The sequence below is a fragment of the Notothenia rossii genome, assembly GCF_949606895.1.
Source record: "Notothenia rossii genome assembly, chromosome: 6".
NCBI lineage: Eukaryota > Metazoa > Chordata > Actinopteri > Perciformes > Nototheniidae > Notothenia > Notothenia rossii.
The window spans coordinates 31,249,046-31,321,134 of record NC_136909.1 but is presented as its reverse complement, the minus strand read 5'-3'; the positions used below and the strand labels follow the sequence as shown (position 1 = coordinate 31,321,134).

Sequence of the window (72,089 nt, the reverse complement as noted above, 5' to 3'; positions counted from 1 at the left end):
TACCATGCCCAAAGCCAGGGGGCGCTGGAGCGGTTTCATCAAACATTGAAGTCCATGCTGCGTGCTTATTAGGGGTGTAACGGTATCCGTATTCGTCCCGTACCGTCACGTTTCGGACGTCACGGTTCGGCACATGCAGTCACACAGCGAATACGCCTTTTTTTACGAGTGGAAAAAAGTCTGTCACTCAGGGCAGTATTACACTATAATCCAGGGGGCGGTATTGCGCCTAAAAGCCAGCCGCCCGTAAATAACAAATGAAGAACAAGAACAAAACACAACAAAATGAACACAATACACGGAGAAGAAAAGTTAGTAGCTATGGCGAGTTCACACGACACACAGGAGCTAGAAGATCCACCTGCTTCTTTTAAATCACGTGTGTAGGAACATTTCGGGTTCCCTGTGGACTACAACAATGATGGGGTGCGAGTTGTGGATCGGACGAGGACGGTGTGTCGGCGTTGTTCGACAGCGGTGCGGTATGCTAATGGTAACACGTCAAACATGCTCAATCACATCCGAGTCAGTCTCAGTCCCCAGAGAGAGGGTTTTCTCGACGGCAGGTGACATAGTTACTCGTCTTTTTGAAGAAAAACTTGAAAATAGAGTAAAGCTTGAGGACCTTTATTTAGGTATAATGGCCTCACACACTCACAAGTTAATTACACATGTTAGACATTGCTCCTAAAAGGTACAGATTTTATTTTATTTTTATATTTATCATTGTATTTATTTTATATTTTGACATCAGATGTTATACAGTTCTGTATTGCCTTTTATTGATTGTGATTGAAACACTTTCTTATTGTTTATTTTAATATTTTCAAGACATTCTTTTTAGTTGTACAGCTTATTTAACCTTTTTGTTTGACATCAGCCATTATAAATAATATGGCCATCTGAGTGTGTGTGTTACTGTTTGTAGTTTTGTTTTTAACTGTGTAATACAGTTAATGATTCCAAATGTTAGAGTTCCTTATTTTCTTACCAAAACTTGCACTACTGTTACAAATAAATAAAAGCAAAAACAATTATGCATTTGGGACTTTTTTTTTGCTTTTCCTTGTTTTACCAAACCCGTACCGAACCGTGACCCCCAAACCGAGGTATGAATCGAACCGTGACTTCTGGGAACCGTTACAACCCTAGTGCTTATGGTATGGAGATGGGGAAGGACTGGAAGGAGGGACTTCCATAGCTCATGTTGGCGTCCAGAGAAGTCGTTCAGGAAAGTACAGGGTTCAGCTCTAATGATTTGGTCTTTGGGCATATGGTGTGTGGTCCGTTAGCTGTTCTCCAGGATGGCTTGGTTGAGAGTGAGCCACCTAAGAATTTAGTGGACTATGTACATGGCTTTCGTCATCGCCTGTATGTAGCAGTGGAAATGGCAAGGAAAAATGTAGCTGGTGCTCTGGCTAATATGAAGAGACTCTATGACCGTAAAGCAGAGTAACGTGAATTCAGCCCAGGGAATCAGGTGTTGGTTCTAATGCCACTGCATCACCATTCAAAGCTAAGTTTGCCGGCCCGTACACTGTTGAAAGTAAAGTGTCAGATCAAAACCACTTGATTGCTACTCCAAATCAGAGGTAGTTGTCTCAACTGTGTCATGTCAACCTTCTTAAACCATACTATGCTGGTGATACCGTTGGGGATAGCTTCATGGCTAAAAAGTTGATTGTTGGCCCCATAATGATGGTTGATTCTGTGCTTTCAGGTCCAGGGTTGGGGTTGGGTGAGGAGTGTGATGTTAAGGCGCTAGATGAACCTACCTGTCTGGTAGGCTGAGGAATTCTGAGTCGTTATGCCAGTTGGACCTCTTGTTGAGTCACTTACCTGGAGCACAGAGAGACGAGTCGGCGGCTTTATCTGGAAGTTTGGTCTGACCAGTGCCAGGTGGCGTTTGAGAATGTGAGGACCCTGTTTTGCTCTTTGTACTCTGTTCACTTAGCTGTCTGAACCGGCGGTTGATGAGGTGGGCCCTGTTTCTGCAGACCTATAGTTTGGACATTGAAGGATTATTTGAATTATTTGAAGTATTAAAGTAACGTGTTAGGGCAGGAAAGTTCAATCTGGTATATTCATTTTAATGTCACCTTATATAGAATATGTGTTAAACTTGTGATTTCTGCATTGAGTGACTTCTGCCTAGCAGATACCAAGAAGAGGCCCCTAGGGTCTCTCTGTTAATTATCAATAGTCCTTGCAATTAACAGGGGAAGTCCCAGATACATTTTCAGATAATGTAGTTAAAGTCTTGTAGAATTAATGTTTATCTCCTACACATCCTGCAGGCCTGGAGACTTGGGTCACCCAGCAGTAACCAAGATAAACGTCCTTTTGAGCTTATCAATAAAATGTATTCATTCCTAGTAAGCTGACTTTGGGGTGAAGGGAAGTTCAGGGAAGCCATTAAGCCACAAGAACAATTAAACTTCTGTTAATCAACCAAAACTCATGACTTTCAGGGGACAGGACATTCGGACCTATAACAAGGGTCACTTCCTAGAGAATATGTGTGTGTATTTCTTACTGTGATCAGATGTCCTGTATAATCATTTATCAACTATTCCTGTATTAGTGTTTTATTTGATTCCTCTGCTTTTATTCTTTCATATGTGGGTACTAAATGGCTACAAACAGTGTGGAGAAATTAGATTAAACATGTTTTATTACTCTATGGGAAATGGAAGCAGCATGTCAAATGATCAGGGAAATCTACTTGTTTTAAATAGATGTGTGGTTGATTGCTTTGTATTAATAATAGCAGTATGGGTAAAGGAAGCTGGAAATATGCAATGTGAAACCTTTTATTTGAAATAAAGATTCTGCAGGGAATATTCTTAAAGAACAATAGCTCAAGTGTCTGAAAGAGCTGCAGGCTAAATGAGTGTGCGGTACTTTTTACTGCTTGAGAGCAGGTTCGTACCAGACACCAAAAGGTGTCTGGTCTTCGTCAAACTGAATGAGACTTTTGTTTCCGGGTTTCTTCTGCTGTGTCGCACTGATTGGGTGCGACAGGCCATGTGTTGGTCTCTGCCAATAAGATGACCTCTGGGGGAAAGCACGTACACCTCCTCCTCCTGTGTTTTAGTATGAAAGACTGTGTTTTCCTTTGGTTCGCGCTCTTGTTTTTCACCGGCCGTTCCTGAGACCTGTCTCACACGTGGTAGAACCTGAGCCCGGAGTACTCTGCAGAGTGCTTCGTGATTTCTTTGTATTTGTATTTTGTATCGTTACTGTATATCATTAAAGCCGGATTATTGTTTAACTTGTATTCTGGTGTTTCTTAATCCCTCCTTTTTCCCGAATTCACCAAGTTTAGCAAACGACACGCGGAGACGAGGTTGGTTTTCAACATCCTCCAATCTCCAACAAATGGTGAACCCGACGTTTCTGAGTGGGGTGTTTTCGGGGAAGAGACCACCGGCGGCAAGCGGACGGAATAGTCCAGGGCTAAACATCTCGGCCTCTTCTGACAACTACAAACAGAGCTCTGTACAATAGGCTACCAGGTGAGCAGACACGATTTAATTCGAAACCTGTGATTTGACCATATTCCAAATTTTAGGGTTGTCAGACGAAGTTTACAGTGTTTTTTATAGTAACAATGCAAATGCGTGTTTTAGTTGTTAAAACCGGATATCGAGTTTCGGCAGGCCAGAAGGGTATTAAAGTCCCTGGCTTGGAAGTGGAGGTATAAGAGTCCCCACAGTTAAAATCGGATATCAAGTTCCGACAGGCCAGAAGGGTATTGAAGTCCCGGGCTTGTAAGTGGCGGTATTGAGTCCCCACAGTTAGACTGTCTAAGAGTAGTCAGTTGGTTGTATTAAGTCTCCATATAAGACTGACCCAAAATAACGAATCCACAGCTCGACGGGGCTGGAGATGAGTTATTTGTTATAAGTGATCCAAAGGAGAGTAACGCAAACTTCAGAAAGTCATTCTGAAGTGACCGGGCCTCACTATATCCTTTGGTGTGTTGTGAATATTTACTGGTAACAAGGACAGTAAGTCAGATCAATAGATATGAAGTCTGTGAATATTGACTGGTAACAGAAACAGCCTAAGTCAGATGAATAGATACGAAGTCATAATGAAGGGAAAATTTTAACGAGAGGAGCGTGAGTTGAGAGCTTACGAGGACAGTGGGTTCAAGCAAAAAAATTGAATAAAAGGATAGCAGAAGTGTTAATTGTTGAAAGAAGCCCCCCTTTTCCAAAGGAGAGGCTGAGAGCTACAGCAGGGGAGAGAGAAGGGGGTGTCAGTATTTGTCTGTGAGAGTTCCCCCCACCCTTTTTCCTCTCGAGAGCAGCAGCAGCAGCCCGGAGGGTGTCTGCTTGCTTTTTTCTCTAGTGATCTGAAGTTGGAGTGAAATACATAGAAAATTAACAGATCAAGGTGTGATTTGAAGTGGTAGATATATTGAAATAAATAAGAAACAATGATTTGCTGCTATTTAAATATAGTCTTTGAGAACTGATTGATACCGTTGCATTGCGTTGTGAATTTCATGGTATTTGTCATTAACTAAGGATTGTACTTAATTATATTCCAAGGGGAAAATTATATTAAATACAGGAACAAAAGAGTAGAAAGTAAAGAGAAGATTTTTGTAAGTTTGTCAGAGGGAATCTGTTAATGTTTAAGCATGACAGAGGTGCTGCACGAGGCTAAAAGCCATCTCACACAGTTGGAGAACAAAAGAGGTTTTGATGAGAGAAGCTTGGGCCGGCAGCTGCAGGGCGCAGAGAGGAAGAGAGAGAGAAAAGTCAGATGGTTTGAAGAAGTATAGAGAGAGTACAGGTTATAAAGAGTTACTAATATTCGGGAAAAGGTCATATTGTTTTATGAGTAACATAAAATAAGAATATATTTACTAGATGTAAGAACAACCTAACCCTAGGTTAACAGAACATTGCTATTAACCAGTTTCAGCTGCAACTATCCTGTCTTTGTTCTAAAGAGAACATACGTTGGATTTACAATTTAATATTAAGAAAAGTTCACAATAGATACCATTAAAGACCGTTTGGGATTAATAGGACGAGTTTGTCATAAACATTCGTGCTTAGATGGAATAAAAGTGTTGAGAGATGTTCTCAAAAATGGGAGTTTTCACAATGCTTTTAGTTTTTATTGAAACAATTAAGTAATAAGGACAGAAAAATGTTCCGTGACTATTTATTTAGGTCTCAGCTTTAGTAATAATGAAGATTACATTTTGTAATAATTCCTTTAAGTGTTCCAAAATATATTCATTAACTGTAGTCAGATTACTTGTTTTAAATATATAGCGCTGGATACAGTTAGTTTTGTATTCTGTTACAAATCTAACCATGCTTGTAACACACAACTTAGATAAACAATTTGAAAAGAATAGAATAAGACTGTTACCATTAATGGGTTTAACATTCACATGTTTCAGCATTCCTGACCATATAGACACTCAGCTGTTTTATTTTGTCACCCGCTGGGGGAGAGATTTACATTGAGTTTTTCTCAGTAGCTGATTTGCTGTGATTACAGCAGCATTGGATAGTTGTGCGCCACCTTTGGGTTGTACTCTGAATCAGGGTGTTGGTGAAAAGTTGCTCATTGCAAACAGAAGAACTGTGCAAAGAACACATCTCAGAGGAGGGTTTCAAAGTTTGCTTGTGCCTCGTTGTCAAGGCAACAGTGGTGTGAAGAGGTACTGCAGTTTTGGGGGATTTCTGCGGCACAGAGGACAACGTGTGTCTGCTGATTGTATCACATTGATCCAGAGGTCCCTTCCCCCTCAGGACATCCCAATGCCAGAGAGAGTTTCCTTGGAGCCCACTGACCAGGGCCGGTTCTAGCTTTTTGGGGGCCCTGCCACTGACTACAGCTGAAGAGGACAATGAATCATTGACTGTTCTCAATATGACAAGATCTTGAGACAGGCTGGTCTCAGTCTGTTCAGACTCTGAAGAAATCATGCAATGATTTTACAGCATAACTGTGCAAGAGTTTATCAGAAGGTGGTGTAGAACGATATGCTTAGTGTTTAGGAAAGGAGGCTGATTGTTTAATGATGGTCTGGAATGCTGAAAGGGTTAAGGTTTAATATCCTTGTTTGGCAAACAAGACATCTGATTATTATGTCACACATGATAATCTTGACATAGTGACTAGCTATGGGTAAACGTGTGGACGTTATACCATTATTATCATGAACTAAAAATAAATAGGGAAATAGTATCTGGTTAAAGATGAATGGATTTCATATCCTAGAGAGGATTAGTTATATTGTGAATACTTCACAAGGTATTTACTAATGTATTTTGAAGAACACACAAGAACACAGGTCCAGTTTTGTTTTTTTCTAGATTACATTTTCCATTACCAAAACTGTTCAGCTTAGGTCTAGCTTTAGACTTTGATAGTAAAAGAGTATTTAGGCTTATTTTTGTATATCTGACATTTTTTAAATATGTTGGCTATTCACTAGATAGAAAGATGGCATTACTCTCTATTTGTTAAGAACATTTCTGAAGATTAAATATTTGTTTCATTCCTAATATTCCTATTTAAGATGTAATTTGAGAGTAACAAGGCTGATGCTGAAATTGGGAAATATGTTAGTGGTTTACATGATGTAAACAAAACAAAAAAAAAGATTTTGTTTGTTCAACCTCCAGTTAGATCTGAAACAGTAATAATGATTGATTTGGCCAAAGCTTAGTTTAACATCCTGATGTAACATTATGAGGTATGTTCACTTCTAAGGGTAAACAAATTGATAAAATGGATTATTATTATTATTGATTAATTTGGAATATTAATTCAAAAGGCCGTTTTCTGCAGGTTCACTTAAGAATGCCTTGCATGAACATTTGTCAGAACATTTGTTATTGTGTTTCCTAGGGGCGGTATATTAATAAAGTGTATTGATCATTTGTTTGTTAAACATCTGAAGAAAATGGTGCTGCGAACACGAGAAAAACTTTGTTGCATTGGTTGACATCAACACAATGATGTCACTAGTACAACTCCAGCTAGTAGAATATTAAAGTCTCTGCAGAGCACGACACATGGCCAATGAAACTGAGACCAAATGACCTTTGACCCTGACTGACAGTGTGACTTGAGAACAGCACTATCAATGACTGACTCTGGGGCTGACCAAACTTGACTTTACAACCTGACAGTGTGGGTGTGAATGAATTTCTGCATGTGATCAGTGTAACTGCATGATTCTAAAACAATAACTAACCGAGCATGTCTTTGGACTAATACATTATTTTGGAGCTCCATGGGAAACACAGGTTTCCTACAATTTCACACATTTGGAAAAACGCACATGTGACCCGTTTCTAATTCCCACAGGAGTTGGCGGTTTGCAAATGTAAAACTCAAACTAAAATCTAAAGATCCTGTTTCTTTTAGGACTGCCAGCTGGAAATGAACACTTATTTTCCCTGGAGTTTTTACTGTGAAAGATGATGGATATACTTTTGTGAATGATGTTTGGTATTTTCTTATAACCACTGGTTACCTGAAGGTTTTCTTCCCATACAGGATTTTATTACACATGTTTACATGTGTAAAAAGGGGGAGTGTGGGATATTTTCATTTAGGGACTGGAAGAAACCTGCCGCCCCAACTCAGATGTTCAATCTGACCATTGATTGGCAGTTTTAGATTTAACCTGCTCCATATCTGGGGATAAGATACTGTTTGATTAATGTTGACATGTTTTTAATATTGATTGAGTTATAACAGGTAACACAGATGCAGAATCAGTGGCCAAGGGGCTACTGAGAGAGGTAATTCCAGAATGAGAATGAGAAGGTGAACTGTGATAATGAAAACAATTTGGTAATATTTCAACAGGTATTAAAGTAACTGAGGTTTGAAATGTAGAAAGAACATATTACAGCTAAGTTAAAACATAGTAATGTAATGAGATAGAATTTAATTTAGACAACATCTTGTAACTAGCCTGGTAAAGAAGTAAAAGCCATAGACTGTTTAGATCATTATGGGGATGTACATTTAATTTAAAGTCATAATAGATAGACATTTGATGACAGTATGTTGGATTTCTGTATTCATTTTTCAGCTTGATAATATCCAAGCAGTGACAGGTAGAAGCAGTCTCGCCTGGAAATTATTCACTTTGTCAGTATCATGATTTTAGTTGTTTTTAATCCATAACATTAGTGTGTTCCAATACCAGAGACATTAGCAGTTCATATTATATTTAGATTTTAAATGGGATCTCAAGGATTTCATTTAAAATAACACAGATGCTTGTCAGGAATTCAGAGCTATTGAGATATGTTATTTAGTTCAACTGAAGATGTTGGGGTTTATTTTGTTGACACAGGCCAAGTATTAGAATTCTGAAGCGGCCTACCCGCGGTGGGTCAAACACCTGAGGGCCCAGAAGCACTGAGCGTAGACTTGAGGGGTGGGTATCAGATTTCTCCACACAGGTTGCTGACGCCAAAAGGGGGACCCGAGGAGCAGGAGGCCGACACAGCGGAGTTCGTCAGGCCTACGTGACTCAACCCCAGGCTCTCCGGCCTCTACAGAGTGACCCAGAGGACATCTCATGCCGTCCGCCGAGGAGCAAAGGGGGACATCTGGTACTACTGGAGCCAGTGTGCGGCGAGGAACACTCCGGCTAGGACCTTGGAGGACATCAGGACGGACCTGGCTATCGTCAACGCGGACATCCCTACAGCAGACGACTTGGAAGCAGGCATCAGCGGACTGGAGGAGAAGGACCTCGCGGACATCCCTACAGCAGACGACTTGGAAGGAGGCGTCAGCGGGCTGGGGGACTTCTCGAGGCAGCAGAGGAGTCTACTTCTCTCTGATCAGATTAATCAGTTCCACCTTTGAAGGAAAGGCCGCATCTCCCCCTCCCTATCAGCTGCCCTTGTTGGCGTATTCCGCTGAGGGGGGGCCCTGATGATTCAACAACACGCAAGGATGCTGCTTTCTGGCACTCAGGCTCTCACTCTGATAGTTTCTTCACTGTCATTGGAGGTTGTTTTCTGTTCTCAAAGGTTTAATGAAGGGGGACAGACACAGTATCAAAGAATGACAGTACTTTTGTTTCAAATGTCTTATGTGTGTTGGTCTCGTTAAAGCGAGACCAAAAAGGGGGAATTGAAGGATTATTTGAATTATTTGAAGTATTAAAGTAACGTGTTAGGGCAGGAAAGTTCAATCTGGTATATTCATTTTAATGTCACCTTATATAGAATATGTGTTAAACTTGTGATTTCTGCATTGAGTGACTTCTGCCTAGCAGATACCAAGAAGAGGCCCCTAGGGTCTCTCTGTTAATTATCAATAGTCCTTGCAATTAACAGGGGAAGTCCCAGATACATTTTCAGATAATGTAGTTAAAGTCTTGTAGAATTAATGTTTATCTCCTACACATCCTGCAGGCCTGGAGACTTGGGTCACCCAGCAGTAACCAAGATAAACGTCCTTTTGAGCTTATCAATAAAATGTATTCATTCCTAGTAAGCTGACTTTGGGGTGAAGAGAAGTTCAGGGAAGCCATTAAGCCACAAGAACAATTAAACTTCTGTTAATCAACCAAAACTCATGACTTTCAGGGGACAGGACATTCGGACCTATAACAAGGGTCACTTCCTAGAGAATATGTGTGTGTATTTCTTACTGTGATCAGATGTCCTGTATAATCATTTATCAACTATTCCTGTATTAGTGTTTTATTTGATTCCTCTGCTTTTATTCTTTCATATGTGGGTACTAAATGGCTACAAACAGTGTGGAGAAATTAGATTAAACATGTTTTATTACTCTATGGGAAATGGAAGCAGCATGTCAAATGATCAGGGAAATCTACTTGTTTTAAATAGATGTGTGGTTGATTGCTTTGTATTAATAATAGCAGTATGGGTAAAGGAAGCTGGAAATATGCAATGTGAAACCTTTTATTTGAAATAAAGATTCTGCAGGGAATATTCTTAAAGAACAATAGCTCAAGTGTCTGAAAGAGCTGCAGGCTAAATGAGTGTGCGGTACTTTTTACTGCTTGAGAGCAGGTTCGTACCAGACACCAAAAGGTGTCTGGTCTTCGTCAAACTGAATGAGACTTTTGTTTCCGGGTTTCTTCTGCTGTGTCGCACTGATTGGGTGCGACAGGCCATGTGTTGGTCTCTGCCAATAAGATGACCTCTGGGGGAAAGCACGTACACCTCCTCCTCCTGTGTTTTAGTATGAAAGACTGTGTTTTCCTTTGGTTCGCGCTCTTGTTTTTCACCAGCCGTTCCTGAGACCTGTCTCACACACGTGGTAGAACCTGAGCCCGGAGTACTCTGCAGAGTGCTTCGTGATTTCTTTGTATTTGTATTTTGTATCGTTACTGTATATCATTAAAGCCGGATTATTGTTTAACTTGTATTCTGGTGTTTCTTAATCCCTCCCTTTTCCCGAATTCACCTAGCTTGTCAAACGACACGCGGAGACGAGGTTGGTTTGCAACATCCTTCAAATCTCCAACAACATTCGACACATTAAGGGCAAGGACAACGTTGTGGCGGATGCTCTCTCTTGGTTTTTTCGGGGATCCCTTTGGGGCCTCCGTCTTAAGGGGGGGGGGCTGTGATGCCTCTGTGGGTTCATCTAGAGAGGGTGTGGCTGTGCTGTCTATGCTGTCTGTGCTGTCTTGATTGCCTTGATTGCAGTAACTCAGGGCACCTGGGCCTGGTGCCCTGCAGCTATTTAAAGCCTCTGCTCCTCTCTGTCTTCCCTCTGCTTTCCCCTACAGGCATCTGGTTTATGAGTATGTTATGAGTTTCTTCAGTTGCTTCACTTTGTGCACTTCAACACTCACACTCATACATGTCCATGCAATCCTCTCCCTTTTTATTTACACTACTGACACCACTGACATCCACACCTCATGTTTTACTTGTTTTGCACTTAATTAATTTTTCTAATTTGAACCACTTGCTTTAATAAACATCTTTCGTTAAACCGTTGACAATATATGTTGTGTCTCCTCTTTGTTGTGGCCTTTTGAGCCAGGTCATAACAGCACCTTTCAAAACATTAAATGTCACTTTAAAATAAAAAAATAAAATATGAGTGGCATTCAAATACAAAAATGTGTTCAGTAGGAAAACAACAGAGGACAATTACATTCAAAGGAGTGGAGCCAGTTTGAACAAATTATCTTTTAGGCTTGATTGAAAATAACACAGTGTCTGACATTATCATATATGTTATATAATTACTGTTATATCCAGTGCTTGAATTGGAATAAAAAAGGTGCCAGTACTCTAAATCAGCAACAAGTATTTGGCACAAAGTCATAGTATATCCTATAATGCTGGTGGGTTTGTCTCTTTACTGCATATTTTAGAAAGGCTCACTGTACTTAAACAAAATGACTAGGGGTGCATCTGAGATTAGAGGGGGTGCAGTGGTAAAGTGCTATTTTTATAAGTGGGGAGTGGACCTGACACCCTCTAGTCTAGGGGGGTCCGGGGGCATGCTCCCCCGGGAACATTTTTTTTTAAATATTGAAGTTAGATGCATCAATCTGGTGCACTTTGAGAGCAAAATGAAGAGATATATGGATACCTCTCAACATACCTAATGAAACAACTGTAAACAGATTTACTTTTTCTTTATGGATATAAAAGAAAGTAAAGCTTGACTCCTACTGGCTGGTTAAATGACTCCTCGTCCCTGAGGCCACTACCAGTTTTTTGTGCCATTTTGCTGGATTTATTTGTCAATAGCGTTGCTGCACAAAGTGATAGCCCTCTAGTTTAAATCTACTACCCCAAAAGAAACATATGGAGATGGGTTACTATTTAAAAAAAATTGCAAATCTATTTGGGAACAGTGGGGCCGGGCCTCAAATCCTATAGGGGGGTCCGGGGGCATGCTCCCCCGGTAAGATATTTTTTTAAATGTTGGACCTAAATGCATCAATCTGGTGCATTTTGAGGGGGAAATAAAGAGACCACTACACCCATATGAAACAAAAATGTATACATTTAAATAATCATAAAATCATAAGTACATGGCCATAACCAATAAAATACAATATCCAATATGAAAAAACATTGAAACTTGTTTATTTATTTGTTTTTGGTTCATTTATAGTTGTGAGTGTGTCTGGGCTCCTGCATCAGCCTCTCCTGTCTCCCTCCTCTCCCCCTGCTCCTCTTTGAGGCAACAGCAAAGACTACTTTTAGCTCTCAACAAGTTTATCTTACCTTTTTTCACCTAGTTAACATTTTGTTTGTATTATTCATGCATATTTTACTAATCACTACCCCCTCAAATGGAAATATGTGTTTACATAAATGGTGACCGAACCGTTTGAGACCCACTGAGATAACTTAAACTAAGTTAACTATCTAAAGACTCAGAGAGTAATTTACCTCACCAGAGCTGTAGTTATCAGCCTCTCAGTCTGACAGAAAGGACCCTCCCTCCACCTTGTTGTTGAAACAGCTCCTTATTATATCCGTTAGTGCAGCTAGCTAGCACCAGATGCTAACAACGATACACGTAACCGGTGCGCGCGCTTTCTCGCTCGCTCGCGCCACACATACACCAACACACACCCTCCCGAGCTTGAATGACACACAGAGACCAATCGAGGGCATTAGTATGATCTGTATGAAAGTGGCAATGTCGGCAGGCCACGTCATGTAGACAGCCAGTCACCCTCTGTGAGGCAGAGTCAGACCCACATTTGCGCTGCGTTGCGTTCACAATATATACGTATATTGCCGGCGGCTGAGTACCGGCATTTTACTGAGTACCGGCACCTTGCCGGTACTCAGTAAGAAGTGCCGGTACCACATGGGTAAAAATCAGAAGTGCCCGGTACTGCGTACCGGTGAATACTGGCCCAATTCAAGCACTGGTTATATCATTGCTTACTATTCGTGGTTATCGAGTATCAGACAATTAAACAACAGAGAATGTTTTAAGAAATAGGACTATAGCCTACTGACAAATGGCATCTTAACCTTTCATTGTCTGTTCTGTAGGAAGGAGGAACATAACAGAGTGGGACTACACTTAAAAACAGAAGGTAAGGTACGTTTATTTATATACTGTAGCTCAGGGGTGGCAAACTCATTTCAGTTAAGGGGCCACATACTGCCCACTTTGATCTAAAGTGGGCCGGACCAGTAACATCATAGCATAATAATCCACAGGCCCTACATAACGACAATATTTCTGTTCAAGTGCAAATAAGTAGCAACAAGTACATTCGGAAAATGTCCACATGTAATGAGACGCAAAACGTTATTAACAAACTGAAATGTACTATGTTAAGACAAACAAGTGCAATTTCAAGTGCTACATACATGTTCTTTACAACAGATCACAGTTTCCACCTGAACTGACTCACCACAAAATACAAATAAAAACGTGGGAGCTATTAAGTGAGGAGTGTGAGTTACCTCCCTTGCCTTGAAAATATAGAATTTTTATATTGGCAGTGCAGCCACAGTGTCACATCAAATCAAACTATTTTTTGCCTATTGAAGCTGCTGATTGACATTATAATACACAATGTTCAGTGACAGAATAATATAACAAATATCAAATATTTCAGTAGGTTCTTATTTTCACAGAACTGAGGTCACAGAACTGATTAATTTGCTCCTGAAACTTGACATCTTTAAGCCCTCACAAAGGCATCAATATCAGGCTTAAAATCCTGACTAGCAGCCAATTTAATTATTTCATTCAGGCACTTGTGTGTGAGTCTTGCAGTAGGGCCTGGCTCATTTCGTGGCATCTGCAGGCAGTGGCAAGTACTTCCGGCATCTGCCACAGAGGCCGCTACTCCGTGGTATCTGTGGCAAGTATATGCCACAGATGTGGTATCTGTGGCAAGTATATGCCACAGCCACAACTTGCCGTGGCAAGTAAATGCCACAACCATGCCAGTATATGCCACAACTTATATATGCCACAACTTGCCGTGACAAGTATATGCCACAACTTGCCGTGGCAAGTAAATGCCACAAGTTAAGAGTTAAGAGAAGGTTTACCGTAGCTGCCACCCGCCTTCCGTGGCAAATGCTGATATTTAAACCCGTATTTATCGCGTAAAATGTCGCTGTTTTGGCATGACTTTATCGGACTGATCTGTACACAAGACTGATGATCTGTTACTGATGGTCCGATCATATTTTTAAAAAAAGATTAAACATATGTTCTATAGCTTTTACTTGGAGAACGTGGTTTGTTAAAATAAATAAACGTGCTATTTTTATGATAATACTCAAGATATATTATTAGTAAGTTGACATAAAGATCTAACATTGTTGACCAGAGGTGGGAAATAGGCTAACTTGTATACTCAAGTACTGTACTTGTGATTTAGAAATAGCCTAGTTGTACTTTAGTTGAGTATGTAAATGGTATGTTACGTAGTAGGCTACTTACCCCACTACAACTCAGAGGTAAATTGTGTAATTGTAGCCTACTCCCCTACATTTATTTAATACGCTACCTTTAGTTACTTACTACAGATTCTGATTAATGATGATACATATAATCAAGTCTTAAATCAGACTTTATAGTTACTCCTGGAGTAAATTCACAAGATACCCTACTACAGTATACAAAGTCATTAAAACTAGCTGCACCTTTACCAGCTTTGAGAACACTTTCATGATCAATCATTATAATGAAAACATGTAATATGCACTTTAAGTATATTGTTATGCTAATCATTTTGCGCTTTTACTTGAGTAACATTTTAATGCATGACTTTTACTTGTAACAGAGTATTCCAACATTTAGGTTGGCTACTTCTACTTTTACTTCACACTAGAACCACAAGGGGTCGCTGTATAGCCTACCTAAAACCACCAACGTGTCAAATGAAAGAATGCATTGATTTTCAAGGTACAATGTTATTTTATTTATCATACTAGAACACAATGAGTGTTGCCACTACATTGCCGTGGCATGTGCCTTGGCATTTGTGGCATCTCCCACAGAGGCCACTACTCTGTGGCATCTGTGGCAAGTATATGCCACAGCCACAACTTGCCGTGGCAAGTAGGCTATATGCCACAACTTGCCGTGGCAAGTATATGCCACAACTTGCCGTGGCAAGTAAATGCCACAGATGCCACAACTTGCCGTGGCAAGCATATGCCACAACTTGCCGTGGCAAGTAAATGCCACAGATGCCACAACTTGCCGTGGCAAGCATATGCAACAACTTGCCGTGGCAAGCATATGCCACAACTTGCCGTGGCATTTGCGCATGCTGAACGGGAGTTCCCACAAGATGCCAGAGTTAAGAGAAGTTTTACGGTAGCTGCCACTCGCCTTCCGTGGCAAATGCTGATATTTAAACTCGTATTTATCGTGTAAAATGTCGCTGTTTAGGCATGACTTTATCGGACTGATCTGTACACAGGACTGATGTGCGATGTCTATTTTTCAAAAAGATAATAAATTATCATTTATATTCAATTTTACTTGGAATAGCCTACGTGGTTTGCTAAAATAAACAAACGTGCTATATCTATGATAGTATGCTAAACATAGGCCTATATTGTAATAAAAAAAGAAATATTGGCAAGTGAGCGTTGCAACGCAAGCCCTTGGCAATTGTCGCTTCTTGAGGGGAGTTTCCACTGCTTGCTACGATAACCAGGTGTATTGTTACTAGTAAAGACAAATAATTAAAAATAAATATCTGTATTGACACAGCAACGTGTACAATGGTGTTATTAGACTTGTCTACAGACTTAGGGCAGCTGTAACTGATTGCAGTTGCCACTGCTAGTGAGATGCTAAGATTTATATTTTATAAATGAGGCAAAGGACAGTTATATTTATATTTACATGTATAAATGTGTTATTTTAAATCCAGGCATATGTACTTAATTTGTATTATTTTCGTTGTTAATAAACAGATTAATGTCATTGTATCTGTTTTGTTGTTTAATATTTTAATTCTGGTTGAACATTTTTATTTAAATGCTTCAGATTATTCTTATTAGATATTGATATCGGTGAATCCAAACAAACCATGTTATTCCGTTAAGACAGTGGTTCTCAAACTTTTTCTGTCAGGCCCCCCCTTTGGAGAAAAAAAAAAGTCGGGCCCCCCCAAAACGAATAATCAGGCTCAGTGGCGGCGCCAGAGATTTATTTTGGGGGTGCTGTGGGGTAGCTTGACGTTTCATAGAGGGTGCTCAAACATTTAGGGTTTCCCATTAATGTACCGGTCGCTACAGTGGAATTTTCTACTGCAACAATCCCCACGCAAATACACAACGTACCCGCGACTGTTACAATGAAGGCTCAATATTCAGCTCACGGCATATAGGTGTAAGCAGGGATAAAGTGCTATTTTTATAGGTGATGTGTGGACGTCACATAGGGGGGTCCGGGGGCAAGCTTCCCCGGGAAGATTTATTTTTAAATATTGAAGTTAAAAGCATCAATCTGGTGCACTTTGAGAGCGAAAGGAAGAGATCTATGGATACATCTCTCAACACCCATATGAAACAGAAATGTAAACAGATTTACTTTTTCTTGATGGATATTTTACAAATCACCTTTTTAAACTTTATTCTTGTTTTACTGTCATATAGTATTTCATACCTGTTTTTCATTTATTCTCTTATTTTTTTATAACTATAATGATCATATAAACGTGTGCCTCGGAAATAATTATTTACATTAATGGTGACCAAAACATTTGAGACCCACTGAGATAACACTGAGAGAGTCCTTTAGCTCTCAGTCTGACAGGAGAGGACTCTCCTCCACTTTGTTGTTGAAAAAACTCCTTATATCCGTTAGCGTAGCTCGCTAGCACCAGAAGCTAACAACAACGATCTCCAGTACCGGTGCGCTCTCTCTCTCTCTCACGCGCACACAAAATGGCTCGTTCCACACACACACACAGAGCCGAGCTTTAATGAAACAGAGACCCAGACGTAATAGTACTGTACTGCATGATATTATTTTCGAATCAATTTTTCAAATTATGATTTTTTTTTTTTTTTTTTTAATCTTTTTTTTTTTTTTTTATAACCATTTTTCCTCCTGGTCTCTCGCGCCCCCCCTGGCATGCCTCTGCGCCCACCAGGGGGGGCGCGCCCCCCACTTTGAGAACCACTGCGTTAAGACAATCATGACAGTATATTAAAAATCAAGACACAATGCATGCTTTTTTATCCATCCTTTTATTGCGTTTTGAAAGTGGTGAACAATTAACATGAAGAATGTTCTCTTAAGCATGATACTCCAAGCAATCCTCATTTAACCGTATAAAGTTGATTTAATATGTTGAGGAAAGAGGGTTACAATGTAATATAATTACACCCTTGTTAAAACTTTTTGTGTGCATCAGTAAAAAGGTTATATGTCATGCATGCAAATATCAAATCATTGTGTTGCTAATTAACATAAACAGATTTTGATATGATACGTTGTATTTAATTTATTTATCTAAAATGTTGAAATCTTTGCGTTACAGCAAATAATAATAATAAAAAGAAACAGGAAATAATTTACGCATTATTAGTAGATATTTATCTACAGAGTATCTAAAGAATAAACAATATAGCCTACTGAATATGTAAGAATACACTACAATAAACCATCTCACTAAAACCAATAGAAACATATGTTTGTCTTTCTTAACCCTTTCATCCATGAATTATGAAAGCCTCACTCAGGATTTTTTTACCAATTGTTTTTATTGCTCTTGGGGCATGAAAAACAAGATTTTAACTTTAGTTTATTTTTATCTATTTTTTTCAAATTTAGAACATTTAAAAATACATTAAAAAAAAAATTTTTAAGGATGATGTTTTCCTTATTAATAAGTCACAAATCACAAACTCAGTAAATGAACACTGACATAACAAAAACACAGAAAATGACCACTAGTTGTCATAAAGTAAAACAGTAACAATAGGAAATTACAGTCTTTTCAAGTGAATGTATATATTTATATATAAAACAAACAATAGAAGCACACTTACTGTCAAGTAGCCTATACCAACATTAACATAAGATAATCCTTATGTGTATTATGTATGATGGAAATCCATCAAGGGTGAAAGGTTATATCATGTGCACAGCTATTGCTTATGGCAATGAAAATCGTATTGGTCCCGCCATGCGTTTTAGAAGGGGGATGATTTTAACCGTTTTTATTTCAGGGGGGATGCCATCCCCCCTCAACTCGAGTACCGACTATTATCATAAAAATAGCACGTTTATTTATTTTAACAAACCACGTTCTCCAAGTAAAATCTATAGAACATATGTTTAATCTTTTTGAAAAATATGATCGGACCATCAGTAACAGATCATCAGTCTTGTGTACAGATCAGTCCGATAAAGTCATGCTAAAACAGCGACATTTTACGCGATAAATACGGGTTTAAATATCAGCATTTGCCACGGAAGGCGAGTGGCAGCTACCGTAAACCTTCTCTTAACTCTTAACTTGTGGCATTTACTTGCCACGGCAAGTTGTGGCATATAGCCTACATGCCACGGCAAGTTGTGGCATATATAAGTTGTGGCATATACCACGGCAAGTTGTGGCATGGTTGTGGCATTTACTTGCCACGGCAAGTTGTGGCTGTGGCATATACTTGCCACAGATACCACATCTGTGGCATATACTTGCCACAGATACCACGGAGTAGCGGACTCTGTGGCAGATGCCGGAAGTACTTGCCACTGCCCGCAGATGCCACGAAATGCGCTTGCTGTCTCTCGAGTCTTGAGCGCAGCTTTGTTTTAGTAATGTTCATTACAGAGAAAACCTGTTCACAAAGGTAGGTGGTCCCAAACATGCTCAAAACCTTTGCTGCCAGGGCTGTCAATTTGGGGTATCCTGACAAAAGATACCGATAAAATGTGCCCAAGTCCGACGAGGCAAATGTGTCCTTTAAATCCTGATCACATTGTAAATCGATTATCTCAAGTTGTATGTCGACGGGCAGATCCGCAGCCTTAACTGCAAATGGCGAGCGAAAAACTGCAAACTCTGTCTCAAGCTCACCAAAGACCTGAAACCGCCGCTCAAACTCCCGCAGCAATTCCGTAATTTTGTCTTTGTACCGTCTCATGTCAGCAGTAACTCCAGTCATATGCACATTTCTTAGATGAGGGAAATGAGCAGGGTCACCACTTGACAGCTGTGTCTCCCACAAAGCCAGCTTCAATTTAAATGCGCGTATGCTGTCATAATATTCTGTGACAACTTTTTTGCGACCTTGCATCGTTATGTTCAGATTATTCAAGTGCTCTGAAATATCCACCATAAATGCAAGGTCCTGCAGCCATTCTGTTTTTTTTTAATTCATGCACTGGCTTACCCTTTTTCTCCATGAACTGTCCGATTTCCTCGCGTAGATCAGAAAAAAGTTTCAGCACGGCACCTCGGCTCAACCACCTTACATCAGTGTGATATGGTAGGCTACAGGTGATGTCTTTATCACTGAGGAGGCTGTCGAACTGACGGTGATTCAGCCCTCTGGCTCGGATGAAATTAACCGTTTGAACAACCACTTTCATGACGTGATCCATTTTTAACGACTTGCAACACAATGCCTCCTGGTGCAAAATACAGTGGAATGTCCAAAAACGATCTCCTCCATTTGCTGCTTGTACTTTCTCCCTGAATTTCGTTGCAACACCTGCTTTTTTCCCGATCATTGATGGCGCGCCGTCTGTAGCCAGACTGACAGCACGGGTCCAGTCCACTCCAACCCTGTCCAGTGCTTCAACGAGAGCGCTAAAAATGTCATCCGCTTTAGTGGTGTCTGTCATAGGAACCAACTCAAGGAACTCTTCGGTGACCGTCAAAGTCTCATCAACACCACGAATGAATATGGCCAGTTGAGCAACATCTGTAATGTCAGTGCTCTCACCGATTGCAACTGAAAATGCTACGAATGACTTGACTTTTGTTTTTTTCTGGCTATCCAAATATGCTGAAAGATCGGCAATCCTATCCTTCACTGTATTCCTCGTTAGACTAATGTTGGCAAAAGCCTGTCGCTTCTCAGGGCACACCATTTCTGCAGCCTTCAGCATGCATGTTTTCACAAACTCACCCTCAGAGTATGGCTTTGAGGCTGATGCTATTTCGTTAGCGATGAGATAGCTGGCTTTCACTGCTGCGTCACTTATATCTCGGCTCCGGGTAAAAACGGCCTGTTGTTTCTTTAGACCTGATAGCAGGTCATTTATCTTTTCTTTTCTCCGTTGTCCTTGCAAGCAGTCGTATTTCTCCTGCTGGCCGTATGTTTGCCATCCTAGCTGTTGCGACCTGGCTCAGAAGGCCACAACAAAAAGGAGACACAACACATTAACGAGTATAAAAAGGTGTTTATTTTTGCACAAACACGTCAAGATAGACAGTGGGTTTACTCCTCAGAGCCAGTTGCCTGCAGGAGAAAGCAGAGAGCCCACAGATAGGAGCAGAGAGGCTTTAAATAGCTCCAGGACACCAGACCCAGGTGCCCTGAATCACCACAATCACTGGATCCAATGCAGCACAGACGGAACAGCTATACCCTCTCTACTGATGGACCCACAGGGGCATCACAATAGCACATTTCAGACGCAGAGGCAATTCAAAGTGCTTTACATGATCATTAACACATGACAGTAGAACAGAGAGGAACACAATAAATAAACATAATGGAATAACAGTTTCATAAAAACAATGAGATATAAAATAGTTTAAAAACGAAAACGAAAAAAAATACGGTAAGTGCTAAAACAAGTTAAAAGGTGGTGAAGACCTCAGGTTTTCTAGAAGTTTGTTCCATTTGTGGGGAGCATAAAAAAAGAAGTTTGTTCCAATACGAAGGTTGTGTCCTTAAAACGAGCCTCCTCCCAATTGTATGCACATTATTTATTCAGTCGTTTGCTGTTTAATCTGATTGGAACTATATAATTCAAAAGTGAGAAAAAAGCTTAGAAAACTAGGCGAACGCTCAATACACGCAATGACGTCACCTTTGCGCGTCCCCGCGAACAGGGCTTCAATCTACGGCAAGCCTTCAACCTACGGCACAACCAGTCTATGGGCTAGGGGTGGGCGATACCACAAAATCTGGATTCAATCCGATACCAAGTATTTCAGGGCCAGTATCGCCGAAACCGATACCTTACAACAATAGAAAGTGGCCACAGTAGTGAACTGCCTTCTTGCACATGTAGCAGGAGTGTTCAGTCCTATCACCACACGGGGCAACCTTTATAAAGAGGGGTCAGTGTCGCTCTTGCTCCCTCTTGCTCTTTGGCACAAAGGCCACTTCCGGGTTCCGCTGACGTGCTTTCTCCGCTGGCACGTTCTTATCAGCGCCGTATAGATAGAAGCGCCGTATAGATAGAAGAGTTACGACAGCGGAAGTCCAAAAACGGTTATCGTCACGTGGTTCATGTAGACGAGAATCGTTCCCCGGAAGTTCATGGCGGGCAATGTGAATGCATTGATAACAGGAGATAGAACTTCGACTTTTGGTAATTATTAGTGAATAAAGGTTTTGATTTGCAATATTTATACAACAAATCGATATGTGTATGTATTTACATCAATATGTTAAAAAAAATTAAATAGAATTTGCTAATATTAAGTGATAATATTAGGATTAGTGTGAACAACTAGTTTACATGTTAGGCTAACAGTGCCTTGGTTAAAGAGCCTGTTGCTGTTTATTTATAGCTTTGAATTCTTTCAAACCAATATTATCTTCTTAAACTTGTATAATAGTCAGGAGCATCACTTTCTAATGTTTATTGATATATTTAGAGGGAGGGGATCTAAAGGAATGCTTCAAAATTCAGATTAGATTAATTTCTACCATTTTCTTAAATTCATGGTAGTTTCAGTAATCCCATGGTAATTGAGGACACAAGTTATCTAAATGACTAATGTCATCTTTATGGCTTTCAGAAAGGACAGGAGACCGACAGGTGACTATCAAAGGACTAGCAGCAGCAGCAGCAGCAGCATGATGATGATGATGTTAAATGTGTTGTTTTAGGAACATCCATTGCAAATACATGGAATTCAATAAACATTGAATAGCATATCATGCAGTTTGTCTGTGCCTTTTCCTCCGTGTTGTCCTGGTTTGCTGTGCTGCCTCCTAGTCGCCACCATGGTTTGCTGTGCTGCCTGGGGATGCTCAAATCGCTCTGAGAAAGGAGTACGAATGTACGGCTTCCCCACTGACACAGAGCGGAGGAAAAAATGGCAGGCACAAGTCAGCAGGAGCAATTTCATGACCAACAGCAAAAAAATATGTGAGGTTAGGTTATTGTATACAAACACTGCATTTGCACTTTTTCACAAAACGAAAACCACACCATTGGGAAAGCTTAATGTTTTGTTTAATACAAAAAAACAGGGAAAGGCTTGAAAAACACTGAGAGTTGAGACTCAGGGTGCAGGGTGAGGGTCTCAGTGCAGGTATTCAGGCTCCATTGAATCCCCCTCTGGTTCTTGTGCTGAAAGAGGGAGTAACAGACAGGAGAAAGGGTTATACACACCTATATAGCACACCTATTGGATGGGAAATTGCCTTGGGGAGATAAGGTGTGGTCTTTGTTCCCAACTGAAGTTATGGAACTTTATTATTTGTGAGTTTAACAAAGTATGACAAATGGCATCAGTAACAGATGTGATATGAATTTCTATAAAGTTGTCTCACATTCTTGGTCATATTTTATATGCAGTATATAATGAGTATAACATGTCCAGTAAGTATAAAGTGTTTCCTAATACTGTGTATTCAACCACTATGGTATAGTGTATGGTACTATGGTATGGTATCCTAGCTTAATCTGTTATCTGTAAACGTTCCCTAAATCTACTAATTTAGGGATAATCCACTGACATCCTTTAATACACATGTTAATTTGAATCAGATGTACTGATAATATCCGCAATATAAATCTTTAAGCTTCTTCTTACCTTTAAAAGTCCGTCACGAACGGTCTATTATGCTGCAACTCTACAGCTCTGCTAGCCTTGGCGCTAACTTCCGGGGAACGATTGAGAGGCTCCACGATCCGCCATTGCTGTAAAAAAGTGGTCCATTGGAGTGAACGGAGATGACATAACTCTCAGTCTATACGGCGCTGGTTCTTATTATACATCCATGGCTGGCACCGGTGAGTTTGCAGTGGCTGCCGTTTGTTGTACACCTAGCATGACAATTAGCCTGAATACTAAATGTATCGCTGGTTGTAGACCCTCGCAGGGATCCTGCAGCCCATGTCTGCTGCCGCTGTAAATGAAGCTCTCCTGCTGTGTGTTTGTCTGAACTTGGCCTGATCGGTAGGTAGACATTCTGCTTGTCTCATTCTTCCTGAATGATCTTAACCTAATATTGTTATTCTAACATCACCTGATCGCTTAATGTCTGCTAGGCTCTGCGCTGGAAGCGTGATAAAGGACTGCTGTTTTTCCTCTACGTCTGTGTTGCATCCACGACTGCTCTACGTCTACGAGACTGTCTTGCCTGCCTGCCTGACTGAGTGTTGCCTGGACGGCTGGTCTGCCCTCACGGCTGTGTCTGTCTGCACACTACAGCCGCTTTGCCTGCCCTACTGTGCTTCACCGCTACACTACTGCCTGGCGGGTGTTGCTCTTGGCCTACATTGTCTGTACCAGCCTCTTGGTATCACTGTGCCTTTGCTCTTCATTACAGGGCCATATTTTATATTGTTATCGCGGACTGTTCGATTAATCTCTGTTCATGATTAGTTATTTAATTGAGTTAATTTTTGTTTGTTTATTTAATTCATGATTAAGTAGACGGTTAAGTTGATTTTCGTTTGGTTTAGTTTTCGACCCTGTTGCTTTAAATTTGTTTTGTTTATTTCAGTTAATATCAGTTACTGGAAATCAGTATTTCGTAGTATTCTTGACTTTTTATTGTCTTGTACTTATTTTATGTGTTGGTCTGTGTATTAATTTGTGTTGACTGTTATCCCAGTAATTGTGTCTTGTTTGCCCCTCTTAGTTGCTGAGAGCCAAAGGTGTGGTGCTGGTGTCCCCGGTGGTGGCTTCCCCCTTTGTCTGTCGTGCTGTGCTCCCCCCTGATTTGTGTTCATTCGTGTGAGTGTGTAGTGATCACGGGTGCCTTAATTTACTTTGTTGGGATCCCTCTCACCCCTCGTCACCTCCATCCACTGGTAAGCCTCAGCATTCCTGAATTAAGAGTTCCCCCCTTTATTTCCAGTGTGTATAATGATCTTATGGTGTTTTTAATGATATTTGAATGCCAGAAATAAAACATTTGATCAATTGGAACCACGTCTCCTGCCCCTCAGTATCACGAACCTGAGTGCCTTGTGTGTGTGACCATTTTGGGTCACTTAATGTTACTTCATATTAAGGCTTTTCCTATGCACTGCAGGTTTATCCTTTCGCTCAGCCGAGCTAACTTAGAACATTATTTTGGCCAACTCTGCATCTTTGTGCAGCGTATGCTCAAACAGCGATAGGAAGAGCCCACTGCCTGACTCGGACATGCTGTGGAGTGAATCGTGGTCACCTCTGAGAGGGAGTTGGTCGACAGCTAAAAAAGCTATAATATCAACGACAGCTGACACGTAATAACGGTTCCGTGCCAGCTGATCTGTGTTCACCAAAGTACTAATTTCCTTATTTGTTTCCTCGCGTATCTGTCTCTCTCTCCACAACTCTCAGATGAAATGTGTTCTTTTGATGCGGCATGCCTTATCAGTCCTTTATCAGTCTGTAATGCGTGTTTCCAGTCGCAAAAACCTTTGACAGTAAAAGCCGCATCAGATGAAGACGTATTTACCTTAAACTGTCTACAGGGGAAGCAAAAGGCTGCGTCTGCTTTTAAAGAATATTCAAGCCATGGTTTGTTGTTGTACCATGTAGTGGCCAAAGTGCGCTTCTTTCCTAAAAACAATCTCACTGGATAACGATCCCGTTTCACCTGGTTGGGTTTATTAACCCCAAGATCATCTGGGGCTGTTGGTCTTTGAGCAGTTGCGAGGAGGAGGAGGAGGAGGAGGAGGAAAATATATATTGTTTTTTAAATGTTATAAATAATAAAAAATGTGTTAATTGGGGGAGGGCAGGAATGTCAAATGGGAGGGCCTGGCCTTCCCACGGCGCCAGGCATGAGAGCAGTGGGAGCCGGTTGGTTAATCCCCGACCCGTATTGCGCATGCGCAGATCTAAGATCCAGTAGAAATGATAAAAAAGTAAAAGTCTGCTGCTTATTGTTCTACTAGGCCAAAATAGAGTCAAAGAGTATATGAGAGTGAGAGTGTGTTAATTAATATATTTGGCAGTTTGGAGTAAGTCTGTAGATGTGTTTGTGTGTGTGTGTTTCATGTATAGGCCTATGACAATAATTAATCTTGTTGGATACATTTTCCCGCAAATTATTGCGATAATATTGTCGGCACCGTTGTATGACCATTTTAGACCACTGACATAATGATAATAATAATTCAAGTACATCCTTTCAAACTGCTAGTCACATCCTCATGTAAATGGCAATTTATCGAGTTCATTTTTATTTATCGTACGATAAGTCAATTAATTGCTTATCGCGCACACAATAAAACAGTGGAAACAAACATGTGTTTGACTTTCATTAGTGAATGAAACTGTGTGCCCTTTATAGTCTGTGTCCAATATTGTGTATTTGTATATATTGTATATATATCCTATATATATGCTAAGGTCCGGCTACTGACACGATAGCAGTCATTTAGAAAAAAATTGGCAACCCTGGTTTTGTACCATTTGCCAGAGTTCTTTCTCAATCGCACACGGAGGAGAGTACGATTTAAAGAGACACATTGCTTGTGAAAATCATAAAAGCCTAGCTCTAAAGGAAAAATGTCGGTCAATGGACTCATTTATGTTAAAACCAAAGGAGGATTGCCAAACGGACAATGTAACAGCAGCTGAGTTGACACATGTGTACCACACTACCTTGTGTTCTACGTCCATGCACTGTACAGCATGCACTCTCATTCGTACAGTAGGCCAGTGGTTCCCAACCGGTGAGCACTGTCCAAGTGTGCCGCAAAAAAACGTATTTTTATGTTCCACATTTTTTTCTCACTTAATAAACTTCACTTCATATACAATTTATTTTTATTACATGTACAATGGAGTTCATAAGCTAATAAAACATATATTGCTCAGATTTAGAAATATTAAACAGCTTAAATTCTCATGATTTACGTCAGCCGTCATTGTTTACCGCGGTGAATTTGGATTTAGGGTTGGATATTCGACGGATATTCGACGGACATTCGCGGAACCGCCAGCAGCGTCAGTTTCCCGGACCCGTCAGCAGCGTCAGTTTCCCGGACCCGCCAGCAGCGTCAGTTTAACGGGGAGATCTTCTCTGCAAAACGAGGCTTCATTTAGGGACCATCAACAAATGACTTTTACAATTACACAAGAAAAATGTTATTTTTAATAAATCGACAGCTTCTCGATCATGATGCGAATATGAAGCAAATTCACTCCAGAGCATACAGTTATTGAATACACATTTTAATACTTTAAATACGTTTTATTAATAGTTTTGATGGAAACATTTGCTTATTTCTTCAATAACTTCCAGGTCATGTGACCTAATCACTCAAAATCAATGTTGGGTCAAAGAACTACATTGGCTAAATAAGACACACCTCTTTTTATTGCATTTTAATACTTAAAATATTTTTAATATTAATATTTTAATGCGAAAATGAGCTTATTTCTTCAATACCTTCCAGGTCATGTGACCGATTCACTCAAAATCAATGTTGGGTCAAAGAACTACACCGGCTGAATAGGACACACCTCTTTTTATTCCATTTTAACCCTCTAAATATTTTATATTAATATTTTGATGGAAAAATGAGCTTATTTCTTCAATACCTTCCTGGTCATGTGACCGATCCACTCAAAATCAATGTTGGGTCAAAGAACTACACCGGCTGAATAGGACACACCTCTTTTTATTTCATTTTAACCCTCTAAATATTTTATATTAATATTTTGATGGAAAAATGAGCTTATTTCTTCAATACCTTCCTGATCATGTGACCGATCCACTCAAAATCAATGTTGTGTCAAAGAACTACACTGGCTAAATAGGACACACCTCTTTTTATTGCATTTTAATACTTAAAATATTTTTATATTAATATTTGAATGCGAAATTGAGCTTATTTCTTCAATACCTTCCAGGTCATGTGACCTAATCACTCAAAATCAATGCTTGGCCAAAGAACTACACTGGCTGAATAGGACACACCTCTTTTTATTGCATTTTAATACTTAAATAATTTGTATATTAATATTTTGATGCAAAAATTAGCTTATTTCTTCAATACCTTCCAGGTCATGTGACCGATTCACTCAAAATCAATGTTGGGTCAAAGAACGACACTGGTTGAATAGGACACACCTCTTTTTATTCCATTTTAACCTTCTAAATATTTTATATTAATATTTTGATGGAAAAATTAGCTTATTTCTTCAATACCTTCCTGGTCATGGGACCGATTCACTCAAAATCAATGTTGGGTCAAATAACTACACTGGCTGAATAGGACACACCTCTTTTTATTGCATTTTAATACTTAAATAATTTGTATATTCATATTTTGATGCAAAAATGAGCTTATTTCTTCAATACCTTCCAGGTCATGTGACAGATTCACTCAAAATCAATGTTGGGTCAAAGAACTACACCGGCTGAATAGGACACACCTCTTTTTATTCAATTTTAACCCTCTAAATATTTTATATTAATATTTTGATGGAAAAATGAGCTTATTTCTTCAATACCTTCCTGGTCATGTGACCGATCCACTCAAAATCAATGTTGTGTCAAAGAACTACACTGGCTGAATAGGACACACCTCTTTTTATTGCATTTTAATACTTGCATAATTTGTATATTAATACTTTGATGCAAAAATGTGCTTATTTCTTCAATACCTTCCAGGTCATGTGACCGATCCACTCAAAATCAATGTTGTGTCAAAGAACTACACTGGCTAAATAGGACACACCTCTTTTTATTGCATTTTAATACTTAAAATATTTTTATATTAATATTTGAATGCGAAATTGAGCTTATTTCTTCAATACCTTCCAGGTCATGTGACCGATTCACTCAAAATCAATGCTGGGGCAAAGAACTACACTGGCTGAATAGGACACACCTCTTTTTATTGCATTTTAATACTTAAATAATTTGTATATTAATACTTTGATGCAAAAATTAGCTTATTTCTTCAATACCTTCCAGGTCATGTGACCTAATCACTCAAAATCAATGTTGGGTCAAATAACTACACTGGCCGCATAGGACACACCTCTTTTTATTGCATTTTAACACTCTAAATATTTTTTATTAATATTTTGATGGAAAAATGAGCTTATTTCTTCAATACCTTCCAGGTCATGTGACCGATTCACTCAAAATCAGTGCTGGGTCAAAGAACTACACTGGCTGCATAGGACACACCTCTTTTTATTGCATTTTAACACTCTAAATATTTTATATTAATATTTTAATGGAAAAATTACCTTATTTCTTCAATACCTTCCAGGTCATGTGACCTAATCACTCAAAATCAATGTTGGGTCAAAGAACTACACTGGCTGCATAGGACACACCTCTTTTTATTGCATTTTAACACTAAATATATTTATATACATTTTTTGATGGAAAAATTCGCTTATTTCTTCAATACCTTCCAGGTCATGTGACCGATTCACTCAAAATCAGTGCTGGGTCAAAGAACTACACTGGCTGCATAGGACACACCTCTTTTTATTGCATTTTAATAGTCTAAATATTTTTATATTAGTATTTTGATGGAAAAATTAGCTTATTTCTTCAATACCTTCCAGGTCGTGACATAATCACTCAAAATCAATGTTGGGTCAAAGAACTACACTGGCTGAATAGGACACACCTCTTTTTATTCCATTTTAACCCACTAAATACTTTTATATTAATAATTTTATGTGAAAATTAGCTTATTTCTTCAATAACTAATGACTCAAAATCACTTTATTAATTGAATACTAGTCTGTACACAATAGAAACAGCTCTTTATATCGGATAATATTACATCCTCTATTTAATATTAATATTTCTATTACAAATTCAGGGTTTTTTCTATAGCTTCCCTGTCATGTGACCCAGTGATTAATGATCAGAAAGTAATACAAACAAGGCTACACAGGACACATGTTTTACTAATCGTCATCATTGAGCACATTTCAAGTATTACTTGCACAAAGGACATTTCCAATATCCTGTCTCTGCCTTTTTAAGGTCTCTGCTGTCCATTGCCAGACACTGGGCATGGTACCATCGTTAGCAGTCATCACACTGAACCTGTTGAAGTGAAATAAATAATGTATTTATAATATATTTGTACCTTAGATTACCATTCAGTTGTCTTAATACTCAAGTGTTAGTGAGGAATCAGCTGACACAATCATCTACTCCTTAAAACCCACTCCCTGTGTTTTAACATGCTCTATTGTTTTGTTTTATTTTTTTTGTTTTATTGTTCTGTCTTTTACATTTTTTGATTTAAGTATTCCAGTAGTGAGTGTTGCATTTTTTAAATGTATTGTATTTAGTTGTTTAAAATTAAATGTGTTTTAGGTTGACTTTTAAAATCTGTCCAGGGACTACAGATGAAAAATAGCCTCTTGGCTAACTCTGGCATATTTACAGAAATGTTCATTAATGTGCACTGTCCCTGTTAAATAAATAAATAAATGTAGACATCACAATTACACATTTTCTTCACAACAGCTCATCCAGTCTGTGATGGGAGATCCAGATCCTGGAGGCCTTAAGGCAGCACACATAGCACAATAAGTGTGCTCATCAAAGACTGAAACAAGATAACAATACATGTATGTCAGCTTCTATATAAATACATATATATATATATATATATATATATATATATATATATATATATATATATATATATATACATACAGACACCCATATATACATATACATATATTCATATTTATTTACCTGGTGCAGGGCTGGCCCTAGACTTTTGGGGGCCCTAAGCAAGATTTTGTTTGGGGGCCCCCTTCACTCTAGCGCGTTCTCACTACACACAACACGGAACCAACTTTTGTCTTATGATGTTAGTATGAGCACACATATTGTACAAATAAGCATGTAAACACTAAAGTGGGACCTGAGAAGAGCAGCACAGTCTTTAAATTGACTACAAATAACTACCTAGGCTATAACTAATGACTATATAAACTCAGTGAACAGAAATATAGAAATTCCTCAGTCCTCAGTGACATATGTTTTGTTGTTGTGGCTCTGAGTCTGTACTCCAGCACATTAGATTTGAAATGAAACAAGGACTATGAGGTTAAAGTGCATACTGTGACCAAGTATTAAATATGACTACTTTGTTGAAGTGTATGTTAATTTGTCCAATATTACATTTGATCCCCCATTTTAGGGGATCAAAAGTACTCTGACAAATGAACATAAACTTGAATAAAGTAGTCATATCAGATAGCACTGATGAACTGACAGTACAGAATAAAAAGACTGACAAAGTGACCATCACTGTTCAAAGATAGATATTTTTAATAAAAAACACTCAACACTAAATAGAATATATAAATAGATCCAAAAATACCTTTAAAGGATTAAATAATATGTGCAAAACAAACTGCTTAACAATGAAATGAAATGTAAAAAAACAAATGCAAATACAAATGTTCCTCTCGTACGTACAGTCAGAATTGTTCTCTTCTTGCTTTCCTGGAGGCAAAGTCATTGATGACCTGATCATAGGAGATCTGGCTGCCAATCTGGTGGTTTATGCTGATTATTGCCATTCCACTCAGGCGATCCTGGGCCATGGAGGACCTCAAGTATGTTTTTATCAGTTTGAGCTTCGAGAAGCATCTCTCTGCGGACGCCACTGTCACTGGAAGGGTACAGGCTATTCTCAGCGCTATCCAAAGATTTGGATAGATCTCACACAGCTCGTTTTCATTTAAGAAGGTGAGCATCTCCAATGTGGTCATATCTTCTTTGGGAAGCTCTGGAAGGCTTTGCATCTCCATGGCTAGCTCTCTCCAGTCAACGTCTGCCTCTTCGCCACAGGTCAATGTTTTTCCCAGCAGGGAACATTGGTCTGTAAGTGACTCATCATCCAGATTATGGAAGTTGTGAAGCACTCCAAACTTGTCTCTTACTTCCCCCAGGGACTTGAATCTGTCCTCCAAAGACTGGATGCCACAGTCCACCACAACATTAAAGAATCCTGTTTCCAGTCTCGTCATGGCATCAGCCACTGCCTCGTCAGCTGCCTCGTAGGCAAAATGCCTCTTTTTGCTCCGCAGCCTCTTTTCTTTCAGCACTGCCTCAACATTCATATTTCCACAGAGCTCTTTTGCTGTGGCCTGAGCATCTGTGAACCCAGTGGCCCTGTAGGTTACCAGCAATGCTTTGGTTTTGTCTAAGAGACTGACCGCAACATCCAGCTGCATGTTGACAGACTGAAGGAGCTTGCTAACTGTATTGATCTTTGACAGAATATCATACCAGACAACAGTGCAGATTTGGAATCTAAATGATCCAATTTCTTCTGCCAGGGATTGGGCCTCAATTCTGACCATGAGATCATTTGCGTTTTCCCTCACCTCTAGCAAAGCCTCCCTGACCTTATTCGTTTGGTAGCGCAACGGCTCGATGCTATTCACTCTGCTCTCCCACCGCGTCTCACTCCAGGACTTGAGAGTGATGTACACATGTTTTTTTAGGATGGTCCACCTCTGGGGAGAACCTGAAAACAAGGTGTACAGCTTCTGAACATTACCAAAGAAGCAAGTAGCATCTATTGATCCTTTGGCTGAATCCGCCACCATCAAATTCAGTGTGTGGGCTGCACAAGGAACATACAGAGCTCGAGGATTCTTCTCCAACAGCCTGGCCTGCACCCCTTTATTTCTGCCCTTCATGTTTGCACCATTGTCATAGGATTGTCCTCTGCAGTCCTCAAAGGGGATCTTCAGCTCCTCCAGCCTGTTCAAAATGAGTGTAGACAAACCAAGCCCTGTGGATGCAGGGGCTATGATGAACCCCAGAAAGTGCTCCCTGATCTCAGTCCTTTTCTTCACACTCACTGTTCGAATCACAACAGTTATCTGCTCCTGGTGGCTGACGTCTGGGGTGCAATCCAAAATGATGGCAAAATACTTGGACTCTTTGATTTCAGCCACCATTGCTGCAAGTATTGTGTCACTGATACAGGACATGAGTTCATTTTGGATTGTTTTACCCAAGTATGTAGTGTAATTTCCTCCACTGTCAATGCGTCTGATGTGTTCTTTCAGAACAGAGTCAAACTTGGCAATTAGCTCAACTTCTTTGAGGAAATTCCCGTTGTTGTGGTTATGCAGGGTGTCAACAGTCCCTCTAAGTCCCAGGTCTCTGCTAGAGATTGGATGATGGAAACCAACCGAATGAGCACCTCTCTCCACCTCTTCTTCTCTGCCTCCAGGAGGTACAACTCTGTTTTGTCTATTGTCTTCCCTTTTCTAAGACGGAGCTCTAGTTCCTTCCAAGTCAACACACTTTTCACATGATCTGGGCTGTTGTCGTGTAGCTTCAGTAATGCGCCAATATTCACCCAGTCCTGTTGTCCCTCTGTTATGAGCTTTAATGATTTCTTGGAAAACAACTTGCAGCAAAAGCAGTAGACTGAATCATTGTTCTTGGAGTATATTAACCAGCTTCGCTTAACTTTCTCACCATTTACAAGTGTTCTAAACATGTAATGATAATGAAAGCTTCTGTTGTTTGGTGTTTTCGGGAATACAAAATCTCTGTCCACCTGTACTGGCCCCCTAATCACCAGATCTGTACGTACGTGATCGTTAAGTACTGATGGCCACCCAGTTGGATCCATTGGTGAACCAGAGAGAAAAGGAGTAGAAGTTACAGAGGTAGGTGTAGTAGGCGTAATGGTACTGCTCTCAACTTCAATGGGTACAGAAATACCTATAGGGAAATTAATTTTAAAAAATAAGTTTTTGTTACTTGACATGTTTACAAGTTGATGTTCCTGGCAATGAACAACACAGTTGAATGATTGAACACAATAGTAATAATAATATTCATAATAATAATAATAATAATAATAATAATAATAATAATAATAATACCATGATTGATTGGACATATAGTGCTTTGCTTTTCTTGACAAACAAAGTTAAGGTCTCTTTGATGTAGGCCTAAACTTACCAGCATTGTCAGAGGTGGTTTCTTCAGTGATGGAAGTTGATGGAACTGCTATGGAATAAAGAAGTATATCATTGTTTAATATATGACTATAGGACTGTCTCTAGATCAGCTGTCTTTTCACCACTATGGCGCTGCTATTGAGATAGCTCCAAAGTGCTGATCCAGAATCAGTCCTTAAAAACAGGTATCATCAAACTCCTGCCCCATGCATGACAGATATTTATTATAAGCAATGAACAGCGAGCTTGCTCAATAGAACTTCGACAAATGGCAATTGTAGCTAGCTCTATGGGCTTAATCTATACACTTAACACATCATTTACCAGCATTGTCTGAGGCGGTTTCTTGGATGACATCGGAGTCACTGGTGCCAACAGCTGACCTTGTGGTTTCACATTCACCAACAGCAGCGGTGGAGGTTGATTGACCTGCTATGGAATAAAGAAATATATGATTCGTAATGTAATGACTTAATATTCCAAATTCAGAAAGCTCTCACTTTGGGCCCATTTGAACTCACCAACAGTGTCCTCAGTGGACGTTGTGGTGTGTGCTGGCACCTGCTGTGGGCTTCCAAAGTACTTCAGAAGTGCTCCTGAGGAGAGTATGTTACAGAGTTAAGCTTTATGGAAACAGACTTGAAATGGAACATCAAATGGAACATACTAGCTTTATATAGCTAATTCAATATTCAGCCAATGAATACTTGCATTTACATGAACTTAGAACCCACACAATGATGTTTGGATAGTTCGATAGATAGATAGATAGATAGATAGATAGATAGATAGATAGATAGATAGTACTTTATTAATCCCAGGGGAAATTGGTTTACTTGGTCAAAATATGAAACAAGCACATATACCTAGCTAACATTAGCTACGAGTGTGACTTGCTGCCTGAGCTAAATTTTTCTAAAGTAAATTAATCAGTAACGTTAATAGCATCGCATTATTCTACAGAAAGGCTGAGATAATAATGATAACTTGGCTAGTTAGCTAGCTGTAACATTAGCTAGAAAGTAAGTAGTAGTAGTAAGTAAGTTAGAATACTCCCAAATCCAAGTTATCCAACTATTGTTAGTGGGACACAGGACAGGAGACAGAGCCATAATATGAAGTTACATACCTTTATTGTCTTGCCTTTTTTCTTCATTAAGTTTTCTATTTTTTCGTTTTTGATCACCAGAGGCGTATGTCCTTTTTTTGCCAGACATCATGCAAACTGAAGGCACCACAGTTGAGCGCTCAGCTTTGCCTGCCTGCTCGCTCAAGTTGTCACAGCGTTACAAATGTGCCACAAAACCAACCAATCGGAGAACTCGAGAAGGTCAATTCTGATTGGCTGGTCGTCTCCAATCATATCTTCTATCTGAGATAGATGAGAGTAACACCTACGCCACGACGATTGTTTTTGTACTCCAAATATTAAGCAAAATATGTCACATTATATAATGACTGTTACAGAGTCATCATTTTGAGAAAAAGGCCTTCAAAGTTTCCTCTTCTCTGGATCGATCTGATTGATTATTAGCGGAGCAAATTATCAAAATAGTACGGAGGGAAGATATTTTCGTTTGGATTACTGGTCTGGGGGAAGCCCGCGAGTGTGTGTGTGTGTGTGTGTGTGTGTGTGTGTGTGTGTGTGTGTGTGTGTGTGTGTGTGTGTGTTTGTGTATTTTTGCATTTGTGTGTATTGTGGGAAAACACTCGAGAAACACCGGCTGTTGTTATGCCTGCTGTGACGTCAAGTTACTCCGTTCTCCGCTTTTAATTATGCCGTTACAAGCTTCAAAGTTGTATTTATCATCTGAATTTGCCGAAACAAGTTTAATATTCTGAAAGCCAATACTTTGTTTATTTGAAATCAGATGAAAACAAACTGTAACGGACCCTGCCGTGTTATCTATGATTACTATACACCTTACATTCATAATTTCAGCGGAGGGAGGGGAAGCGGCGCTGCGGAACAGCAGAGTGGCGAGTGAGAGCTGTCATCCTCCCTTTACAAGCTTAAAATGCCTGTAGCTAATGAGATTGAATCAGTGTTCGAATTACCCATTTGCTTTCGGGGGAGCCCTATTTATTTATTTTATTGCTAATCATATAGGCAGACCTGAAAGATCTATATGTTTCCTGCATTAGGTCAACATTGATCGCCAATAGCTTGTTTGGTAGGACATCTTTTTTTCTCCTCTCCGAAATCTCGATCGCTTTTTCGTTTGCCTGGCCCTTATGGTGATTATAAATCTTTTTCCGCAGGTTATTCTTTTAATCACTGCTGACTTTTCCCTGAATCCTTTCTTGTGAAAGGTGCACTCCGGTGGATTTTTCTGCGAGCGGCAGAGAGATCAATATACGAGTGAGTGGAATGAAAAGCCATGGATAGCTTTCATTCCACTCACTCCATCTTTTCTGTGTCCAGTTAAAAGGCAGGTCATGGGCATCGTCAGGTTTGCTAGTGCAGGTGGCGCCGGCGGCTGTGGCCGTTGTTGAAGCCTCTTCAGGCTCCGCATCGGCAAGCCTCTCCCTCGGTGTGGAGCTGTCAAACGCGACCCTAACGCCGCTTACAGCCGGCTAGCTAAAAGTTGTTCCGTTCACGTTGTCATTTTTAGAATCCTTCGCTTCTTTGCTTGTGAATCCAAAAGCTGCGAGGCTTGGCTGATTTCGTTTCGCCATATTTTTTATGAACATTTCAAATACGCCGCCGGCATCGCCGCCGTAACCATAGCAACGTAAGTAGCGTAAAGAATGCAGCGCCGCCACGTACAGATGGCAACACCCAGAAATATTCACAAATATAAAACAAATATTCAGAAACTGTAATGAACAATGACTATTATTTATTTCAAGAACTTTTATTTACAGAAACTCAACATTTCTAATCTGTGTGACACAAATATGCAGCTCCCCCTATTTATCTCAAAGTCGGCCTTCAGGGGAGCTCCCTCCCTCTTCGGGGGAGCCAAGCATTCGAACACTGGATTGAATATAACAATCAAAAATAACAAAATATACACAGCTAGATCAGATCGCGTTTTAGAAGCGACTTTAGAGTAGAGCAACGGTGTACTGAGATAAAAAAAAAAAAAAAAAAAAAATTTAATTTTTTTTTTTGCTAGGGGGCCCCTCAGTGGCTGCGGGGCCCTAAGCGGCCGCTTATGTCGCTTAATGGGTTGGGCCGGCCCTGACCTGGTGCCTCAAGGATTTCGAGAGCCAGTTCTCTCCTCTCCTGTGTCATGTATTTCTTTGAACACTCGAAATTCACATTCGGGATCAGAGGGAAGGATTCCATGACTGCCTTTGCCATCTAAACAAACAACACTTATGTTATGGAGGGTTTTTCTTCTTTATTGTATAGTAATACAGATACAGACAAAAACATGAGACACATTATAGAAAACATCCACCCTTGACTAGAATGCCTCCCAAAACCTTTGATTATTGATATAGACCGGTCCTATTATTGGAATTTTGAGATATTCAGAAGCAAAGTTTTGTCAATTAAACTTTCTGTGTTCAAGTGAATACTAATTTAAGTTCAACAATGTTGTGTCATAATCCAATTGTTGTCAGTTGTGAAAAATACAATAAACAACAACATGATATCGGCATTATACTATATATTGTCCATTGGCCAACCTGCCTGCTAAATATTATGGGGATCAGCATCGGCCTTTAAAAAACCTTTATCGGTCAACCACTACTTTTGACAGCTTTTTTAAATCCGTCCTTGCATTAAACTGTCTTTCACATTAAAAACTCTGCTTGTTAACTGGATGAAAACAGAATCTCTTCAGCTCACCTTCACAACAACGACACCACAGCTACATCCATCCTTTTGAAGTGGGTGACCCATAACGCCTCCCTTCCACTTAACATCCACCCAGTCTGTTATGCTGTGGCGTGTCCTCCTCATCCTGAAGTACTCCCTGAGAAAGGATAATGTCAACACACTTTACATTTCTAATTATGTGGCTCCTAAAGATAATGTAACAGAAATTCATACTGTTTGTATTCACCATATGACCATTTATTTGTATAAGGGGCAGCCACAGGTCAGCTATAGATATCACTGTCTGAACAAAGACTGTATCAGACTGTTTAAAATGCTTTCAATGCTGTCTGTGAGTATGAATGTAACTAAATGTGACACATTTTTTACGTTTAAATATAGTTTTTCCTTGAATTTTCAAATATCTATTGAATTTTGATTTACTGTATTCTTTTGGCAGCATGTTCGGAGTCATCAAGCTCTTCGATGCTTTGAGCTGGATCCACCAGGAATACGGTGCTGGTTTTGGCATGAATGTACTGTGAAAAAGTAAAAGCACTTTTCATCAAAAAAGATTTTTGGTTTCACCATGTAAGTCTTGTGCTTTAACAGAAATAATACAATAACAAAAATAATTACAAACCAGCAACTTCCAGTGGTTGTTGTTGACAAGTACAAAGGACAGGACAGCTTCATAGTTGTCAAATTTGACCTATAATGCCATCAAATAAAGGATTAAAACAAACTTGAAGGCTAAGGTAAAAATAACAACAACATTAGTCTGACAATTTTGTTCTTGTGCCATTCATTTGTCGTGCTTAAAACAAGTGTTGGTATGGAAATTCAAAAGTAAGTAGATTTATCAGGTGATTTAACTAATGACTATAGTTTCAGAGAGGATATAGTAAAATAATCTCAGTTAATTTCCTATTTAAGATCTCAGCCAATGCTTCACTCCATGTACCTAATGGGTGAGTGTGAGCCCACAAATCAAATCCACACCTACTTCCCCCTAAAGTATCACCATGCACAAACACAACACACCACACACATAAACATACACAGACCACACACATTACCTTTGGTAAACTGTGAGATGTTAGCTGAGTTCTGTCCCCGAACAAAAGGACACCTGCTGTGTAGTGATTTAGCAAGTACATTTTGTTCACAACGCCGAATTTGTCGGCAGCAACATGAAACACGCCTTCAATTACCTGGCAAAAAAAATCATAACAATTTGCCAATTAATGCATATTCCCAGTTATACTGAACTTTCATTCCCTGCAACTTTGAGAATCTTGTGACTGACAAAAGTATCTAGAGCTTTTTTTAAGGTACTTTTTGGGCAGAAATCGTTAAATGCTAGATAAAGAAAATGACACAGTGTAGAGTGAAACTTCAGACACTTGAAACATGTAGTAACGTACCTCCCCTGTCAACCACTGGTGGGGTCGAAGTGAGCATAGCTCACAGTGGCGGATAAGTAAGATGCGTCCTTTCATCTGTGAGGGGAGCACTGCCACGACCACCTCGGTGTCCTTTTTTTTCCACAGCCAGGTCAACTAAGTCAAGATTGAGGGGAAATAGATGCATTCTGTTTAATATGGACACTTGAGGAATCTTTTAACCCTCCGGTATCACTCTGGACATTTTTGTCCCGAATGACTAATTAGGGTAGTGCATTTGAATGATACCAGAGGGTTAAAAATCTTGAATGTTTGGGTGGAGGCCTTGTTTTTGTATATGCACCATCAAAGCTACATACACAAAATATAATTAAACTGTCCATGTGTATGCATTTAACCTCAGTCCCTTTTAGAGTTTTCACTAAATGACATTAAACAGGCTGCTCAGGAACAGAAACTGTAATTGCAGTTTAAAGTCTGATTTAGAAATCTAGTTTCTGTTATAAGTTTGTATGCTGTATTTACATTTTTCATCTTCATATTCTCCCCCTACAACATGCACCTAATCATATTGGGTTATAATACTTCATGTCCTTTGTCCTTCACCTCACTCACCAATTTAGTCCATGCTTTACTTTCTGACAATATTTACTTATTCCATTGTTACAATTAAAATGCTGGAGAACAATTTACACACTCTGAACATAGTAAGTCTTAGAGAAACTCACATTTCCCTGTGCATATTTTTCCTGTTGGTCCACTTTTCTTTTCTTCACCTTTGTGGCAGGTGGGCTCTTGGGGTTGGGTAGTGTTTTTGGTGGATTGAAGTACTTGGACTTGGGCTTGGTGTGACCAGCAGAACTTTCCCGCTTGTTCCACTGTTCCTCGTGGTCATCATCTGGCCTGCTAGGATGTCCAAAGTTTTTGTCCAGAATATGCATTGGCAGATTGTGTTGCTCAATGTGCTCTATATATCTTCCTTGTATTGAGGCATACATTTTGGAGACAAACTCAGCTGGTCTCAGGTACTTTTTTTTTAAAAGGATGGAGTGTTTGACCAACCCAAACCAGAGCTCAACATGGCAGTTGGTATCCCTGGTTTTATGACTTCCATCTTTTTTAGAGGTACCTTTTCTATGTCGCGACAGATCCCCAAGCAACAAACCACTCCACAATGGGAAGATCCCCATGTAGTTTTTTAACAGTGCATCAATGGCACCAGGACAGAGGTAGTGGTTTTTTACATGAACAGCATCGTCAGAGAGAATGTCACACTCTGCTTGGTCCCGTCTGATTTGAAAAGCTTGTGTAAAAGGGGACTTTCCAATAATGTTATGAGCATTTTTTTCCATTTTGCTTTCCTCCTCTCCCATTACATGTCCACTTTCCTTCAGTTTCACGTCCCGAGTTTGCAAAATGCACTTGTCGAGGTACATTTTGCTCTGTTTCACCAAATTAGTGTACTCCTCTGCATCAAAAAGCATACACATATGATAAAAAACATCAAAGGCTTCCTGCATACTTGTGCAGTTCAGGATGTACGCGAAACAGAATGTTGCATATTCCTGTGTGCCTCTGTCTACAGTTTTTTTTCCAAATGCTTGTGACACAGCCTTCATGATATGAGCAGAGCACAGATGCAGCACAGTGAAGTTAGGAATCAGTTCAGTTTGTCCAGACACTATCTCAAATGCTCTGTCAAGGTACACTGACATATTTTCCCTGTTAAAAGACAGAAGCACACTGTTTATCAGAGCCCAACTATAATCTGTCTCAACCTCAGTGTGCGAAAAAGCACACGTCCCACCGTCCGGGACGTGTTATTTACAATAACGGACAAGTAGATCTTGTAATTGACTTGTCCGGTGGACAAGTGACGTTTTTCGTCCTCATTTATTGACAAATTATTGACAAATTAAGTTTACAAAAGGCAGAACTCATTCGCAAATTGTCCGTGTCCGACATTGTTCGTTTAGAAATGTTAGTTTCGGTTCTGCTTGTCAATTCCTAAGGAAATGCATCTCGCCGCTTTCTGTACTGAGACAGGGGCATGGCGTGGCGGGACGTGTAGCACAGTGGCAGGGTTGGGAAGCAAAACTCGGTTCCGAGTAGGAACAAATAACAATTGTCAGGTCCCGGGATTAATAAGAGTTGTGAGGACAGGACGCGAGGCCGAACCCCGCGGACCGCAGCTCTCTCTCTCTCTCTATGCTCCGGATCAGCTGATCGCTGCAGCTCAGCGTCTCTCTCTCTCTTTCTCTCTTTCTACACACAGCGGATCCGCTGCCCGTTTAACAGCCTCATCTTTGTCAAACTTTCTTATGTTCTTTCTTTAACACGTAATGAAGATTATTAAGCGTTTTAGCTCCTGTGTTGTTAATATTGACCGCCATTTCCTTTATGAAGTGAAACAGCCTCCCTGTCTGTGTCCTCGCGTTTTCCTCACATCCCCGGACCCCCAGACTCGGAGGAGCACAGGGATGTCAGTATTGTTTATGAAGCAGGGTATAGAAAGTACATTATTGAAATGAACATACTATTTATTTACTTTTACAAACAGTGTACAAACATGTGTATTGCAGGACATGTGTAAGCGTGCAAGCTTCTTTAAGTTGTAGAAAAGCGTACGCCTATAGGCTATGAAAATAATGTATTATTATTATTAGGCCTATAGTGTTGGACATGTGTGGTTGGACTCTGTCTCACAGGCAGGTTGCAGCATGTGTGTTGCCATATTTTCCATTCTGGACAAGTGAAAAATGTATTCGGACAAGTAAATTGCCAAACTCACTTGTCCATGGACAAGTACTCTCTAAAAACTTTTTCTCACACTGAACCTGTGCTATCTTTCTTTTTGTTGTGTAAGACAACTTTCTCTTAAATTCCATGAGCCAATGGGAAATAGATGGAATGGAATGGCTATTGGTGATCAGTTCTGTGACAGGCAAGGGAGGCTTATCCTTACCCATTCCGGGCAAAACCAAAGCATAATACAAGACCCGCTTATTTTGATCAGGAATTTTCTGTATCACGCTGCCTGTGGCATCAAGGTAGAGGGCCGTAGGTGTTGGCTTTTTCAAGTGCTCAGTCAATATCTTTATTCCAGCATCTGTGTATAAATGCACAGCAAACGGATCAATTTGTAGGTGCTGAAGATAGCCTTTTGATGATGCATGACTGCTGCTCTCTTTGATTATTTTTGAGTCAACATGAGTTCAAGCATCATGTCATCGTGGAGCCTTGCACTTTTCTTCACTTCAGAGGATATTTTCTTTAATACGTCTTTGGTGAGGCTTCTGCTTATGTTACCAGCCATTATTTCCTCTACTGGTGTCTGTCTCAACATAGTGTAATAATAATTGCTGACACCACTGGTTAAGGCTTTGGAAATTGTTCCTCTTCTCGTGTATTTTGCTGGTCTAAATCGCCTTTGATTTTTATGGTGTATAACTTCACCAATGCGCATGACTTTAAAAAAATATTTTTTTATCCGTTGATTTTGGCCTGTTCTTTTTTGAGAAACTGTAGACAGCGTTGCATCCATTAAATGTGCATTTTGCAGAGGCACAGAAAAATGGCGAATTCTTTTTACGGCTATCATTTGTCTTAACATGCTGGTATTTGAAAGCAAGTGTGCAGCATGGATTATTTTCAAAAATTCCTGATAAAATGTATCAGTCCAGGGGGGACGGAGTTTTTTTTTGCAATGTTTAGGTTTAATTTTGTTCCATTGTTTTCTTGTCATGGCAATTTTGAACTTTTTTGGCCCTGCTTTGCACTTTCTGTTCATTTTTGTTGTCATTTTGGCGGCTGTCTCTGTACTTTGTTGGTCTGACTCTTCTGTGTCTATCTCAGACTGTGGCTGTGCGTTACTTATTTCCCTGTCATCCTGACTTGTGTCCTTGTCTTTCTCACCTGTAGGTGCGCTGTAAGACTGTTTTTCTTCATTGTTCTTATCTTCATCTTTCCCCACAGGCTCTGTCCCTGTTTTTCGTTTGTTTCTTTTTCTTTTTTTATCCTTTTCTGGCCCTTTCTTGTCCTTGCCTGTTTGTCCCTTTCTGTTCATTGTTGTTGTCGTTTTGGTGTCTGTCTCTGTACTTTGTTGGTCTGACTCTTCTGTGTCTATCTCAGACTGTAGCTGTGCGTTACTTATTTCCCTTTCATCCTGACTTGTGTCCTCGTCTTCCTCACCCGTAGGTGCGCTGTAAGACTGTTTCTTGATACTGTGCTGTCCATCTCTCCCTCTTTCACTGACATATTTTCCTAAATACAAACATTACAAAAGTAAAAAATCTCATTTAACTACTGTATCTCTTATTGCAAGACTACAATGCAACTTTAAGCAATCTGCCATCCTTGGGTCAATTACAGTAAATTATGTTAACATCCTACTGTGATGGCTGTAGTATTTAATTAAATAAGAACATTAACCCTTATGCCTCCCTAATGAAATGTATTATCCAGGCTACTGTTTAATTTTGCGAGCATTCTGATTGTGTTAAGAATATGACACGGCATTTGGTAAAGATGTTAGTGTTTTGGAAACATGTTCTTAATAATGTGTAATCAAAATAGTGACTTTCAAATCCCTAGCGAAAAAAATAAAAGTGAATGAACATTTGATAATTATGATCAGCACTGAATTGGGTTAAAAAATGTAAGTAATTGAAAGTGGAACAACATTATTAACATAGCCTATAATATCTTTATTACAGTATTTTTAGATGCAGACATTTTTGTCGTTAGTGTTTTCAGAGTAATGTTTTTAAAAAGGGATTCACAAGGGTTAAGCTTCAACTTAAAAGCCTCTGGGGCAGAGTCCTGCATGGGTCCAGTTTTGCAAATCTGCAACCACCCGAACCCTCGCAGCTCAGTAGCAACTGCGAACCGACCCGTTACACGCAATTATCTTCAAGTCAAATCTGGACCCGACCTGTTGATATAAGACCCACGACCCGACCCGTTGTGAATTTTTGGGGGGGCTAGTGGAGTACTTCGTGACCACAGAGCGTGAACGTTGTGATCAGCTGTTTTAGCGCAGTTCTCCAGTGAGTCTCCCTCCGCAGCCGGTTGGCGTAGTTTTTGGCACAATTCCGTTGTACAGACCGACGTTAACATTAGCCCCGTCTGTGCACACGGAGACCGACTCTGTCGTCCGGTGATCGAACCGCCTTCTGGAAAAGCTTCACAAGTACCACGGTACGCAAATGCACTTTGTGACACAAGTGACGGTACGCAATTCAGATTGTTTCCGCGCATGCGTACCTGCGTACCAGTTATGTGCACCCCTGGATATGGGCCTACGTGTATGTTTTGCCCGTTACCAGACCCGGCGTCATGGGCGAGCCCCATGGGGCCGGGCCCGCCCATCCAGGATTTGGGCCCGCCCATCCAGGATTTGGGCCCGCAGTTAATCAGGGCTGAATACAACATTGTAATTGTTTTATTATTATGTTTATGGTTGTTATTTGTAGGGCTCTGTCCTAATATTTATTTTTGTTTTAAACTATGTTGAAAGATTAGTTTAATATCATTTTTTTATTTTGCTATGAAATTCTCAATGAAATTCTGAATGAAAGGCTGCGCGCGAGACTGGTTTTTCGCTGGGTTGAGTCATGTGGGTGTTTGAGTGAGATGCGGCACAGCAGCCTGACAGTATACTCTTGCTAGGTTAGTTTGTCTATTATCATTTATATTTATCTGCAACAATGGATATCAGGAAGTGGTTCATGAAAGGAATATGGCAACTCAGAGAAATTGACTCTCAAGCCGGCTCTCTCACAAACTCCGGTTCTGTGCGCAAACAGACCGCTGCACACGCTATCTGCCCCTCGCTCAATCTCTCTCTCTCTCTCTCTCTCCCCCTTTCTCTTTATCGCTCAACCTCACTCCACCCTGTGTACGCTCCTCAAGTTTGCCTGCGTGCTTGCCCAAGTCCCCACCCCCGTTGACAATTCAGATTTCCCGGGAAATGTAAGTTTCGGGGTGGCCCGCCCTGGCAAATCAAATGCCCGCCCAGAGACGTATGTCTGCCGCCGGGTCTGCCCGTTACACAACTATTTTGCGGGTTATCCGCCGGGTATCCGAGGCGGGACTCTGCTCTGGGGCTCATCAAAATTATTTTTTAACAGTACCTGCTTGAAGCACCTCAGTCCGGACTCCACGTCGGTCTTCACCCCAGATGACCCTCAACCACTTAAGATGCTCTTTCTTATTACCTTTAAACACTGTAAGTGTAACTGAGGACCACTGCTCAGTTGTAACATTAACTTCACTAAAACCATGAGAAATTAAAGACCTGGTGATGAAATCTCTACCTCCTGCTTGTTGCCACAGGTCTAAAGCTTTCTTTGTCTTGCCTTTTTTGAAGCGCACCATTTTTAGATCAAACAATGTGATCTGGTTTCTAAAATGTCTTCTTCGTGTTCTTCTTCTTCTTCTTCTTCTTCTTCTTCTCTCGATGTTTGGCGTATTGCAAACAACTTTAAAGGTGCATACCGCCACCTGTACATGAGTGTGAATCATCATATCATGTCTTAACCATGGTCTTAACTCATGGACGTATCTATGATCTAATCAAAAAATCTATATAAATAAATCAACAAAAATGATATGATACATTATTTGTTCAACCTCACACTCAATGGCGTTGGCTAATTTTCTGTGAAGAACTTATATCAGAACACATTTAAAATGACCACCCACTGTACTACACATTTATATTACAAACAGGAGGTTCGGGGCTAACACGAATGTGGAAATTGTGTGTGTGTGTGTGTGTGTGTGTGTGTGTGTGTGTGTGTGTGTGTGTGTGTGTGTGTGTGTGTGTGTGTGTGTGTGTGTGTGTGTGTGTGTGTGTGTGTGTGTGTGTGTGTCTTATCACAACTGATCAAGATGGCCAAATTATGCTCTGCTCAGAGGGCCTTGCAAATGATTTTGGAAGAGAGAGAACCATTTGACGATGATGTAGAGGAAGGGGAAGGTGTATCAGAATGTGTGGGTCACATTTCTGAGAATTCTGAGTCCGACAGTGACTTTGAAGAACAGGATTAGATTGAGCATCAGCTAGTTACAAAAAAAAGACGAGCAACAGGACCAGCCGGTCAGCGGGCAAAACAACAAGTAGCACTTTAATTCATGAATCAAGGTTCAAGGTTTTTATTTGTCATACGAACATAGCTACAGTGTGGTTATGACGATGAACATCTTAGGTCAAAGGATCCTCCATTGAAGCAATAAGCTAATTTTTCCATCAAAATATTAATATAAAAATATTTAAAGTATTAAAATGCAATAAAAAGAGGTGTGCCCGATGCAGCCAGTGTAGTTCTTTGACCCAACATTGATTTTGAGTGATTAGGTCACATGACCTGGAAGGTCTTGAAGAAATAAGCTAATTTTTCCATCAAAATACTAATATAAAAATATTTAGACTATTAAAATGCAATAAAAAGAGGTGTGTCCTATGCAGCCAGTGTAGTTCTTTGACCCAGCACTGATTTTGAGTGAATCGGTCACATGACCTGGAAGGTATTGAAGAAATAAGCTCATTTTTCCATCAAAATATTAATAAAAAATATTTAGAGTGTTAAAATGCAATAAAAAGAGGTGTGTCCTATGCAGCCAGTGTAGTTCTTTGACCCAACATTGATTTTGAGTGATTAGGTCACATGACCTGGAAGGTATTGAAGAAATAAGGTAATTTTTCCATTAAAATATTAATATAAAATATTTAGAGTGTTAAAATGCAATAAAAAGAGGTGTGTCCTATGCAGCCAGTGTAGTTCTTTGACCCAACATTGATTTTCAGTGATTAGGTCACATGACCTGGAAGGTATTGAAGAAATAAGCTCATTTTCCCATCAAAATACTAATATAAAAATATTTAGACTATTAAAATGCAATAAAAAGAGGTGTGTCCTATGCAGCCAGTGTAGTTCTTTGACCCAGCACTGATTTTGAGTGAATCGGTCATATGACCTGGAAGGTATTGAAGAAATAAGCTAATTTTTGCATCAAAGTATTAATATACAAATTATTTAAGTATTAAAATGCAATAAAAAGAGGTGTGTCCTATTCAGCCAGTGTAGTTCTTTGGCCCAGCATTGATTTTGAGTGATTAGGTCACATGACCTGGAAGGTATTGAAGAAATAAGCTCAATTTTGCATTCAAATATTAATATAAAAATATTTTAAGTATTAAAATGGAATAAAAAGAGGTGTGTCCTATTCAGCCAGTGTAGTTCTTTGACCCAACATTGATTTTGAGTGAATCGGTCACATGACCTGGAAGGTATTGAAGAAATAAGCAAATTTTTGCATCAAAATATTAATATACAAATTATTTAAGTATTTAAAATGCAATAAAAAGAGGTGTGTCCTATTCAGCCAGTGTAGTTCTTTGGCCCAGCATTGATTTTGAGTGATTAGGTCACATGACCTGGAAGGTATTGAAGAAATAAGCTCAATTTCGCATTAAAATATTAATATAAAAATATTTTAAGTATTAAAATGCAATAAAAAGAGGTGTGTCCTATTTAGCCAGTGTAGTTCTTTGACACAACATTGATTTTGAGTGGATCGGTCACATGACCAGGAAGGTATTGAAGAAATAAGCTAATTTTTCCATCAAAATATTAATATAAAATATTTAGAGTGTTAAAATGCAATAAAAAGAGGTGTGTCCTATTTAGCCAGTGTAGTTCTTTGACCCAACATTGATTTTGAGTGATTAGGTCACATGACCTGGAAGGTATTGAAGAAATAAGCTAATTTTTCCATCAAAATACTAATATAAAAATATTTAGACTATTAAAATGCAATAAAAAGAGGTGTGTCCTATGCAGCCAGTGTAGTTCTTTGACCCAGCACTGATTTTGAGTGAATCGGTCACATGACCTGGAAGGTATTGAAGAAATAAGCTCATTTTTCCATCAAAATATTAATAAAAAATATTTAGAGTGTTAAAATGCAATAAAAAGAGGTGTGTCCTATGCAGCCAGTGTAGTTCTTTGACCCAACATTGATTTTCAGTGATTAGGTCACATGACCCGGAAGGTATTGAAGAAATAAGCTCATTTTCCCATCAAAATACTAATATAAAAATATTTAGACTATTAAAATGCAATAAAAAGAGGTGTGTCCTATGCAACCAGTGTAGTTCTTTGACCCAGCACTGATTTTGAGTGAATCGGTCACATGACCTGGAAGGTATTGAAGAAATAAGCGAATTTTTCCATCAAAATATTAATAAAAAATATTTAGAGTGTTAAAATGCAATAAAAAGAGGTGTGTCCTATGCGGCCAGTGTAGTTCTTTGACCCAACATTGATTTTGAGTGATTAGGTCACATGACCTGGAAGGTATTGAAGAAATAAGCTAATGTTTCCATTAAAATATTAATATAAAATATTTAGAGTGTTAAAATGCAATAAAAAGAGGTGTGTCCTATGCAACCAGTGTAGTTCTTTGACCCAACATTGATTTTGAGTGATTAGGTCACATGACCTGGAAGGTATTGAAGAAATAAGCTCATTTTCCCATCAAAATACTAATATAAAAATATTTAGACTATTAAAATGCAATAAAAAGAGGTGTGTCCTATGCAGCCAGTGTAGTTCTTTGACCCAGCACTGATTTTGAGTGAATCGGTCACATGACCTGGAAGGTATTGAAGAAATAAGCTCATTTTTCCATCAAAATATTAATAAAAAATATTTAGAGTGTTAAAATGCAATAAAAAGAGGTGTGTCCTATGCGGCCAGTGTAGTTCTTTGACCCAGCATTGATTTTGAGTGATTAGTTCACATGACCTGGAAGGTATTGAAGAAATAAGCTAATTTTTCCATAAAAATATTAATATAAAAATATTTAGACTATTAAAATGCAATAAAAAGAGGTGTGTCCTATGCAGCCAGTGTAGTTCTTTGCCCCAGCACTGATTTTGAGTGAATCGGTCACATGACCTGGAAGTTATTGAAGAAATAAGCAAATGTTTCCATCAAAAATATTAATAAAACCCATTTAAAGTATTAAAATGCAATAAAAAGAGGTTTGTTCAATAAATGTATGCACTAGGGTGAATTTGCTTCACATTCACACGATCGAGAAGCTGTCGATTTATTAAAAAGAACATTTTTCTTGTGTAATTGTAAATGTCATTTGTTGATGGTCCCTAAGTGAAAGCCTCGTTTCGCGGAGAAGATCTCCCCGTTAAACTGACGCTGCCGGCGGGTCCGGGAAACTGACGCTGCTGGCGGGTCCTCGAATGTCCGTCGAATATCCAACCTAAAACTAAATTCACCGCGGTTCATTGTTTACGGTGTGCAGAGCAGCTTTTTATCCTCGCGCCAAATAATTTCAAGATGGATCGTTACGTAGTGACAATAAATAAAGAAGCACCCCAGCCCTCAACAACACAGGCAGGGATGACAGAACATGATGGAACAGCAGTGCAAAAGAAGTCTAAAATAACATTAATGTCAGCCACAAGTTTAAACAGCAGAGCTCAGGATGAACTCGCAGAGCTATCTATGGACCGCTCCCTGAAACTGAAGCACGGGGAACTACGTCTGGATATATTTTTGGCTGCTTGTGGGACACGAGTATCCATCCCTCTCAGAGAGTGCCATCAAGGTGCTTTTACAGTTTCCAACCTCCTACTTGTGCGAGCTGGCGTTTTCCTCACTCGCATATGTCAAAAACAAGACCCGGACCCGAATGTCAGTGGAGCAGGACCTCCGCGTTGCGCTGTCCACTATCCCCCCACGCATCAAGAGACTCTGCTCACAAAAGCAGGCACAAGTGTCGCACTAGCACCGTGTAACGGTCTGAGAAATGTTTATGTTTGGATGTTAATTTGTGTGCCTTTCTTATAAATGTATGATTTATGATTTTGTCAATCAGTATTATCTGGATAGCAAAATGCAGAATGTTTCATATTTGGGATGTGGTTGATGAGTCACATGACCACAGTCAGGAAATCCAAATGTAAAATAATAACTGTATTGATATGTATTCGTGTTTTTACACAGGTAGGCCTACTATTTTCAGCCAAAACAAAAGAGCCTACTTAGTAGGCCTTTTTATAATATTGAATTCATCATAGAAATGGTGTTGACATTTTTAGTCTGGTTCTTGTTATTATGTGTGAATACATTATTTGTTTTATAAAATGTTCTATTCAATTAAATACACATTTGAAACCCAATTTATGGTGTATTTATGGTTTTTAGTTTAAGCTCTGAAGTGGTTTTTAAATCTACAAAAAGTTGGGGTGCCTTGGGGTCGAGAAATATTTTCAGGGGTGCCTTGGTAAAAAAAAAGTTGGGAACCACTGCAGTAGGCCTATGGTCAGCAGACTGTGGCAGTAAGCTAGCCCCGGTCCTTTTTTCTGACAGTAGGTCAGTTGTTTTTTGTTATATTGTTCACAGACATAAATCCATTTATTCAATCAATTTCAATTTACCCGCTGTGTGTGCAACCTGTTATTGTTATTTATAAAAGCTACCTTTTAGGGTGACATGGACATTATATCGAAATAACATTGCATTTCCATTTCCCACAGTCCCACACATTTCTACTCTCTTTCCCACTTATGGCTTGTTGGCACCTGGTCACTCTATTTACAGCAGCTTGCCATCAGTGCTACTGAATCAGTTCCATTAGCTGCAGGAGGATGCCACACACACACACATTACATCCTGTCTGTGTGTGCCATTGAACAGAAATACATAAAAGTATTCAGCATACTAAACTCAATTCAATTCAATTAGATTAAAAATTATTTATTTATTAGATTAAATTTAATGTAGTACTCAGGATGGATTTGGAAGTGTACCAGATCAGTTCCACCTTGTCTCCAAAAAATCTTCCAACGCTTCTGCCCACTCCCTTTGAATGGGGTGACGTAATTTTGCCTCACTTTTCGTCGAACTGCATTGTAGGAAGCAAAGCGGAGATTTCCATGCATCTCAGGATTCAAAAGTTGAGCAATGTTCAACTTTTGAAGCTAAAATAAGGTATCCAGGTCTAGTGGTATACTATGTTACAATACACTTATTTCCAACTGCAAATATTTTTTGTTAGAACATCATGAGATGGAATGCATGTCAATACCAAACATAAGTTTACATAATTATTTTTTAACTTAAAGGAGTGATGTTGTATCTTTGCATAAATGAGCTGGGTTAATTTGTGCCTTTACATGCCTTCAGAACGTAGCCGACACAGTAAGAAAAGGAAAGCATAATCCTGTCAGCCATTATTCTGTCTATCTTCTGTTCGTTTTTCATGTCAATCCAAGGATAAAACCATGAGTGATTTAGTGATAAAAAATAAACTAGACATCTTTATGCATCTTCATGGAAACTATTATTCAGATGCGTACGTGCGGATTTCACAACTTCCGATTTTGTAATTATATAAAAAAAGAATGCAATTAAACACATGTGAGGCATTTAATTCGTCGGGTTTCATTCCATGAGTCGGCCCAGCCCCTTGCGTTGTGCGCGCGCGCCTCGCGTCAGTGAGACTATTTATTGGCAGCTCGCTCGCTCCTTCTGCACGCGCCTTCTGCTCTGTTAACAACACGGTCTCTAAACATTTACTCTCCATGCTTCCCAACACTTTATCAGCGACGGTAAGTTACTTTTGCATTATTTCTCACATGCACCTTAGCATTCCTCCTCACTGCAATACACAGGCTTCAACAGTGCGTGGTGTTATGGCAGTTCTGTAATACACGTTAATGCATGACTGAGGACTCTACAAGCTTCATTATTTGTCTATCTTTGTTTCTTGTAGTTTTTTGTTACATTTGCTATTTTTACTATTAGTATTGTAAATGACGTAACGAAGTTAGAACCGACCTGTGTCTGTGTCGTGAAGAGAGCTACAAGTATTATTATTTTGTTTATTGCATCTTTTGTGTCTGGCACAATAATTTCCTTCTGAATGAATAAAGTCTTATCTTATTTTAGCTAAACCAGAAAGTATACGACTGAAGAGGCACCATGGTCCATAAGGCTTTTCTGAAGATAAAAGAAGGACACTTTGTGGCGGTCAAAATGGATTCTAATGCTGGACCGGAGCTATGTGTGGTCGAATTTAAAGAAGACGGTATACATTTTATTGAACACACCTGTATTTCCAAATAACTGAATACCCACAGCAGAGAGCGGATACATTTAATATCATCTTTATAATTCATATAATGACTCAAAGCTAATATGTTGTTCCTCTTTTGTGTTTAGCACCTTCAGTGAAAATATGGAAACGTGTAAAAGGAACGAAAAATCAGATTGCTTTTAGTTTCCTGAGAGATGGCGCTGACTATTCCCCGAAGGTGAAAGAAAAAAAGCTGCAGGTAAATAAAAACCTCTAACAATAGCAACATCTTGATACATTTATATTTGCAGAATTTTACACTGGTGGGGAATTGTAGCATAGACATTGTATTTTTTGTGTTCACAGTTGGAGAAGATTGCAGATGTTTCTGAAACCCATGAACCTTATTGGTTTGAGAAGGTTGACCTTCACATCAGCGAACATTACGGCCTGCGGTCCGTCGTCAATGGCCATTACCTCAGTAAATTGGAAGATGACAAAGAAACCGCTGTTTTCTGCCTCAGTGAAGACAGTCAGGCATGCGCTGAGCTCACAGATGAGCTCACAGATGAAGGTATGTTTTTCATGATTCAAACCAAAGTGAATCCATATTGCATCTACCTTTAACCTGATTTGAATGACTCTGACCCTGCTTTTTCATATTGTTCATTCTGCAGAAACCAACTAAACCTTCGACAACAAAACAGCAGACTTTCCTGCTGGGTTAGATGGGTTTCTCGCCAACAACTAGAGAGTGGATTTACTTCAAATGTATCCTTCCTTGGTGACTATGTATCTTAAACTTAACACTATACTTTTGATGAAGCTATCCAACTAGTACAGTCTGTTTAACTTTTTAAACATGAAGCCCCAGTTTTAACATTCTGTTAAAAAGTTTAAAGTCTCCCAGCCAAAAGCTATATTTTCTCGCACTACTCAATCTGTTTTCAAAGACTATATTGTTCTCCACATAACTAGTAAACTGGTCTTTATGTGTGAAATCCTTAGGATTCATTATAATAATATATTATATAATAATGTTTTTATTGTTGGTATTTAAATGCAAAGAAGGAATCGATTACTTTACCTATATGAAGGCTATTGATGATCTTTTTCTTCGCCAAATGTTATTTTGGACAACTCAAGCTTCAACCTAACTTCCCTGAAAAGACTGGTTAGCTTTTAGTTGAAGCAGCTTCATGCTTTACCAGTATTTAGATAACACCTGCAACTGTGTAATCCATCCAAAGTAACAATAATTAATGTTGGTTGCATGTCTTGTCCTGCTGGTTTTGGAAAGGAAAAGCTTTATAATTATTTATTTTTTTCTATGTAATATTTATACTAGTGTAACTTGTAAATGTGAACACTTATTTTAATAAACAGTTGTATATCTTCAATGGTGTCCTGGTGTCATGGAATGAATCATATTGTATACAATTCAGATATTTATTTATTATATTACTATATATACCATTCAGACATGGATTGTGGGGATAAGTCATAAGTTGGTGGCCTGTTTCTTGGCACTCTCCTCTCCTTAAACTCTTTCGAGTTAAAGACACTGTCGCTGCATCCTTCGCTTGGCACCGCCCAACATGGTAATGACTGGATTTGCAGAAAAAAACCAATCTATAATGTTTTTATTCCCATGGAACAATGATGATGGTGCATTCTCCAGACCATTCTCCAACGCTGACTCAGTGCTTTTACTTTTATAAAATAACTAATACCACACTTTAATACTAGACTACAAGTAATATCCTTTAATTTTAAACCTTTAATAGTGCAAAAATTGTCCCTAAAGTATCAAAACAAAGAATTGTCCAGTAGAATATTTAATATTCAATCTTTTAATATGAGTTTTAGGGTTAATAATAATGCTGAATTAATGTAGCATTTTGAGGCTGAAGATGTTTAAGGTTATGCTAATTTCAACTCCTTTATATCCTGTCGGGTAAATGAATCTACTGCTATGCATCTTGAGCTTCGTTGCTATGAAAACCACGGATCAAGCTCAGAAATTCCCTCCTTTTTTCAGCTTTGTGATGATGCATTTTCCAGCTGATCCAAGAGACTTTTTGAAGAGTTTTGTTTAGCTTAAGAGGTAGGACATTTTTACAAATCTTCACATTTGGAGATTCACTGGATTGAAAAGATATAAAAAAAAAAAAAAACGATACATTGTAAAGTAAATAGAGCTATAGGCTACTCTTGTTTATGGGAGAGATTAGGATTCAAATAAAGAAAAGTTATTGTTTTGTTAGCAGGAAGGAACTGCATGGTGCTGATAAAGTGTGAGGAAACACCCACCTAATAGATAAAATACAACAAAGACAGCTGAATGGTTAGTTTCCTTAAACACATTTGATAAATAAAAGTGCTGCGACAACAGTTAAATAAAAGAGATGTCTTTGAAGGAAGTACCTCAAATATGTACAGTACTTGAATAACAGTTACATTTATGGAGAAACGTTAGATTAAAGTCTGTCACAGAAGAATCAAACCATTCAGCCGTCTTTGTTGTATCTTCTTTCCTGAAATAAATTTTAGTCAGTCATTACAGGGGCCCTATTAGGCTTTTTGGGGGTCTTCCCTTTCCTGTAGTGTGTTAAATGTTTTTTGTGCATGTAAAGAATAGAGCCCCTTTATTATCCGTTGGGCTCTGTGTAATATCGCTGATGTTTGGGGGATGGGTAACAATGATGATCTGGGTGGGTGTTATCACTGCCATATGCGTGCCATGACAGTATGTTTTGCAGACATGTTGTTTTACATTGTTTCTCTTTAAAAGGTTTAATTTTTATTAAGAAATACAGCCGTTTCTGAACACTCTCAACCAGGGGTAGAGTTGAGCCGAAGTCCTGCTCTTAAACAGGCACAACTAAACAAACTGTCCTCTGGACCTCAGGTCAGAATGTCACTTCAATACTTTGCTTTTCTCCCATTACTTACCGTTTTCTGTGTGCAGCTGTTGTTTTCTTAGGGCACAAGCCAAATGGATAACAGTTCAATTATCAATATGCAAACAAGAGCAGGCTCTCCCACAGACACGCTGAAGGATATATATAAAAAACAGATAGCTTGCTTCATCCTGAACTGCACCTGCAAATATTACTGGAAGCTTATGTATGTGATTTAAGTTCTCGGAGCAAAGACCCAGAAGAACACAAGTAGCAGACAGGAGAATATATACTTTTAAGGTCACGTCTAAGACACATTTGTGTGGTTGAAGCCCAGAGTGAGTAAGAACAGGCCCGTTGTATCTATCATCTCAAGAGATTGTTAAAGCCCCAAGACTGTTTGCATGCACTGAAAAAAATGAAATGTTGACTTGTATACAATTAAGTCACACATAAAGACCACTTCACACTTGTTTCTAAAGACTGCGGTGTTGTGTAGCAACCAATCACATTCTGCAGATAAAACACATACTGCAGGAATAGGCAGGAATTGTATAAACATGTTTGGACAACAGACCAATGCAGATACTTTTTTTTTCTTTTTCTAATTAGGTGGGGGTTCCCTCACACTTTATCAGCACCATGCAGTCCTTCCTGCTAACAAAACAATAACTTTTCTTTATTTGACTCCTAATCTCTCCCATAAACAAGAGTAGCCTATAGCTCTATTTTTATTAAAAGGGTGTACAGTGAAATGATGCCAATGAAAATATGTTGGTGATCTGTCTGCAGAGGGTTAAGTGTCCTATTTATGCCAAACAGCAATACAAATCCACAGTACAAGCTTTTATGTTTTTACAATCATATATCCTCCCTGTTTTTAATAAATCACACATTTAGTGGGACATCATTGCTTCACCTCAACAGATTATATTACGATTGCTTTAATGTTAGTCCGTTTTGAAAGCTGCCGGAAATGCCAGAGCTTCACATTCAACCTACACCTGTTGCATCACCCGTATTGCAGTTATATCAAACCGGATAACTCCCTAAATGGAAATCTCTTAACAAAAGAAAAATGAGCAATACGGTATGTGACATGAGCACTGGAAGTCCTCCAAAGTTAATGTTGTGTGTGCAAATGCACAGCTCATTTGTTTGCATTGGTTATCTTTGTTGTGCATGCATGTAACTCTAATTTTTTCTTGTCATTTGCACATGTCACATAATCTCAAACTGGACAAAAACACCCCTATCAAGTGCAAATAAAACCCAATGCAAGTGTGATCTGTTCTTTCTTAATATCATATGAAGAAATGCCTTATTAGGGCAAGTTATATTTTTTAAGTAGAACCCTATCCTCGCTCATTGACAGAATTGCTGCTCAGCAGATTTAAGTGTCATGCTGCCATTAATAGCTCTTTATTACAAGAATATACATTTTGGAGCAGTGGCTTGTGATATATTATATTACATTCATTTGGCCGGCACCACAGCCAGTCCAAATTTACTCCAGTTCACCTTAACAACTGATGGACAACTTTAAATGTTATCCTCTAGAAACCAGAACATGTTTCCATTTATATATGTACGGTGGCCGGCAGGTGTTTGTACCTGACAGGTGTTTGTACACTACAACGGCCCGGAACATTTCCCAATAGTAGAAACGCGCTGCAGTTTCTGAAATTATTCAAAAAATAAAAGACAATGAAGACAAATCTGGGCAGCATTTAGGAAACACTCACAAACTTGACGAAACATGTGCATTGTTTACTCAAACTGTTGCATTGGCCAACACAGTCTCAGTCGTCAAAGAGCGACGCTTGGTCAGGTCCTTTGGCGTGCAGTTGTGACGCACCACAACTGCCCCCCCCCAGAACTACACATTCTGGCTATTTGTGTGTTTCGCAACATGTTCTATGGCAGGTCTCTACTGGTAATTGTAGTTTTAAAAAACACTTTCATATTTCCCATAATTAGAAGTTGCAAGTATTAAACTGTGTACAACCCTGGAGGTTTAGGGGATGGGAAACACAGTGGTGTTATCACATTTAAAAATATCATCTATAAATGGGTGAAAATTGCTTGTGTCCATAATGGGCAGCAATCATGTACCCACATGACAGCTCAGGTCAGAAGAGTTTTATTTAATAGCTGGTCATATATCTGTGACCCCTCCTGTTGTTAAATGATAAGCCTGAAACATGCACTTGTCAAGGTTCAGAGGCACATTTTGCAAATAGCAGTAGCCATCGACCATCTTAATATAAGATAAGATATACTTTATCGATCCCAAGTTGGGAAATGTTTTTGTTACAGCAGCATAAAATATGCAATTTATTGTTTGTAATTCTACTCAAGGTTCAAGGCTTTTATTAGTCATACATACATAGCTACAGTGTAGTTATGACGATGAAAATCTTAGGTCACAGGCTCCTCCAACAGTGCAACACAATAAAACTGAAAAAATTGTGCAAGTAAATACAAAAAGAAAAATAGTAAAAAAGTGAAATGCAATAAGAGTCTATATTCAAGTGATTGAAATATGATATATTAGATAAATAATTTCTAAATTGCAGCCAGATGAATGTTATGGATGTTGTTTCAAAAGTGCAGGTGTTAGTCTTATGGCCTGTGAGATGAAACTGTCCCTGAGTCTGGTGTTTTAGTCCTATTGCTGCAGTACCACCTGCCAGACGGCAGCAGACAGAACAGTTTGTGGCTGGGGTGGTGGGGGTCTTTTGTAATCAGGAGGGCTTTCTTCCTGAGCCGCTGGGAGTAAATATCCTCCATGGATGGCAAAAACTCCACCACAATTCAGAGATTAACCTATTTTTTTTACTCCACTACGTTTATTTTAGTTACTTTATAGATTTTGATTAATGTTGATGTTTTCATCAAATATAACACATTCAACAAAACATGCAGCAGACCTTAGGCAAGGCAAGTTTATTTATATAGCACCTTTCAACACAAAACAATTCAAAGTGCTTTACAAAAATGAAAGACATTAAGAAAAAGGCCTTTAGAAACAGTCATTGAAAACAACACAATCTACCTGCATTGCAATTACTCTAAACGTGTAATAACGTGCTTTAACCACTAGGTGGTGCAGGTTAAAAACTGTCAAGTTTACAGTGTTAACACAATACATTATACTGCTGTTTCCGGTTTAGTTTACGACGGATATATTTTGTTATCTACATATATATTGTTTTGATATTTGTAACACAAAAGCGATGGAAAAAACCCACAGCAACACAGAAAAGATGGTCTTAACATGAAGGTCTAGTTAAAAAATAATAATACCAAACTAAATATTACTATTAACTTTATTGTGAAATTAAAACAGAACGGTAAAAGTTTCCAGTCTATTCTGAAGCCCAATCTCAATAGATAAATAAAGAACTAAGCCGGATGTGTAATATTTAATGCAGCCGAACCATTTATTACAATGCATTTATGTGAAGACTTTCAAAGAGTAAAGCAAGCACTGGCTGAATAAAGTATGATTTTATCTTTTACGAAACTCTTTTTCATTATGGAAAAAAGTCGGAGGTCAACCAATCACAGAGCTTGAGGACTAATCTCGGGGTTTGTCAAGCAAAGCGGACTCGTGTCATCCCAAACGATAGCTGAGGGTAGTGTAGTGTCTTCGGCCATCCTAACTCCCGATAAAACTATTTGTTTCTCAGAATCGAAGGGGAAAAACACAAAAGCATTGTACACAATTTAAACCAATTACTGTTGTGTAATTCACCGCAAACATCGCTGCTACAACCCGCTGCTGCAGATACACTCTTTACAACATCAGAAGGATACGTCCCCTCCTGACCCAGAAAGCGACGCAACTTCTGGTCCAGGCTCTCGTCATCTCACGCCTTGACTACTGCAACTCCCTCCTGGCTGGTCTACCTGCATGTGCCATCCGACCTATGCAGCTCATCCAGAATGCAGCGGCTCGTCTGGTCTTCAACCTTCCTAAATTCTCCCACACCGCTCCTCCGCTCCCTTCACTGGCTTCCAGTAACTGCTAGAATCCACTTCAAGACACTGGTACTTGCGTACCATGCTGTGAATGGATCTGGCCCTTCCTACATCCAGGACAGGGTTAAACCATACACCCCACCCAGCACGTGCACTCCGCTCTGCATCAGCCAAACGGCTCGCTGCACCCGCACTGCGAGGGGGACCCAAGTTCCCATCAGCAAAAACACGTGGGTTTGCTATCCTGGCTCCAAAATTGTGGAATGAGCTCCCCATTGACATCAGAAGAGCAGAAAGCCTACACATCTTCAGGCGCAGACTGAAAACTCATCTCTTTCGACTCCACTTCGAGCGATAGAATTACAAACAAAGAATTGCTAACAAAGCACTTATATACTAATAAAGGACTGGCTTATCTAAAGCCAGTTGAGTAGCACTTGAAATGTTTTGGCTCTATGAAACCTGATGTAGTTACAGTATATGATTCTGTTTTCGTCAAGTTTGTATCTTCTTGGTCGAATGCACTTATTGTAAGTCGCTTTGGATAAAAGCGTCAGCTAAATGCAATGTAATGTAATATAATGTAATGTTATTGGCACAACACCTGATAGGGATGTTTTCTGAGAGATGACAACTGAAAGTAATGGATTAGCACATTATCATTTAATTACAAAATATAGGATAGGCCCCTCAGATTGCTTTGGGAGCCTTCCTGACACATACACATTATCATTTTGAAGGTTTGTGTTAGTCATTTAACATGCAAGAATCATAATACTCATCAGTTCATAGCAGAGAAAGGTTATTGTAAGTTAAAGGTGAGCTTGTCCCTGTGGATATAACCCCTTCTCAATTATTGTAAATGTTATATGAATTCACCATTTATCGTTTGATAAAATATTAGTTTATCAGAAATACATTTTCTCTTCCATAAAACATAGGTTTGAGAAATAAATTACCCAATATAAAATATATTACTCAATATAATTGACTCTTCCCTCCCTTTACTTACATACGAATGAAATACGAAATACATATGAAATAATAACTTAGGAGTCTATTTGTGACCCGCTCTATCGAAATCAGTCGGAAGTCGCAACGGCTCATTTCAAAATAAATGTGGATTTGCGTAAAAAAAATAGTTTTTCGGGGTTCGGGTGTTTTGTTTGATTTTAAATAAATAACGTTTAGAATATGAAACTTTTATTTCCAAAATCACACGATAAATACATTTTTGAAGCTTGTAAAGGGAAGATGACAGCTCTCACTCGCCACTCTGCTGTTGCGCAGCGCCGCTTCCCCTCCCTCCGGCTGAAATGATTATGAACGGAGACAAGCTCTCTGCACAAGGTGTACAACCTGACCAAGAAAAGATCAAAGCCATACAGGATATGCCAAGGCCCACAGACAAGACAGGTGTACTTCGCATTATGGGGATGGTCAACTTCATAGGTAAATGTATTCCTAACCTATCTGCAAAGACATCTTGCATCTGTGAGCTCCTGCACAAAGAAAATGAGTTTAAATGGACAGTCAAACATGGCCAAGAGTGGAAAACACTCAGACAGACACTGACAACTGCACCTGTATTGACATTCTTTGACCCAACAAAGAAGATCATAGTTTCAACAGATGCTTCAAAGGATGGAATAGGCGCAGTGCTCCTGCAAGTTGAAGGAGAGCATTGGAAACCATTGGCCTATGCATCCAGGTCAATGACACAGACTGAGTGCAGATATGCTCAAATAGAAAAATAATGTCTAGGACTGGTTTATGGCTTGGAGAAGTTCCACAGCTACGTTTATGGCCTACCTTCATTGACAGTAGAGACAGATCATCGTCCACTTGTATCCATCATTAAAAATAATTTAAGTGAAATGTCACCAAGGATACAGCGTCTCATGATGAAGATGCAGAGATATGACTTTGAGCTGATCTACACACCCGGAAAGCACCTGATACTTGCTGAGGCTCTCTCACGAGCACCTACTGTACAGTGGATAATGTGAGTACAACTGAAGAGGATGTGAGAAGTCATGTGAACATGGTGTCTGCTGCTCTTCCTGTATCAGACACAAAGTCCAGACAGATAGCTGAAGAAACAGCAAAAGACTCAGAGCTGCAGTGTGTCATTGCAAATATGCAAAATGGATGGCCTGTAGGTTCTCTTCTACCACATCAGAGGTGAACTGAATGTCGTTGATGGACTTTTACATAAACAACACAGGATTGTCATTCCACGCACATTGAGACAGGAAGTACTACAAAGAATACATGAAGGTCATCTGGGTGAAAAATGCAAAAGACGGGCGAGAGACTGTTTTCTGGCCTGGAATAAATAAAGACATTGAGAGACTGATTGGTACCCGTGACAAATGCCAGACACACAGAAACAAACAAACTAAAGGGCCCATGATGGTGACTGATGATGTGCCAACAGCACCATGGCATAAAGTTGGAATGGATTTGTTTCATCTCAAAGGTAAAGACTATTTAGTGGTCATTGACTATTACTCAAACTTTCCTGAAATGGCACTACTGTCAAACTCATCATCAACATGTGTCATAACACAGTAGTGAGTGACAACGGACCGTGTTTCAACAGCAGAGAGTGGCAAGAATTTGCAGGACAGTACGACTTCAAGCATGTGACCTCAAGTCCTCATTATCCACAGTCAAATGGGAAAGCTGAAAAGGGAATTCACATTCTGAAGCAACTTCTAAAGAAAGCTGATGAGAGTGGCTCAGACCCATACATCGCTTTACTCAGCTCCAGAGCCTCACCTCTGGAGTGTGGTCTGTCACCAGCTGAACTTCTGATGAATCGTAAGTTACGCACCACACTGCCAAGCTATTCAAAGCAAAAGAGACAACCAAATCTGCAACACCAACTACAACAACAAAATATGAAGCAGAGAACATGCTATGACAAAACAGCTAAGCAGCTTCCATTACTATCAAGTAATGACACAGTCAGGATTGAGGGTCCTGATGGATGGAGAACAAAAGCCACTGTTCTTTAGGAAGTAGCACCGCGATCCTTCACTGTGAGGACAGAGGAAGGACAAGTCTTCAGACGCAATCATCGCAGTCTTATGAAAACAAAAGAGGCTGGTCAACAGCTCAGTGAATCCATCAATGAGGCTGAGTCCACACCTTCAGCACAGACAGACTGTGATACTAACACTCCAAGTGAACATGTGGTCAGAAGATCTATAAGGGAAATCAGAAAATCTGATAGACTGAATCTGTAAGAGAGTTTAATGGATGTAAAATGGTGTAAAATGTTTAGACAATTTCCAAGTTTGTGCTAGTTAGCATCCTGAGTCAATTTAAACCAGATATCTTTTTGTTATGGCATGGTAGAGAAATCAAAATGTTTGGTTAAAATTGATGTTGCACTATTTGTTTATATTACCTAAAAGAAAGGGGGATGTGTTGATTAGATAGATGTACACTCCTACCACAAGGTGTCACCACATAGTTGTGATCTATGTTTAAATCCACATGTAAAGTAAAAGACCTGTGGCCTCATTCACACCAACGCAACTCCGGTTCAAGCTCTGTGCTAGAGCTTTTCAGGTTCAGAACCGGTTCTTCGGTTTAGCTCTGGCTCTTTTCACACAGCCCAGAGTCCGACTGGTGCTGCGTCATTGCGTCATCGTTTGCGTCATGACGTAACCGTTTGCGTGCCTGCTTCATAAAGCCAAACCGCGCGGAAACCCCTCACAGCTCACACAACAACAACAATGGCCGATTGTGCTCCAGCTTCCTCTGTACCTCTTCGGAAGACCAGATTCCCAGTAGGTAGCTGGTCTCTTCAGTGGACCACTGCTGCTTGTTAAGTTTCTCCATCGTTGTGTACAAACTGGATAAAACGCAGGCTTTTTGTTGTTGTTCAGCAGTTGATCTGCCCCTGCCCCTGCCCCCGCCTCGACGTAAGCCTGACGTATGCGGTGCTTTTGCTCTAGCCGGACAATTTTTTGGTGCTTGAAACGAACCGGATTCCGGAGCTAATAGGCTGCTCCGCTGTGGTGTGAACAGGAAAACCTGGTGCTTTTCAAGCTCCAGCTCCGAACCGGCCCTGAAACACCGTTGGTGTGAATGAGGTAAAAGAGTACTTAGTGCCGGGAACTTTTACCCCCATTTTTAGTGCCTGCTAGAGAGGTGGTACCAAAAAAGTACCAAAAAAGTACCAATTTCTATTGGCTGGGCGAATTGCAAACCACGCCCCGTAAAACTGTGCCGGCACTAAGTACGGCAAAGTACTTGGTGTGAAAGCGGCTATTCTTCTTCATTACCCTGCCCACTGCTGCTCTTTTGACATGGAAGATAATAACAATAGCAACCTGACAGCCCCTCCTTTGTTGTTGGGATCAAGCCAACTTTTCCTTAGTTGCATCACACCTTGAATGTGTGCGCAAACAAAAGCTCAGATGTATGTGATCATGACGCACACACAGCAGCATGCACTCACATACAGCAGACTCTTCACTGTGCTCAGTCAAGGTGGTTTGCGCTCAAAACTGAAACTGAACTGGCGTACGCCATCTTTTGAGCTTACGCAACGTTTATGTATAGAGAGGCGAAGTCCCTCCCTTTCCGGGGGACCTCCATGGGACCTTATTTCGGAAAAATTATCTATTGAAGTCAATGGGGAGAGAAAGATTATCTTTCGATCCCGTTTGAACTGTGCCACGAATTACACATATGATGTTTGTCGATCTTAAAAAATAATTTCCATGTAAAAAAAGTCACAGTTTGTCCTACATATTTCACATCACATAAACACCAAATCCCAGTATGCATTACCATCCAATCATCGAGCTGAGGATCTTGCCTACGTCTGTTTCCGGTTTCGTTTATGACCGATGTATTTTGTTATACACACATTCCTTCACATTTACATTTTAATTTGCATTAAAGTATTTTGTGAGGCCTTCTAACATGTTTTTAAATATAACTACGGTTGTAGTTGAAGAGTTTGTAAATTAACATGAACCGAAGCTGTTGCCTGGTAACTCAATCGCACAACGTCACGTCCGTTAATTCCACATCCACACGCATGGATTAACATCGATTTAATACATTAATGTAGCCTTTGTTTCTGCTAAAAGCGGTGTTGACCAGCTGGGGCAACAAGAAAATCGGCGTAATCGAGTAATCCCACGCTGTATCCAGTTCTTATTATACATCCATGGAATAGACCTATAAAACATACAAAACGATAAGCAATGCGCCAGAATCAAGGTGAGACTATTCGCATCTTTTAAAACTTTTCGCACATCCGTTTCACCGAAATAAGTAATCAATGAAAAACGTAATATAGTTGTTTATTGCCGTTTCTGTAGTTTAAGAGGAAAAACACGGCATGTGTTCCAACTAAGTTATGACGCTTTGAACACAATGTGATATTTGGGATCGTATACGGCCCAGTGGGTCTCAGAGGATTAAGGCACATTGTAAATTCAGCCTGACCTGTGTGATGATGTCATAACTCCAACAGCTGAGAAGTTATGACGCTTTGAACACAACGTGATATTTGGGATCGTATACAGCCCCGTGGGTCTCAGAGGGTTAAGGCACATTGTAAATTCAGCCTGACCTGTGTGATGATGTCATAACTCCAACTGACATGCTCAGAACGCCACCAAACATCACATGATGGTTAACACTGTGGCCCTGAACAGCTCTACGTCAAATCTGATGTTACATAATGTGGTGTTACCATGGCAACGCATCCCTTGCCATAAAACACGATGTCGCTGTACCTCCAATGGACATGGTCCGATCGTCCCCCAATCTTCACCTGTATATCATCGGTAGCTCAACAGCTCTACGTCAAATCCGAGATCTCACCATATGCCGTTTCCATGGAATCCCTCGCCAAAAAACAAGATGTTGTCGTATCTCCTATGCCACTGGTCAAAACAGCACCAGACTTCAGATAATGGTTAATGGTCCGGCCCTCAACATATGTGCCAATAGTGAGTTTTCCTCAAAAGCTGTTGCCATCTCTTGCAATAAAACACGATATTGCTACAACTCCTATGAAAATGGTCAAAAAGTGCTCAAACTTCGTGTGTGCTAACAGTCCAGCCGTGAAGACATCTACGGGACAGTTTTGAGATTTCTTCAAATGCCGTTGCCATGGCAACACAATACTCGCCATGAAAAACAGTTTTCTCATAACTTCAGTGAAAATTCTCCAAACGGCCCAAAACTTCACAGGTTTGGTAACGATGCAGCCATCAACACATCTAAGCGTATTATGGGGTGTCATCAAATACCGTTGCCATGGCGACAGATCACTCGCCATCAAGTTAGTTCAAAGGTTTGCAGTTCAAATATTCTGCTGCTTTTCCAAGCCTTTTTACTTTCTTTTCTTCTCTCATCACACATTCAAGCACCCAGTGTTGATGTATCATTTTAATCTAAATTCTTCACTTTTTTCTTGCACATTACATTTCATCATAGCAGTTTAGCGTCAGCTTTTCAGCATAAAGTATTCCCAATAGCAATTTCTTCAGGAATTGCATTCTCTAGTTTGCTTTGTCCTACGTAAGCAACCTTCCCACGTGAATCCTACGCAAGGCTTTATAAATGAGGCCCCTGAAAAAGATTACTTGTTGGCCTACACAAATAACCTTCCCTAAGCCTGACATGGTAATGATGTCTCCTCTAAAACATAACAAGTTGCCTAAATCGTACCGAGCCTTGACCACAATAACAAATTACCTCGTTCTGTCAGGTGTCTTGACTTAAGCCTGCTGATAATGGACGATACAGGTAAATAGTGTCTCAATGCATCGAAAGTAAATATAAATAACAACAGCAATTGAATACTTTTAGAGAACCAAGGCCAATGCTAGATTTGTTCCAGGCTTTAATACCCAGTGAGGTATGGCTATACCATTTCTGTGCATTTTTTATTTTAATGCATATGTTTTAATCTCTAAAGTAGGTTGATGGTTTTTCCATTTTTGTCAAAAGGTAGACAGCTACGGCTTTCTATCTTATAAAAATGTCCCACCTGATTTGAATGGCTCCCATACAGGCTTTGTGAGTCACCTTGATGTTGCACCCCTGTGTGGAGGAGGGAGATTGACAAGTGAATTTAACATAAAATATGTTATAGGGAGGAGGGTTCTGCAAGATAAAAAAACAAACAAGGTGTGCACAGGTGTGTGATTGCACAGCAGTTTAGTCCTATCCAGTCGAAATGTCGTTGCTGATAACATTGTAAAAATAAATTATGATATATGGTATATCAGACTAGTCAGAGGTCACACTCATTTGCCAATTTTAAGGGCCCAGCTTTAGCTAAAAATAATGAAGTAAAGCAGCTCTGCAATAACTATTATGAGTATTTGTTTCAATGACTCACTGTTAAGTAACTAAGTTCATTTACTCAAGTACTATACTTAAGTACAATTCTGAGATACTTGTGCTTTACTTAAGTATTTCAATGTTTTTGCTAATTTTTACTTTGACTCCACTACAATTATTTAATACCTTTATTTACTCTACTAACCCTATAATCAACCCTTAAATCAGAATTTAGTTACACCTGGAGTAAATTCACAAGCTACCCTGCAGTATAAAAAGTAATTAAAACTAGCTGCACCTTTACCAGCTTTGATAAAACTTTAATGATCAATAATTATAAAGAAAACATAATATATAGTATAATTCTGAAATGGGCCAATCTGCATAATGAGTACTTTTACTGTTGGTACTTTAAGTATATTTTGATGCTAATACTTTTGACTAACATTTTAAATGCAGGACTTTTACTTGTAACAGAGTATTTCTACCCTCTGGTACTTCTACTTTCACTCAAGAGCACGATCTGAGTACTTCTCCCACCTCTGCCAATACCCTGCAAGAACATGCAATAAATTACCCTCGAGAGTGCATTTCCATTCCTTGAAAATAAGATGGCTCTACATGCTCCCACGTGCCTTCATGCACGGGCCCCCATCGGAGTCCTTGCCTTCAGGGGCCACTCTCACTGCAGGTCAGATGAACAGGTTGTGTTAGCTCCACGGTCACTTGAGCTCTGCTGCGGGCATGTGGCATTTGTGTGGTATTGCCATTCTGGCTGATATTTTATAGAGAATTGTATGATTGCAAAAAAGAGGAGGTTTTGCAATGCATTACTAAATGGATGCAATACATTATTTTATTTTTTTATTTACGCAATGATAAATAGCCATAATAAATGTAAATGGGATGCTGAACGATTTGGGAGAGTTCATTTGAATGTGTGTATTGTGGGCCCTTGTATTTTGCAGTAGAAAGGGTGTTGTCAGAAATGTAATGGTTAAATTGGCTTAAATGTATGTACGTGTGTTTGTTTCTCAAACCTATAAGGTGTTTATTTTTTTTGTTTAAATGCTATAACTCCTCAGTGGAAGCCAAAGCCATTTGTGCTGACATTCATTTTATTGTATTCTTTCTTATCGAGGTCACAATTTAAAGTATGGCTAGGTAACATTAGAGATACCAGCATCAGTAAGTTTGATTTTTTAAATCACCCAATTAGTTATCATGATAAACAGCTAAATTATCTTCCAACTTGGATTATAATAAATATAGAATTTTTTATTCATTGGGATAAACCCCTTGAGATACACCATCTCGTTTTCAAGGGGGTCCCGACAATAGCAACAACTTACAGACATACTGTACATAAACAAAAAGACAAAATGCAAAACATGACACACAAGACAAACCACATACAGTCTGTTAAGTACAATTCAAGCAATGCATACAATCATTACAATTTGAGACAGTCGAGGAAATCAGTTTCATCAATATCAGTTTCATTAACAACAAGTACAGACCAGTGAGATGATAATGCATGTTTAAACATACCCAATGATGCAAGAGATCTAATAGCAGCAGGTAAAGTATTCCAGTCTGTTGGGGCTTTGAAAATGAACGCTCTTCTGCCAATCAATTTTTTTGCAGAAGGGACAGAGAAATAAATCTGAACAGAATGTCTAACTTGATGATTTGGCGAGTAGGGTACAAAATACTGCTTTAAATAAGGGGGAAAGTAAAGATAAATGCATTTAAATATCAGCTGAAGCCAATGCGTGTGTATTCTTACATTTAAAGAAGGCCATTTAAGTTGGTTATACATTGTGCAGTGATGTGTACGAAAAGGACAACCAAGAATAAATCTGCATAGTCTGTTGTAGGCTATGTTGAGTGGAGCAAGATCTGATTTATGTGCATTTTGGTAGACAACATCACAATAGTCCATAATCGGAAGAATAAGTTGAGAAGCAATTCTCTTTCGGACACTGAGCGTAAAACACAGATTCTGTAATTGACTGTTTGTATTACATGCTTTATATGTAGTTTAAATGAAAGTTCAGAGTCTAGCCATACACCAAGATATTTAAAGCTATCAACTTTATGCAGAGAAGTGCCATCCTTACATGTTATTACTACATTAGGTTTGGATTTGAGCTTCTGCCTGGTACCAAAGACCATGGTATAAGATTGTGTTTTGTTAAGCAGTAGTTTATTGTGTGATAGCCAGTCCTGTAAGATATTAAAATCCGATTGAAGAGAGATCTGTATTTGTGAAAAATCAGATTTGGATGTATATATGACAGTGTCATCAGCATCATGAGACAAGAAGATCAATCATTTATGTAAATAGAGAACAGAAGTGGGCCCAGAGTTGATCCCTGGGGTACACCCTTTTGTTGGATCAACAGGTCAGACTGTTTTCCATTAACAACCACACATTGCTTTCTAATGTGAAGGTACGAGTTAAACCATAACACTGTATTATTAGAAAGGCCAATGCCGTGAAGTTTATCCAAGAGCAGATATCGATCAACGAAATCAAAGGCTTTTGTCAGTCATTCGTAAATGTAAATAGGGCAGTTGTTGTGGAGTGATTAGGCCTGAAACCAGATTGAACCGGAGATAAAATATTATAAGTATTGAGATAATGTGACAGTTGATTATAAATTATTTTCTCCAAAAGTTTGGAAATAGAACAGATTATAGAGATTGGTCTATAATTATTTGTATCAAGTAAATCACCACCTTTATGCAGTGGAATGATGCGTGCACATTTCCAAATAGTTGGCAACTCACAGGTGGACAAAGACAGGTTGAACAAATCAGCAAGTGGGTATATGAGAATATGGGACGCCAATTTTATGAACCTGTTTTCTATACCATCGAGTCCTGCACTGCCATCCACTTTTAATTCTGTGATAGCATTATGAACTTTGTGTGATAGAAACTTCTTGACAGAAAAAGAACTGTTGCAGTATGAGTTACTATTAGAAATACCAGTCGTCAAATAGGAGTCAGATAGTAGTGTTGAACATACATTAGCGAAATGCTGATTAAATATTTGGGCAATGGAAAATGGTTCATGAATTATTGTATCAGCAGTTCTTATTTTATTAATACAATATTTACCTGATTTATTTAAAATAGATTTCATTTTAGTCCAAATAATGCTCTCACAGAGGCTGTTTCGTCTTCCGAACATTCAGATTGAGGGAGAAGAGATACAGGGCCAGAGAGGCAATAGAGATGTGATTGTGTATCCCGCAATGGGCTGCATCTCTGAGCAGTTATGTGGAATCGAGCTGATCATTTCCCACACTCATGCATGAGAATTGGATGACGCTGTGTCCTGCACCTAGAAAATGTAGTTTGCCTGAGTGTGCAGCGAGCATTCCTCACACATAGCAACACGGCTAAAAATAGCGCAGAATCTCCCTCATTCACCACAAGAACAATAAAGAACAAGGGGATATTTGCACGGAAGACGCGGAATCCCCGGCTGCTCTGGTCCAGATTGTTCCCTCACACTTTCCTCTCCATCCTCTTCCTCCACCTATACCTTCTCCATCAACTCATGTCTTATTTGTCCTACTTTCATTTCTCTTTACCACAATACCTTTTTCTGCCTCCCTTTTTGGGTTTCTTAAATCCTCTGCTTGTGGATTTTTTCAGGCAAGACAGAAAACACATCAGAGACATTTGTATGCTGCTGTTTGGTTTAAGTGAATATTTGAAATTACTTGACTTCCTGCTGAGTATTTCCCTTTATTTAGTTGAAACTTTACCCATGCACAACATTGATGGTCCTTTTACTTATGAAAGTCTGATAAATACTATATTATGGTGATCATTCTGTTTTGGTCAAGCATCAGAACACACAGATGACTGACTATGTCTGGTGCATCTAATCAAATGTTCTCAGAAGATTAATGCAAAATCAGCATTTGGTGTTTCTTGTAGCTCCCTTGCTAGGTAAGCAGTGAATCATTCGTAGTTATGTCCTTGGTTTCTGTCCCCTCTCTCAGCCACTTTCCCACTTCCTCAAATCAGTTGTCATTTGCTTTTTTTTTCACCACCAGTGTACTAAGATGTCTACTGATTTGTACAATACTTTCTGATCAATGCAGGTGTACTAATTTGTTCAACTTTTAGGGACTTTAGCATATGAGCAATACTCTTGTAACTTTTCATATGATGAGGATGTGATTTACTGTAAATTGCTACAATCAATGTATTCTTGCAGTGGCAAACATAAAGTAGTTGGAACTTGTGTTGGAAAATGGGTTCAAACTGAAGACAATGTGTTTCTTTCTCTATTTACCACACTCGAAAACAACTTTCCATGGTCATGAATTACTGATGGGAAGCATGGATGCATTTAGCTGATTGTCTGTTATTGGGTTTATTTGATACCCCACCACCCATCGAGATCAAATCCTGAGCCTTCATACTAGAGGTATGAAGGCTCAGGATTTGATCTCCGTCATTCTGAGCAGGCGAGGAGTGCTCAGAATGACGGATGGGCAGCTTAGCGTGGCCATCAGGACACCAGGGCCATGTGTAATAGTCCCCTCTAACGCAGAAGGGAGGAAGATTTGGTGTCATCAACAGACCTCATAACGCACTGATGTTGTGAAAGTTTTACAACATCAGTGCGTTATGAGGTCTGTTGATGACACTGGGTGTTTCTCAATGTCGAGGAAAGCTGCTCCAGATCCACTATTTCAAGGATGCTACATCATCGAGTCCCGACGAAAGACTGCTCCAATATCCAGGATACTTGGAATTCTACCGAGGCCGGCGTACTTAGTTGCGGGAAATTTCGAGGCTGCACATGTTAAAATCCCCACAATGCTTTGCGCACGGACCAATTTACCAAAATGTATTTGCGGAAAATGTAAGGCGGGTCCTCTCATATGATGCACACCTGCACACTTGCTAGCCTGTTCCATTCTTCGTTTTTCCCGAGGCTGGGAGGTATTCTTGCCTCGCTTCTTAAGGAACTCACAATTATATTTGTAGCAATGACATCGTCGTCATTGGAGCACGCACGCATCCAACTAGAAAATCACAGTTTAGCAATCCCTCTGTGATATTGAGTGGCAATAGTCAGCATAGACTTTTATTCGAGCTATGGTGGAATGCAGGTAAGCAGTCCTTGTGGAGAGCTAATGCAACAGAGACCATTAACTGACTTGTAATCTTGATTGACTATCGTCTGACAATGACTTAAATTAGCTCATAAACTGTGTCTTTGTGTAACAATCCGTTCTTAGATATTGTATCCCAATTACATTGTTTAGTTTTATATTGCTAATTTCAAAATTGAGCGGATCACTTAAGAGGAAGTCATTGCCTGGATATCTGCTGGCTACATTGGAGCCAACAACACTTGTCCTCAGAGGTTAATAGTTATCGACCAATAGCTGATGGATTCCGAGATTGTTTTCGTGATAATGCAACATCAGTATTCTCTGAGTGAGCACAACTCCATATTTTTTCCCAGCTCTGCTCCATAAGCATCACCCAGTTGAGGAAAGTAACTAAGTACCATTACTCAAGTTCTTTACTGAGGAACGACTTTGACTTGTATATGTGTAATTAAATCAGTTCACAATTGGACATAGTTCCAAATCTAAACTAAAAGATAGGATTTATATCCATCGAGTAGCCTGAAACACGGCTAAGAATTATGCAGATGTGGCCGAAACATTGCTAACACACAGCTATAGCTAAAAAAAGGACATGAAAAAACATGCTGCTTTGACTTGTTCTCCCCTAATTCCCCAAATAGTTTAAGTTTTGAATTGTTGAAGGGGACAGACTCTCAAAAAGCATCTTCAATGCACATGACCAATGAGAGCACGAGATAAGTTTGTGCACAGATGGAAGGCTGACAGGCAGGTAGGTCATCCAGTTATTTTAGCCGGGCCGGCTAAAATGATTGGTCGTGCTTTTTACAGTATTACGGCTTCCACAGATGACATTTTTGCATGGATTTTTTGTCAAAGCACTTAAGATATTCATTGCTATCGGGATGTTAAGAGCATTCCATGGAACATAACAAAAAGTGTATCTTGAGCCGGTTTCTAAAACTACCCCACCTTTAATTTGGAGTCAAATAGTATTGAAGGACAGTTTGACTTTTTTTTTTGGAATATAATGTCATCTTTAATAATTATTTTTGAAGAATGATTTGCCTTTGATAAACTCTTATACATCTGTACTCCACAACAGGAGGTTGAGCA

The 72,089-nt window shown here is 39.4% G+C and overlaps 3 protein-coding genes and 1 long non-coding RNA gene across 4 annotated transcripts; 2 read left to right on the top strand and 2 right to left on the bottom strand.

The window, feature by feature from the left end:
• The first annotated feature begins 19,436 nt into the window (after positions 1–19,436).
• Positions 19,437–23,580, top strand: LOC307042540. The gene is made up of 3 exons (XR_013809148.1): positions 19,437–21,528; positions 21,962–23,350; positions 23,443–23,580. It is a non-coding gene; the product is annotated as an uncharacterized lncRNA (long non-coding RNA).
• A 7,070-nt stretch (positions 23,581–30,650) lies between these two features.
• Positions 30,651–33,799, bottom strand: LOC307042401 (52 kDa repressor of the inhibitor of the protein kinase). Its single transcript, XM_079686263.1, has 3 exons — positions 33,659–33,799; positions 33,336–33,383; positions 30,651–33,092 (listed from the first exon to the last, which is right to left on the bottom strand). Exon 3 carries the CDS (start codon positions 32,345–32,347, stop codon positions 30,821–30,823), a length of 1,527 nt encoding a protein of 508 aa, XP_079542389.1. The 5' UTR covers positions 32,348–33,092; positions 33,336–33,383; positions 33,659–33,799; the 3' UTR covers positions 30,651–30,820.
• Positions 33,800–34,548: 749 nt separating this feature from the next.
• Positions 34,549–43,915, bottom strand: LOC307042400 (uncharacterized protein). The gene is made up of 7 exons (XM_079686262.1): positions 39,244–43,915; positions 38,537–38,671; positions 38,189–38,323; positions 37,753–37,821; positions 37,554–37,648; positions 37,140–37,266; positions 34,549–36,644 (listed from the first exon to the last, which is right to left on the bottom strand). Exons 1-7 carry the CDS (start codon positions 40,228–40,230, stop codon positions 36,465–36,467), a joined length of 1,728 nt encoding a protein of 575 aa, XP_079542388.1. The 5' UTR covers positions 40,231–43,915; the 3' UTR covers positions 34,549–36,464.
• Positions 43,916–51,006: 7,091 nt separating this feature from the next.
• LOC307043521 (uncharacterized protein) lies at positions 51,007–53,022 on the top strand. Its single transcript, XM_079688019.1, has 5 exons — positions 51,007–51,155; positions 51,496–51,634; positions 51,769–51,881; positions 51,989–52,196; positions 52,300–53,022. Exons 2-5 carry the CDS (start codon positions 51,529–51,531, stop codon positions 52,308–52,310), a joined length of 438 nt encoding a protein of 145 aa, XP_079544145.1. The 5' UTR covers positions 51,007–51,155; positions 51,496–51,528; the 3' UTR covers positions 52,311–53,022.
• The last annotated feature ends 19,067 nt before the right edge of the window (positions 53,023–72,089 follow it).

What these genes read in the sequence shown, in the direction of transcription:
- LOC307043521 (XM_079688019.1), top strand. Translation starts at nt 51,529, where the DNA reads ATGGTCCATAAGGCTTTTCTGAAGATAAAAGAAGGACACTTTGTGGCG. An exon ending in GGTCGAATTTAAAGAAGACG is followed by an intron (nt 51,635 to 51,768) that starts GTATACATTTTA and finishes TTTTGTGTTTAG; the next exon opens with CACCTTCAGTGAAAATATGG. An exon ending in TGAAAGAAAAAAAGCTGCAG is followed by an intron (nt 51,882 to 51,988) that starts GTAAATAAAAAC and finishes TTGTGTTCACAG; the next exon opens with TTGGAGAAGATTGCAGATGT.
- LOC307042401 (XM_079686263.1), bottom strand. Translation starts at nt 32,347, where the DNA reads ATGTCCTGTATCAGTGACACAATACTTGCAGCAATGGTGGCTGAAATC.
- LOC307042400 (XM_079686262.1), bottom strand. Translation starts at nt 40,230, where the DNA reads ATGTCAGTGTACCTTGACAGAGCATTTGAGATAGTGTCTGGACAAACT. An exon ending in AAAAATATGCACAGGGAAAT is followed by an intron (nt 38,672 to 39,243) that starts GTGAGTTTCTCT and finishes ATCTTGACTTAG; the next exon opens with TTGACCTGGCTGTGGAAAAA. An exon ending in ACCAGTGGTTGACAGGGGAG is followed by an intron (nt 38,324 to 38,536) that starts GTACGTTACTAC and finishes TTTTTTTGCCAG; the next exon opens with GTAATTGAAGGCGTGTTTCA.